We start from the raw sequence: 53732 nt of genomic DNA, 5'->3' as shown, positions 1-53732 counted from the left end.
TGGGCCGAGGCTGGCAGCCTTGCATTATTATGTATTATTTGTGAATAAATAGAATAGAATAGAAATACTTCATTGATCCCAAGCTGGGAAATTGCAAAATAATGGTTGTTGGCATCAGCAAAAACACAGCTCAGCCCCACTTGCTTCCACGTAACTTGAACCTTGATTGGCTATTGTGCTTATCACTCAATTCTAAGCCCCTGCCACAGTGACTTCCTGGATCAATCCAATTGATACACTAAGGAAGTGCCAAAAATGTCAGTTCTATGAGTGTCCACTAGGGGCATGTTTCATAATAGAGCAGTTTCTCTTAGCAGCATCATTTAGCAGTTTACCTGTCCAAGAGAAGAACAGCAAGCTCCGAGTCCAAGTTCGAACCAATGTTAACCTGAACTTCTCTCCATCTTTGAAACGCAACGCCAATATTTATACGCATTTTATTATGTTTGTTGTCAGACGCTCTGCTAGACTCCCTTTTTGACAAAATACGTCTTCCTTTTCTTGACTGTTTTGTACTGAACACAGGTGTTTCCAACTGTGGAATTGCAATCTGCGTGCCAAAAACTATGTCTATTCCAAACACTGCAGTTCTCTAAGTGACTAGGAGGAGCAGTTTGCACAACAGAGCAGTTTCTCATTGACCCCCATGTTAAACAGGCCGTTTTCACAGCATCAAAACCATTCTAGTCTGTATGTTTGGGTCATATCTCCATGACAACACGGGGGGTCTGGGGTTAAAGGAGGTTAAAGTTTATGAATAATTGGGGGCGTGGCCTCTTGAGTGATAGCTAGCCTCTGCCCCTCACTTCTCCTCGGAGGTAAACGTCAGCCAGATGGACGTATCTCCCTCCCCCCAACGTCACATACATGCCCTTTTTTGGTTAGAGGAAATGAGGCAGAGTAAAAGTCTGACAAGATGGCGACTCCCGTAGGTGAGGACGATTGGATCAAGTTGAGAGAACTCACTCTGATGGTTATGCTACGGCCATTTTTTATACAGTCTATGCTCAATTCTTCTACCGTTTATTCCAAACAACCAGCTGATGTTGTTCAGTCTGACCGAGGATATAAACGGGTCAACAGGATTTTTAGAGAACAAAGGTTTTATAAACCCTAAATCAAAGTTATGAACAAAATCATATATTGTGAGATAACGCTGTTCTTCTACAGGAAGAGGCAACAAAGACAAAACAAAAGTAGGAGGTAAGTGCTGTAGAAAATGAGGTTTTATTTCTCATATGTTGCCCTATTTAAAGAGGCTGAAAGTCCTCGAGGCAGCGGCCGCAGGTTCGACTCCGACCTGCAGCCCTTTGCTGCGTGTCTCCCCCTCTCTCTCTCACCCCATTTCCTGTCTGTCCTATCTAATAAAGGCTTGCAATACTGCCCAAAAAATAATCTTTAAAAAAACCAAAATGATATTAGTGGTTAAAAAGAAGAAAAAAAGGATCAGTTTAGTTTGTAAATAATTTAATATGACTAATGAGACGAATAATGTTACTGTATAATTAGAATTAAACATAAAAGTGAGGCTTTAAAGGAGCAGTGTGTAGGATTTTAGTGGCATCTAGCAGTGAGGTTGTAGATTGCAACCAGTTGAACACCCCTCCTCTCACTCTCCCTTTCTAAGTGTGAGTGGAGATGCTAGAATGGAGTCACAGAAAGCATCTAGTGACATCTCTTTACTTATAAGGTGAGTCAAATTTTCATGTATAATTCATTTTAAGGTAGATCATTGCTAGGTTTGGCCTCATATTTATTCACTATAATTATCTATTTATGCCCTAAATCCTACACACTGCCACCTTTTATTGAAAATAACGTAAAAGAGAATACAACAAACATCTACAGATGGGTGACTATAATTCAAGGACAATGAGTGACTACAAAGGCCACAGGATTTATATCATTGTCATTCTGTGTAACCTGCATGGAAGCATCTGCATCTGTGTTTCTCCACTCTTTGTCACCCATCTGTATATGCAAACAGTTAATGAAAATCATGAAACCATCCTCAAATAAAAACTATGTCTATTCCTTTATCATCTACTGTAACACAATTTAATATGCAAAATATCAGAAGGACGTTGCCTTTTTAAAAATTAACCACAATTGACAATTTTACATTTTGGGTAAAATATGCGGCTGTACCACCTTTCAAATAAGAAGTTAATATGAAGCTGTTGATTATGTAGACGTAGTAAAAAAGCCTTTGAAGCTTATTATAAAAATATAGAGAACAGAAAAGCTTAGAAAATGTACAAATTACCATAAATGCCTTTTAGATATCGTGCCATAATCCTCATAAGGAATGTGCATCAAAGTCTATATTCATTTGATCCATATACATCAGAATAACTGTAATTAGACATTCTGTACTTGCTATATCTGCTGTACTTTATTCTAGTGATAGTTGCCTAGCAACAGTTTATGCAGATATTAACAAAACATCACAAAAAAAGGAAGAAAAACTGATTGGTAGTTTGTTATTGCACTGTTTTTGGACTGGCTGCAAATAGCATCATTTAAATCTTTTATCTGTACCGTGCGAACATTGGAATAAATAACCAGATTTCAGAATAAAACAGCGAATGCATATTCAGGTGAATGCATTGATTTACATGTTAATGTATACAAATCATAAGTGTACCCTAACATGCAGGCATGAAAACAGAATGAGAGTAGAGAGGACACCCCCATTTAAATAAACATAGCAGAATGGTCAGAGCACCTCTCCTTTTTTTTCTTTACCGTTGCCACTGCAAAGAACTGTTGGTAGTGAGCTAACTAACTTCTGTATGAAACGTGGTGGACTGATGTGAGGTTTTGTGACAAAGACCATTGGAGTAGTAGGAAGCTCGGAAAAGAGTATATTGTGCACTGACTGTCACCTTGCTGCTAGAAAGAAATCGAAGATTGATGGATTTAACAGTTTCATATTTCTAGTGTGATACACTTGACACCCACACTGACATGTGTTGTCACCATAAAAACTATCGTAGTGATGTCCAAATGAAGCTTTATTAACCATTTTCTTTTTTTACAGACCACTAGATGGGGCTCTCTGTTCAACAAAGGGTTGAAAGAAAACACACTTGAAATTACCATTACTTGAGCCCTTTAAAAAAAAAACAAAAAAAACAAGGAGCTCCATCTGGTTGTCAAAAAAAAACAACTCACCATTCATTAAGCTTCATTTGGAAAACAATCCCCATTTTCTCTTGAACTAGTCAAACGATCCCAGCAAACTGTCCAGTGTCTGTTCTATGGATGCAGGTCTAGCAAAGTTAATGCATATCATATGTAACTCCAACATGTACTATAATATGGTATGCAACTAGTCCAGTAAAATAACAAGGGGCCATTTAATTTAGATTTAAGGACTCCCATCCCAGTTGACAGTCTTTAAAACATTCCAGCATTTCATTTAAGTTTGAAGATGAATGAATGAATGAACAAACTGTAATAACAAAAGTGGTCACATAAGGCTCAGCCTCCTCCTCATGAGCCCTGCGTCATTACTGGCTTCTGCAAACAGAGAGAGACAGAAACAGATGAGGATTGGCTGTTTAGTAATCAGATCATCAATCATTTCATGCTTTGATTGGGTTAATGAATTCGTTTTTTTTTGCCATGTAATCATCCATAGCAACTGAGACACAAACATAAATGTAAAAGGAACTACAAGCTCTTTAATGTCTGCGCTGGCCTTAATTAACCTGTTGATTATGAATCATCGTGTGGGACGTGAGAGTTGTGAATCATTACTCAGGCGGAAGAAAAATAAACTAACAGGAAATGGACAAAGTATTTATAGCACATGGAAGAGGAAATCAACCCCATTCATTATTTTATCGTAAAGTTTCCTATGTGTGTAGAGAAGTCTATGGAGAGTGGTAAACTAAGCAAATGGTGACAATCAAAGGAGAAGGAAATCTCTCATTTAATGGTGAACTACAACTGTGGCTTTGTCCTGGACTGCTGGAGATTGGACCACAACTTAGCTTTAAAACCAAATTTTCTATCTTGTTGCATTTGGCCAATAACAGTTATTGAAGTGCGAAAAGAGTTTCATTCATAGTTGTGAAGGTTTCTTTTTTTTAACAAGATACACCTGAGAAGTACATTGCATGGCTGTCTTTCAAATATCCCTCGTTACCTCATAGTGCTTCTCAGAATTCTTGGCAGTCTAAATAGACAGCTCTGCGAGGATGTAAGCGCATGTTTTAGATTTTCATAAAACACAGTTTATATCACAGTAAACAGCCATAAACTTTTCAAACTCATTGTTTTTCTGTAATTTAATTCAACCTGTGATGGTTCTCAGTTTTTATGGCAGAATCCATGCACTGCTTATTTCAATTCAAAGGGATGTGTGTAAAAAAACTAAGTGGTCTTTATCTAGTATAACAAATTTAGAAGATGTAACAACTTTATATTAGCTTCAATAACTGAAAAAAGTTGCCGTATTGAAAATACATTCTACATAATGAAAGAATTACGCAGGATTTGTATATTTGATTGAAACAGAAGAAGCAGAAACAAAAGAAAATACATTATTTAAACCACAAAGTTTGATTGGAAACCAGCTACCAAATGAGTAGAAGAAGTCAAAACCCAGTGTAACCAGTAAATGAAGAGTTCTTTTCCAACAACAGACCCATTTGGGGAAAGAATATCTAAAAGAATAGTGCTTTATTTTGGGCAAATACACTTTTTTCACCAGTAGATGAGAAAATCAATACCACTGCCAGTTAGCTTAACATAACATACAGATTGGAAACAGCCAGCATGGTACAAAGGTAACACAATCTGCCTACCAGCACCTCGAAAGCTCATTATTTACCACGTTGTAACCAAAGTAGTTGAGTAAAGTAAGTAAAGTAGAACATGACCGTTTGTTGGCTTGGAGCAGTGACTTTCTGGACTTGTTAATTTGTTAATTAGTGACCATCAGGAGGTGCTGGAGTACAGATTTTTATTTTTTCATTTCTTTACCTTTAGACTGAGACCAGGTAGCTGTTTATCCCTGTTTCAGTCTTTATGCTAAGCTAAACTTTGTGGCTCTAAATCTCTACTTAATTTGCAGACACGTGAGCGCCATTGATTGTTTTCATTTAACTCAGTAAGAACGTGAGTATCTGTATTTCCAAATGACATCAGACTATTTCTTTCAATTGAACGTCCAATATCTTTAAGACAGACATTTGAGACTCTTTTTGTTTTTGCTATAAAAACTTTTCTCAGTGTAGGTGAGGCTTTTTTTTCTAAAAGGGTAACTGTACAATGTTGGAACTGAACTCTTTTTTTTCAGTATAGTTGGGTCATACCGCACAAGTAGCCCCAGTCTTGGGCTTAGCCACTGGGTTCCTTTGTGTCAGGGAGCCCCTGTAGAGGGAGTTCCTCACAAACCTGTCCACCTGGCCTGGAAACATACAGCAACAACTACATTGTACATCCACGTTCTACTGGCTCACCTTTTAAACATAGTACAGTCATGATGTCAGCTTGTGGTTTCCTGTGTTATTATATTATAAACCTAAAATGAAGAAGACTAACAATAACGTTTCTGAAAAAGTATCATTAGGAAAGTGAATTAGAAGCATTCAGTCTTCTCAGCTACTCAACAACGACTGGTCAGGAGTCAACGAGCACGGTTCAGTAGTGCTTGAGACCAAATTGCCCAGTAGAGCTTCACAGTAGCCGTGTTTCCATCAAAGACTGTACAAAAGGGTGGACAGAGGTATCCACTTCCTCCCACTCTACAAGAAGTGAAGCTAAAATTTTACGTTCTCAGGCGCCACCATCTTGTAATTTTGCAACTGAGTCAGCACATTTATGATCATGTATTAAAGTCCCGTCCATACACCTGCCCTACCAATCCCGACCCTAAAGCATCAAATAAGTAGTTAAAATCAAAATAATCCTAAAAATGAACACATGAAAAGAAGTCAGCGTGATAAGAACTGTACCAAAAGACAGGAACCTTTTTGAAATGTGGAAACGAAAATCGGAAAGAACTTCCTCAATTGTGCAAAAAAGATTTTACATTCACTTGAGGTAGTTTTTTGACACCGGATAAGCGGATGAAGATGAGATGAGATGAGATGATAAATATAGAGATACTTACAACTTAAGCTCATTTTGTCTTTCTGACTAACGTATGTTTGGAATTCTTTATAAACGACAGATACGTGCAGGGAAACCGTTTTTACCCTGCTGACATGTTTAAACGTTTTCCCTGCACTTATCTGTCGTAAACATAAACATACGGGATATGGAGATGCCTTTACCAAACAAGTTCTGATGTAGTTAACATTTAACTCATATGGCTGACCAGCTGTTTCCTGTTGCCATCTTCCTGAGTATTCCCATTACGTGTCTTCATCTCCTGACAGCATGAAACATGTACAATACTAGCTGACATGAAAGAACTATTAAAACTCACCCAACTGAACCAAATTCCTGAAGACCTCTGTCCATTTTTATATTGTAGATGAGGTAAGATGGTCAAGGCCACTTTTTTTGTTTCCTTTTATCAAACTCTACTTCTTAAACTCAGTTTACTAGCAGCGTACAGCCCTCCATAGCCTGTAGCGCCAACTGCTGACCAAAGTTTATTTGATCCAAACCAGTTGATGGAAACACATCTAAATCGCATTCACAATTTCTTTTTCATTCCCATGACAATTAAAAGGCTCAGTAGGCAGGAAACCTAGAAAAAGGTGATTGTTGAGTCTACACGGGTCTCATCTCCACAGCTCTGACCCAAGCTCTTCCCACCAGACAAGCACGGGCATCTGATGCACGCGCTTCATACACGCACCGACAGTCCCTGCCTGAGGCAATCGCCAACTTGCCAAAGCTTCTTTTTTTTTATGTTATCCTCCATCAGGTAAGAAAATCCTCTTTTTTTTCTTTTTAACACATGAGCGATAGTAAATAGTATTTATATTTAGGCAATACTGAACAGTGCTGAATGAGTTCATTAGACGGCCGGGGTGACTGAAATGGATAACTAACTTTACTCGTATGTTCACCTGTGTCAGTCTGCTTATGCCTCACTCATTTCCATCGTCCCGATCATGATTGTGATTTTTTAAATTATAGAAGGGAATCTACTGTCACTCTTGGCAAACTAGGTCTGTGAGGACGTTTGAGGTGGAATAGTTTGATTCAGGACTCTAACGTAGCAACACAACCCTGAGCTTGTGTTAGCATCAGCCGTATGTCTTTGGCTACGGTTAGCAGGAGGCTAACGTATTGGCAACTTCAGACCATATGTTATGGGTAGCCGCTGTGACCAGGCTGTTTCCATGGAAACTCAGCCCACACAACCTAACCCCATCACAGTAACTATAGTTGTTAGAGAAATTTTTTTTAGCAGTTTATCTGTCCAAGAGAAGAACAGCAAGCTCTGAGTCCAAGTTCAAACCAATGTTAACCTGAACTTCTCTCCATCTTTGAAACGCAACGCCAATATTTATACGCATTTTATTGTGTTTGTTGTCAGACGCTCTGTTAGACTCCCTTTTTGACAAATCCGTCTTCCTTTTTTTGACTGCTTTGTACTGAACGCGGGTGTTTCCAACTGTGGAATTGCAATCTGTGTTCCAAAAACTATGTCTATTCCAAAAACTGCAGTTCTCTAAGTGACTAGGAGGAGCAGTTTGCACAACAGAGCAGTTTCTCATTGACCCCCATGTTAAACAGGCGGTTTTCACAGCATCATTAAACCTGTTTAAGGCCTGGTAAAAAAAACATTCTAGTCTGTATGTTTAGGTCATATCTCCATGACAACACTGAGGGGGGTGAATTTTTTTTTCAGGCTAGTTTTTATTTTATTGGAGGTTAAAGTTTATGAATAATTATGGGCGTGGCCTATTGAGTGTCAGTTAGCCTCTGGCCCTCACTTCTGCTCGGAGGCTAGTTGTCAGGATTAGCATCATTAGCATGCTATCTACGTCATCTCGACCTGGACTGCGGTCATTCGTGTGGTGGTGTTTCCATAAGTGACAAGATGGTTTGCTCTTACATCAACTGAACAAACAGATGGTTTAGGAACACACCGCGTTAACATTAGCTTTGTTATGTTAATGAAATAGCTGCACTTGCACCATGACTTGCAGTACAGCCTGCTATCTATGACACATACACTAGATGCTGATCTGGAGCAGCGGGTGGATTCGGGCCGTGAGGGTTGGTGTTTTGCAGTCTATGAGCATGGCACTGTGTTGAATATCAGTTTAAATCATAGAACATAAATGCTGCACTTCACTTCCGGAGCCGGTGTAATCTCTGCTAGAGACACGGCTCTCCCACTCCCGTTTATCTAGTAACATGTTCTGTTAGCCTAGCTCCTGGACGGTGGAGCTAATGTGGCTAATTCTGTAAACGTCACCCAGATGGACGTATCTCCCTCCCCCCCATCAATGCCCTTGTTTGGTAAAAGGAAATGAGGCAGAGTCAAAGACTGACAAGATGGCGGCTCCCAGAGGCGAATATGATTGGATCAAGTTGAGAGAACGGGCCACCGGCGGAGAGGCTATGTCCATTTTTTATAGTCTATGGTTTCCACTGAAGAGTCATGAATGTGCATCTGCTTTACTAGAACAGCCAATGACAGGGCTGGCTCTCTCAGCTGCTCTGTGATTGGTCAAAGTCTTCCCTCATGGGGTAGATTTTTTAACAGGCTGAAAACCAAGCCTAGGAGAGATGCAGAGGTCTGATCTTCTCTCACATCATTTCATTTACATTATCCCCAAGGCTATTATGGAAATTTTTGCCTCATACTGCCAAAAATAAGCTTCCTACTGAGCCTTTAAATGGAAACATGGGCAGATACAAGTTAACAAATGTTTAGTATAGCAGCTATTCTCAAAACATTCTACCATTTATACTACAATAAGCCTGTGGGAATCTGCACGTAGAGAATTTGAGATGAAAAAAAAAAAAAAAGCTGTAGTACAATAGGACACAGTGTTCACCAGCTCACAAAATAGATCATTATGTTCTCTGAGTTTAACAAGGTTAAGATGTTTTTAGTCAGGCTGAAGCCCTGGGGATCACGCTCAGGGGCAGCAGTGTCAGTTCTTACTTGTGGGAAAGTTGTTGGAAAGTCTTCTGGCTTGGACCGGGATTGCTGACTATAACACACCAAAGAGGGAAACAGAAAAGAAAAAAAGTAAGAACGTGAGATACATATGGCCTTTTAGCCTTTTTGGCACCATGTAAGGTCAGAACATTGATCGGAGACAGACCTGCTGGGGAGATAGAAGTCATCTTATTGGTTGATTTGAATCTAAGAGGGCGTGGCCACTAAACATAGTCAAGGCAACCAACTCAAGTCATTGAGTCAACCAGTAGGATTAAAGCTGCCTTCAACAACTCTCTTTCCATAAATAACTCCAGTATGGCCTTGTTTCATTTGACAGAATAAGAAAAGTATTTTATACATGCAAAAATTTTTATATGATGATTTGAAAACAAACTCTGACACTCTGGCTTTGACTCAAATGAAATAAATGTCTTTACCCTTTTTCTTTTATCCACAGGCATGCCGGCAGCATTCAGGGCCGCGATCCTGTTCTCAATGTAAGAGACCTTGGGATAAAAAGAGAGACTCTGCACACTTTTCTGTCTCTTCAAAACAAATATAACACACCAACTGATCTTAACAGCTTCTGGTTGTTTCCTACCTCACTTTGGGCATTCTGGACGTTGGCAGCTGCTTGAGCTACCTTATCCTCTAGTTCAACCAGTAAGGCTGTTGAGCCTTTGAAGTCTGCCTTTGACCCCTCCTCTTGGGAGTGCCACTTCCTCTCCAGGCTCTCTGTTGAGTGGTTTGTCTACAAGACAAATGTAAGGATATTTTAAACAACCTGAATTATTTTTCACATCAAAAACTCATCAAGCACTTTTTTGTTGCGGTGTTGGTGGGGCATTTTATGTAGAATAAAGAAGTAAGACTCAACAGTAGGAAGATGACAGGAAATGAGGGGAGGAAAAGATGAGGAATGGCATGCAAGAACAGTTTCTGATGAACTCCACAGCCGGGGACATTCAGGGTCAGTGCGTTATCCCCTCGGCTGCCATAGACCCCTGACAAAGTCTTGTTTGAACAGAAAATCATAAAAAGGGTTTACTGTTTATTGAAGTCTGTTTTGTGTAAAACAAAAGTATAAAAGTCCCTACAGCACCTTGAAAACTAGAACACAGTCGAACACTGACATGATAAACTTCATCAGCATGCAGTGAGTAAAATTCTGCCTGACCAATATGTCAACCGATGTGAGATTTCTCTTTATACATTGTTATTGACATATTTTTTGAGTAAGAAGAAGTCTCCATTAAATAGGTTGTTGTACTGGTACTGACAATTTTTTTATTCAACTGGAAAACATCCTGCTCAGCACAATTCTTAAAAAAATATTTATTGGGTTGTTGCTATTTTTTAATGATTAATTTACGTAAAAAAATAATAGCCAATATATCCTTATTGTATTTTCTGAAAATGTTTGTTTAGTATTGGCTATTGTTTTGTAAATGTGTGCTTTCTACGCATACTCTAAACTGATAATGTCCATTTTTAACCAAAAGGGAATATTTGTTGATGGTATAATTGGTCAGTACAGCAACCACATAGTTTTAGTTAGTGATGGCCATTCTTCATGAAGCATTAGTTGTATATGTTGAGTCCACTAGATGGAGCTCTTGGTTTAAAGTAAAGGACTCAATGAATGGTGATTCAGTGTGTTTTCAACCCTTTGTTGAACAGAGAGCTCCATCTAGTGGACTCTAGTGGAAAATAATGAAAATGCTTCATGAAGCTTCATTTGGACATCACTAGTTTTAGTTGCCTGGGAGAAATACACTGGAACAATTTATTTTATGTTCAGCAAGAGTCTCTCAGCATATCATATTGGCAAGTTGTCATTTACAGCTTACAATAGTCAGAACAGGACGGACGGGCTGCTGGGAGATCAGAGGTTAATAAAAGTTGACCTTCGATCGACAGTGCCGCTGCAAAAGCTTCACAAGTTTGAGCCATGTCAGGTTATAACTTCAGAGTGTTTTCCTGCTTCTACAAGCATCTGTGATACTGCAGTTTGAACAGGCCTACAGTAAATGACTGTAACAAACAAAATATCATTACTCACCAGATTACTGTAGTTTTGTAACTTTTAAAGGAAATAACTGCCAGTGAAAACACTTCAGGCAACTCAGTACAGCAACTAAGGAGTGATTTTCCTGAAAATCAGGGAGCGATGGTTGCAAAGAAAAAATAAATGCTTAGGCTGAGTGACTTGATTTATGGCTGCAGTGTGTGCTTGAACTGTGGATTCCTACAGAGGGGGTATGGAATTTCATGAGCCGGGTTGTTTTCTTTAACTACAGAATATGCAACAATCCAGATGTGCAGTGCATGTTCTTGATGCACTTTTTGGCAGTACGTGCTTGCAAATTTGTGCCAAAGATGTCTCTACCTGCTGAGAGTCAGTCAGCTGAGGCCGCTCTTCCTCAAGCCTGCAGAGAATGATGCTTGCTCTGGATGTGCTTCTGGTTGGTATTCTGGTGGGCTTGGTATCAATTTTGTGACTCCTCCACGTTGGGATCCCTTGGGAGCAGAGTGGTCCACTGGGCTCGTCCTCATCAGAGGTTAGGCCGTGGTCACTAATGTTGTCCGTCATCTCGTGCAGCTTCTGTCTCAGTTGCTGCTCCTCTAAGTCCACTTCCATGCACTGAGGAAGAGAATAGCTGCTATTTGGAGTTGGAGGAGCCTGGCTGCTCTGTAGGAACAGAGCAGAGAATATACGACTGAGAAAACCCAGCTATGCTTTTAGTGAAAGTTTAATGTTAAAAAGGCATTGCTTGAGTGAAAGCAGTCATTGCTGTGCTTCAGTAGTTTAACACTAGGAATAACATGGTAATTAAATATATATTTAACATACTCTACTATAATACTAAATCTAACTAGCTCCACTGTGCAATACAAGAACAATGAAGCTCATATTTCTACTATTTACATGTCTTTTATAAAGATGATCATAGAGCACCCAGTGGAATGTTAAATGAATATGGGGACATCTTCTTTTTCACAACTGGCAACACTACAATAGAAAGATCATTCGGATATATTCCAAAGACTGCAACACTTTTGAAATGGGTATGTGCCACTGTAATCACTGTAAAGTGCATGTGTGCAGTTTGAGAACAAAAAGGATGACAGACGTAGCAACAGTAATTAAGTAGGGTGGGGCTTAGAAAGTGAAAAACTGTTGACTTGTCCAGCTGTATTGCCCTGCTTTCTGCACAATGCATAATGTCGCCACTGTGCCACTGACACACCAGTGATCTTAAACAGGGACAATCAGGTGAGAGAACTCTCCTGTTATTAGACTAAACAGATGGACATTAACACAGACGTGTTGCGTGCAGACGCTGCTCTGACAATACCGGGGATACACATGCTATATGCAAATTGATTTAAGCTGTGCTTTGCAACAAGAGAGGTGAAAAGCCAGAGTCTATCAAATATTGCTCTTATTTGCAGCAGAAGAGCCACTAATTACAAAGGCCAGCTTCAGTTCTGTGTTCCTTTAGGGTTTGCTGTTTTTGTGGGCTGGCTCATTCTCTGATGATATTGGAGTTGATTTCAGCCCATGTTGCAATTAAAAACAGACACCAAACCCACATGAGACATCACTGTTGATGAGAGGAGGATGACTATAAGTAACTGTGTGCCCTTTTTCAGTATCAGAAAGCCTGAACAAGGAGGGGAAAAAAGCAAAAAAAGCAAAATAAATAAACCTGAATTCTTGTCAACTATACAAAGAAACATCCCTGTTACCTCTTGGCCAGCTTGCTAGCAGCAGGAACAAGAAAAAATAAATATGAAGTACTGAGCAGACCATCACACATCATGTGGTTCCCTCACTCAGGTCTAAATTTTCAAACAGGAAAATGTAAGCAACAGCTAATGCCTCTGCATACGTGTGAAAACATGGCAGTCGCTGAGGGATCATTCCAGTAGTCTGTGAAGATAAAGGCAAATCCCAGTATATATGCCTGTTAATCTTCACAGACTTTAATTAACACCAGCTGTGTGTGAGTGCTGGAGGGTGTGGACTTTGTGACATCACCTGGCTCATGTGGTTCATATTTCATGTGTAGTTTAATAAAAACAAATGTTTGTTGCTCACTCTATGGTTAATATGTTACTTTCTCCTTTATGTCATATGTTATGAGACTAGATGGAAAAAAAAGATATGTGGTGCTTTCAATTGACCCCTCTCCCTTGGTTACAGTTGCTAGGCCTGTCAAGCTTCCATGTCAATATGACATTTTCAAACATATCAATGAGAGATATTCCAAAGAAAATAACAACAATTTTCTGGAGAAATAGTTGTGACATAGAAAGGACTACAATATGCATTGTGAATGAAGAGGACGTTAAAACCCTGGTCCCATACAGTCCATGGTCCCAATGCAAGGGACAGGCTCCCCATATCTGAAGAATTCATGTGAAGGACAAGAACAACACTGTTGTTGTACAGAAGAGTAAGCCTATATATTGTTTTATGTTCTGCTAACCTTAAGCTATGACTGTCAGAAACTTTTCCTGTTAGAAGCATGTGCTGAAGTTAGCCTTAGCACAACAAGCTAGCAAGCTGTCACGGAGAAAATCTGCTTCCCTCGAATCGAGTTGAGAATGCAGTTTGGTTGTATGGAAACATATATATAGGAGAGCAGGCAGGCTGGTGACTTTATTAGACGAGGGCAGTGTGATGGCATCGCTCCACTGTTATTGGAAATCACATCAAACATGCTAGCGCATATCCAACAGCATCACCTGATGTGCCGTTCACCGACAGGGGGGAAATACAACCCGGAGCGTAACTCCTTATCCCTGTTGCTTTCCAGCAGCCTTTAAAATGTTCCATATGCATTTGTTTATTTGCCCTGAAAGCTTGACAGGCCTCCAGTGCTTAGTTACATTTGCTAATGTAGGACAGTGGCCGTTCTAGGGAGGGGCTTAGTGAAGGATCAAATGGGGGTTATGGGGAGCCTATATAAACACCCCGCCAATGTCGTATTCATGACCTCATAAGCAGAAATTCTCTGAAAGGTCAGAGTTCACGATATCTGACGAGTTTATATATTGTAATTTTAGCTGTAGGCCTACAGGGTTATTCGTAATTTTATAATAACCTATGTCAGAGGAAAATGTTGAAATTCCCAACATCCTCATCTTTTTCATTAAGCTTTTACATTTCCTCTGTATCTCTTGCTAGCTTGCTAGCTAACTGGGGACATGCCACTGTTCTCAAGACTTGAGACACTTGAACGCTATGGTTGGTGTACATGACTTCCCATGTTGTATCAACAAGTTAACGAGTTCCAGCTGAAGGCAACATAATCACAGTCCCTGTTGCTATGTGTTAATTACGTTAAAAAAGAACGCAATTAATCGCAATTTATTTTTGTACTCAGTGCAGAACGTTGCTCATTGCACGAGTTCCCGCATGGCCCGTAATACTGATGCACAAGACGCAACACAAGAGAAATGAAACCCATGAGAAGCGAGAGGATGAGTTGTTGCTGGGTTCAGTGGGTGACATTTGAGTTCTAAGAAACGGCCGAGTGGAAACATGGACAAGAGCACAGCTGTGTAAAAATTCACCTCCCAACAGAGCTCTTCAGCCTCCGCTCCACCCCAATTCTGAACATGTTGCAGCTAACGTTAGCACAGACAGCGCTGAACATGCTGCAGCTAACGTTAGTGCAGACAATGCTGAACATGCTGAAGCTAACGTTAGCACAGACGCTCCTGACAGACTTTCATTAGTTGATGGTTCATTTTTTTCCCCGTGTTTTTGAAAACATGGAGATAAAGCACTCTATGTTTATTTTATGCCAAGGATATTATTCTAAATATTTTTGCAATGTTAGGTTTCCACTTTTCTTGAATATACCGTAGCCTACTAAGCACTGTTTTATTTTTTAAAATAAAATATTAAGTCATATATAAAATCCATTTAAATTGAAAAATTTTGCTTCTTGTGTCAAATATTGATATGCGATTAATCACGATTAATTAATTACAAAGCCTCTAATTAGTTAGATTAATCTTTTTAATCATGTCCCACCACTAGGATTTTTTTTTTTTTTTTTAATGTTTTTGATTAAAAACTTAATTCTCCTCCTCATGACATTCCCAAAGCCTCCTTTCTGCGACAGCAGGGCTGGCAACAATGTTGTAATATTTAATGGATTTACCTCCTCATATGTTGAGGTGACCTTCTGCTCTATGTGGTTCAAGAGATTCTCAATGGCTGACATGCGTCTGTTCAGGTCAGTGATCTGGAAAAGAGTCAGGGAGGCTACAGTCAGATGATGAAGGTCAGATATAAAGAAACGTTCGAATATAATAGTTTCTTCAAAACAAGATTAGCAGTACGGTTTATAGTTTACATGATGCTGTTGAAACGCTCTAAGTAACAGCATGTCATATGACATCAATTTCACTCAGACAGAAGAAAACATCATCGGAGCCTGAGCTCTGAGCCAAATCCCCTCATCCCAAACGAGTCTTCCTGCCTGAAAATGACTTGGATGAAGCCATAACAGCCCGGATGCAGAGAGAGTAAATATGAACTAAAATTGCCTAAAATGAGACAGGCGGAGAGGAGAGGGCATCATGCCTAAACCTGTCCCTATCCATTCTAGCAACTGTTTTTTTCTTCGCTATCATGATTTTTTGAAGCCAGAAGTGACCATATTTGAACAAGAGGGGAAAGCTGGGGAGGAGTCAGGAGTGGATCTGATGGAAACCTAGTGATGTCCAAATGAAGCTTCATGAAGCATTAGTTGTATTTGTTGAGTCCACTAGATGGAGCTCTTGGTTTAAAGAAAAGGGCTGAATAAATGGTGATTCAGTGTGTTTTCAACCCTTTGTTGAACAGAGAGCTCCATCTAGTAGATGCTTCATGAAGCTTCATTTGGACATCACTATGGAAACCCCAAAAACACCACTGTGGTTGTGAGATTTCAATCACGAATATAGCTGCACCTGAAAACATACCCTGCTTTATCATCAATTTAACTTTGAATGGAACCATAATCTACTAAATGACCATCATGCTGTGTTGAAGAAAACTTGCAAAAAGAGATTGAGACCATAAACTAATTAGGAAAATATTTAAGGTAATAAATCAAGTTAGAAGTAGGATCATTTTTTTCATTGACTTCTATACAATCAGACTTTTGCTTTTGCTCCACTTTTCAGACTGTCACCACTTGTCACTACAACCCAATCCGCATGAATACATCAAGTGAGCCCTCATGCCTGGTTGCTCCTTTCTTCAGATTATTCCTTTAATTTGTCATTCTATATTTATATATAAACATGTAAACAAGCTCTAATGTCAATCTGCCCTGCACTTCTCATCCTGATCTTGTTCCACAAACTTTTGCATTTTTTTCTAAATCAAGTGGATGGAAACACTCACACTCACACATGCAGTATGACTAACTGAGCTGAGCTGGGACCTGGCAGCCAATCAGAGACATGACGGCAGTTTTTGATGTTCGACAGGCACATGCTTTGACTGTATGTGTTCTGCAGTATCCTGTTTGTGTCTCCCAGTTTGTTGCCCAGCTGTGTGACGAATTTACCATGACACCAGATATTGAAGGTGGAAATCAGCATCGGGCCAGGTGGGACTGATAGCAACAGCCCTTTTGTTGTCATGTTGGCCTTCCACCACTAAGCTTGATCACTTCCTTTGTGATTCATAATCCTTATCTTTAATAACTACAAAGAACATCTTTTGATTCGGATAGTCTGAGTTATACCTCCATAAGTAAACAAGTTCCCTACAGCGTGTCTGAATCAACTCAATGCACCCAAATGTAGGGCACATGAGGACACAGGCAGAATCGCTGATTTCTGACAAAAGCCAGCCAGACTAATGGTAAACAAAGTCTGTTTTCTATCTGCTTCACATAAACAGAACAGCAACAGTTGTTGTGATCCTTTCCAGGGACTTGTGACTTAAGGGTCGTATGCTATCACATAAATAGACCCTGATGTAATGTATGTAACTTCCTTCTGATCTAACAGCTGTCTCCTCTACATCACTCGATGTGTCAGCCTGGTGAACTTATGTGTTTGTATGTGTGTACTAGCGTTCCAACGTGCTGCAAGAAAGACCTGGACGGTCAAAAGGAAAAGAAGTTTGTTAGGTGCTGACTTTCAGAAATGTGACTCCATAACCACAATTAAGTATTGTACAGATCATACACAGTTTTCTGCCAATTCTTCCCTACTCTTTGTTACAGCTCAAACAGCGCAATATTAGGTTTATAGTTTTATTTTAGTGTCTTACCTTGCCCTTAATTGCTCTTTTTTATGACGCAAATTCCTTCCATCACGGCATGATAAATTGAGCTCAGAGCTATACCATGTGGTCAAATGTTCCTAGCTAAATTTTTCAAACTGTTCTTTTTTTCCCTGTCTGGTAAAGCAGACTTTGAGATAGATGGATATTATTACAGTATTAGTACAGTTGAAGGTTGATAGGAAATTGGGGAGATGAACAAGCAGGGATCGAGAGGAAAAAAATTGTTTTTTTCAGGTTGTACAACTGTAGTTGAGTGAGAGTCAACTCTTCTTTGTTTGAGAGGGGAGAGGGAGACACACCTGGCAGAGATCTGCACTCTACTGAGTGCATTTTTAACACATGTTCAGTTTGTCCTGTACAAACATGTCAAATAAAGTTTCCTTAGTTTTATTGCCTCTTGGTCTAAAATGTTTTTAGAGACTTTCAAACTCTGCCAAGGCAAAGGAATCTTGAGCATTAAACTTTTATAATCCATCAGTAAAAGCCATATGTGTTGTATATACATCAGTAAAGTTAATTGATATCAGACAGAAATATCTTTGTAGGGATGGGAACTGATGTAAGGAGGTTGAACACTGTGAACAATGAATATCACATTTACACTAATGTGTTATGTACAGAATAGGAACAGGTGATACCAAAACATTGGTTTTGGTCTGATACCAAGTGATACCAGGCCCAGATTAACAGCTCTACTTGTTATTGTGAAAAACAGCTAATACACTATTATGTTGGGGGGAAATGTGTTAATTTATGAGGTGAATGGATCACTAATATGCTTCAGGAAACATCAAAACTGGATTTATGAAGTGTCCCAAAGCGATCTGCCAAATCAGTGTAATGTAAGGAGGATTTTGTAAGATTACTGAAACATATTAATATCAGTCATATTAAGACCTGAGGTGGATGATTCGGTGAGTTCAGACTGTCCTGGGAGGTGTGGCTGCAGGGGCTCAGATGAGACTGATAGAGAGGGTAGAGCTGGTCCTGGTCATCCTCCTCTGAGTCATCAGGGCCAGGCAGATAGCTACTGCTGCCCTGGGGGCCCCAAGCACTACCACTGCCACCAGAGGAGTAACTGAGCCGAGAGATGGAGCGAGATGGAATAGTGTGGTTGTCTGGGTATGCAAGGTAATCTAGAAAAAAATAAGGGCAAATCAGGAAATAAAATAAGCAATACTGAACCCACATCTTTTTCAGCAGTTAAATTTATACTCCATACGGTGATTGATCATATGACCCACTAATGAAAGCACTTCTACTTTCCTTTTTACTGAGTAATCCAACTTGTGTGTCTGTGGAGACATTCCCTCCCTAAATGGATAGTGACGCTACTGACAGCAGTTGGTCTTCTGTCAAGGCTATGCTGCGTTCACTTGTAAGTTGAAATTGGGAATGTGTGTGGCTGTATGGATTTAAGAGGGTAACATATTAGGTTGACTGGAAGTAGAGGGGTGAATGTGTTTCAATAAAGTTATAAAAGAGCAAAAATCCCCCCCCCCCCCCCAAAAAAAAGTCAACACACATAGTGACCATGAACGTGACAAGATGGAGGCTCTGAAAGAACAGGCTCGCCTGCAGTTACATCTTACTGCCAAATAGGGCCGCCAGAAACAAGGTATCTCAAATCTTATGGGGTACAACTTTAAGGTTTAACTCAATCTTGTGGCTGCAAAGTGAAAATGTCATTGCAAATATGATTTATTGTGGTAAATGATTTCAAGTATTCAATCAATGCTACACAATATTATAAGCTAAACAAACGATACATTCTAATCAGTCACCATAGTAATTATAACAGCAACATGACCAGCTGCTATGCACTAGTAGTAGTAGTAGTAGTCTTAGAAATGCTGTAAATGTCATTCTATACAATGTAACATATTCTACTTCTGGTGTAGACAGGAAGTTAAAAGATTAAATAACGTGTACATATTAATTTTTATTATATCAGTTTGACGTGTTTGGATTATACTTTCGACATATTTGTATGAATTTATTTCTTGTTAAACAAATGTTTGTTTTAATGACATGTGTAATTAATATTTTGCTGAATTGCCTGAAACTGAGCATTGGCAAAACTATAAATTAAGGTTCATCAGGGTTCCCCATCCAAGTGGATCAATGTCCCAAATTATTGCTTATCTGGACATCATTATATGTTTGATTGATTCACAGGGTATCATTAGGCTAAGTCTTAAAAAACAACCTGTTAATATGCTGCAGCAGCGTCACGCTCAGCTAGCTGTGACGCTGGTCTTGACTCACTGGATGTAGACTGTTGGAATAAGGCCTACCATTGGCTTCAATGCTTATGTAAAACAGGGAATTCTCTTGTAGCTTAGAACAGCAGAGTCTGTTATCCCAAACCAAGAGAATTTTAATCTTGTCAGCTAGCTATCAAACTAGTCAAAAGAGTAATTTTGTTAACCAAGTTGCTTACATAATACTTAAGTGAAAAGAATATTGGAATAATGTTAGCTAAAGAAATAGTCCTAAAATACATAAAAATGTCATGTTTAGAGAAGTAAGGTGCCATTCATGGCCAATTATCAAGAGTGATACCTTGTAAGTAAGTTAACATTGTTACAAACACTACAGTGTGGGACCCGACGTGCTCCTGTCCTTTTTTTTGTAGGCTATACTGTACATTTGAATTTGCTTTTTTAGTCCCCATGTGCTTTAGTGAAAGTTTATCAAAAACCATTCAAGTGACCTGAGATTCATTTTTTTCAGTTGTTTACCTTGCTGTGGAGCCATTCCCAGGTCCAGACCTTTGTGTTGCTCTTTCAAAATCTGGTGGAAAATGGAGGCCATATCAGCCTCAGCAAGCATTGACTCCCTCTCACCTGCATTCATGTCCATGATGTTATGGCAGTCTGGGGCCTATAGAAGGAGGATGGAGAGTGGTGAGTGCTATTTTGAGGAACTGTTCATCAGTACAACAAATGAGCTAATGATGCCTCTTTAGGCTTAGCTAGATACTTCAGAACATCAGAGGAAGCAGGTGAGTGAAGGAGTTGGGGTTCTCACAAAGGCATGATTTAATAAAGTAAGAGTAAAACTACTAAATAAATAATAATTGGAGAATTCCAAAATGTACTGTCGCTTCACATTCGTTCCAAGCTACATGAATTACTTTTGGATTATAAGACTACCCCCCAAATAAGTTATTGCAATAATTAGATTTAGCTACAGTAACATCATTAGTGTAATGGTGGCACATATTCTTATTCATACTCTGCATGCAAAAACAAATATATTCTCATGCATTGATAAATAATAGAAATGATAAGGGACAAACACAAAGATAATAAAGTACAATAGGCTATAATGAAATAACAGTACAGCTTACAACTTGGGACCAAGAACAGAGTGTGGACTGGTAGCTGGAGATGTGCCAGTTCATCTCCTGAGCACTGTTAAGGTGCCCTTGAGCAAGGCACCGAACCCCTAACTACTTGCAGTGCCTTTGCATTGGCAGCCTCCTTGCTCTGACATCTATCCATCTAATACATGTGCATAGGCAGCCCATTCTCTTCCCAGGGCATCCAATTCAGGGCATTTTGTCATCCTTGGTGTTTGATACCGACACACAAAGCACCCTTGAACATCTATAGTAAATTAAATGAACTGCCCTTTCAACTGCAAACCCATATTTGGGTATTATTACGATCCAGCGCAGGTGCTCCAGAAATAAGAAAAACAAAAGTCTATGTAGTGAGAAGGTCGGAGTGTTGGGTGAGTCAAACAAACAGGACTTTCACAGACGGTTTGTGTGCTGTTTGTGTTCTGTTTATGTCCCACTAGTCACTAGTTACATTACACACAAACTTACTTTAACCCACGACCTTACCATGACCAAGTGGTTTTGTTGCCTAAACCTAACCTCGTAGTTTTGTTTGAATTCATAACGTCAACCACATGTTCCCTGTGTTTTAAAACAGCAACTGTAGTGGAGCAACACAGTTTTATATGCAGTGCTACCCAGTGTGTTGACAAGTGACTAAAATGGCCGTATGTGACCAGTTAGGATGAGAGCAAGTTGGTATAGGTCCGGGTTGCATATGTATGTATTTTGGTTCTTAGTGTGTTAAGTACACAATATCAGAAGTCAAAAAAATAATATCACCAAAAGTATGTCTTATCTTAATTTAGCATTTTACTAACATCCCTTTGGTATGTTTGACATGACCAAATCTTTCACAGTTCATCAGATTTAATCTTAAGATCCAAACACTGCAGACTGGAGAGTCTATTTCCCAAGGGATCTCTACAGAAAAGGATACAGCCATTATGACTTGCCATTTGAGTCTCTTTATATTTGCTTTTTTTTTTCAAAAATCACACACAAGTATGCACATTTGGATACACAATGAATGTATTGTGGCCAGATAGGAAAATTAGTTATGGCAGTGCTCAACACTGAAGTGATATTGTCTTGACAAACCAGCCAATCATTGGCAAAGAAAGAAAACAGAATGGAGCTAAAGCAGAAACAGACACTGAGCCCCTTGTGTGAAGGCAAGCAGATGAGTTTGGTTTGGGGGAAAGCGTGTTCTGGGATTGTCCAGCTTCTACCTGATTTGGGCGTCCTCTTGATTCAATGAAGTTGTCGCCGCCCATTTCAAAATCAAACGGATCGACAGTTAGCCGCCTTTTGGCCTTTTTCCTCTTTGGTGAGCAGGAGAGGAAACACCATCACCGATAGAGAGGAAAAGTAGAGAAGAAAGATGATTCAAATGGAAAAGTAACAAATTAGACCCAAGGAGAGGAATCCTCACCACTGCCAAATACCTTTCACTTGGAGATTACCAAAACATAAACTACAATGTAATCAACTTACTAATAATTTTGAAATCATTAGCCCCAGTTTGTTCTTCTCAAAATGCATTTATTTTTAGAGCTTTTATTTCCTTTTTTTATTAGAGCAGCTGAAGGGGCTGCAGGTGGGATTTGAACCCACAATACTACGGGAGGACTGAGCCTATACGGGTGCACGCTGTACCCAGTGAGTCTCAAAAAAACTGAAGGATGCCATGAATGACATATCTCCTATGCAAAATATAAAACCTTTTTTTGTATGAAAATATAAAAAATCTTAAAGTGAAATCACTATGACAATATTAATAATACAATTTAAAATGTTGGTTGACAGTTTGAAAATTGATCAATTACATTCAGGATATCATTACCAGCTACTGATTTTCACTGGATTAGGAATAAATAGCACAAATTTTGAAATTAATATAAAAAAACTTCAATGATCCTTTCATCCAGATGGATAAGATAAAGTGGTAAGTGTTGCTTAACAACCGGGGTTGCTGAGTATGTATAGTTTTCTGGGAAATACATATATTTAGCATTGTCACTTACAATGTAATTTTATTGCATGAGAGGCACAAACTGGGGGTAGGAGATCGTCTGTTGTGCTATTCAGCTATTTAGCCTAGAGAGACGGGGACTTCTTTTGAGACCAAGGTTCAAGCTACATGTTGTTGACTAAGGCTCTACCCAGGAAACCTTGAGCAAGACTCTGAATCCCTTCCAGTCCAAAAACCACCCTGTAGTTGCATTGAAACATCTCTGAGTGGGTAGAAATAAAGTAACCTAACAGGGATCAGTCAAGTGTTTCAAATGGCAGTACTCAATCTGGAACAGTAGAGGGCCCTCTTTCTAACTGAAAATCAAAGGGATACAGAAAGCACCACTTGGCCTTGTTGTAGTCAGTCTTTTTGCAGCATCCATCAAAAGTCCAATCAAATGAGATATAAACAAAACCTTAATGTCCATAGGAAACAAAGGCAAATCATCCAGAGACCCAGTAGAGCCCAAGAGTCCAGTCAACATTTTTTCTCCTCAGCAGACGTTGCAGGGATTGAAAATAAACAAAGCTTAGCTCCCTCATTACACAGAGACTGTGGTATAAACAATAGTAGTCTTGGTTTTATGATGAATTCCAGTGGACTTTTTTACAATCTCAGGACTTGAACCAGAGGCTCTTTCAACTCTGCTCCGAACTCTTTTATGTGTGCAACTTTGTATGACAGCCTGGTATTTACCCACAATACACTGCTGTCAATGCCAGTTGGACCGGCTAACCTTAGTCGTCACAAGCTGTCAAGGCATTCCAGTTGTTCACGAGGGCTGGCCTAGATCACATAGATAATTGTGTAGAAAACACCTCTGCCTTTCGACAGAGGAAGGAGCCATCAGCTTGACAAAGATCAGTGCTGACCTCTGCAGAGCCTTGCAAACTGAAAAAAAAAAACCTGCATGCAAAATGCTGATTTGAACTTAAATTAAAACAGCAAAAAAGCATAAAGGTTGCCGAACTTACAGCTTACAGTTTGAGCCTGTGTGTAGCAGCATGAGCAATAGGGAAGTCAGGATTCTTCTACGGAGACAAATCCCGGAAATTCAAAGAAATCTCTGATAGAGACCGACACCCGAGTGTTCAGAGCTGAGCACAGCCAACATAGACAAACGGCAGGGCTCACGTCTAAATGCAAGGACTTCATTATTTGACACTTTGCTTTTATTTAACATGACTATAAAACATTATAACTACATTTATAGGTCAGAAAAGACGGAAAGCATAATAGGTCCTCTTTAAGTAAAAGTACCAAAGTATTAGCATCAAAATGAACTTAAGGTACAAAAGTAAAGGAAGTACTCATCGTACAGAATGGTCCATTTCAGAATATTTATTAGATTATACAGTACAGTAATGAGTAAATATACTTAGTTCCACCCCTGGTTTCCACATTTTCTGGCCTCAACAGAAATTAGCTTTTGACTTAAAAATTAAAAGTTCAAGTCAAAAGCAATTGGGAATTAGCAGAGAAAAAAGCCAGAACTACTAATGTTCCACCCTCTGAGTACAAATTGATATCTGCTTCTTGTTTTATGATGCATGTCCCTGGAATGATTTCTGCTGGCCACACACACTCAATAAAGCTTAAGTAGGCCCACCTACAAATAGATGCAAGATGCCTATTTAATTAATGTCCTCAACAAGCAATCTCATATTAGGCACTTTATACAGAAAAACATCAAAGAATCCCATGTACTAGTGAACTACATAATAAAAAAGTGAGTTGCCGTACCCCCTTGTACTGTTGTGAATCAGTTGCGTCCATACTGTGCTCCTCGTATCCATCTGCTGATAAAGAAGGCGGACATGTTAGTCTTAACCTATAATGACAAACTACTGTGATTCACATTATACACACTACATTCTCCATCTTGATTAAATAACTACACCTCTCTGAAACCAGCTGTACTTTTAACCCAGTGACAATTTTCTTTACAGCAAGATGCAAACTGTACGTCATGGAGCAAATCAAATGTTTTTTTTAAATTTCCATCTGGCAGAGCGAGTACAGCACAAGAGGAAAAAGGATGGAACATTGTGCGTTTCAGCCCCCTCTTTATGAGAGTGTTCATGAGTATGTTTTCTACGTAACAGTTCCCTCTTGAATACGGACAGAGAGGAAGGAGAGGCTGTCTGGGAACAACAAAAGCTGCAAAGCGAAGCAAATGTTCAAGAATGAGCTTCCCAGATCAGCAGATAAAGTGATCAAGCTTATGACGACAAAATACACATTAGGTTCATGCACATCATAGTAAATAACTGTGAAAAGTTAGTGCACTATCATTTTCTATATGAATTAATGTTATGGATTTTTGCTACATATGCTACACACACAGAAATACAAACACACTGAAATAACTATTATAACAACTACTAATATGCAACTACTACAACGACTACTACTACTACTACTACTACTACTACTACTACTACTACTACTACTGCTACTACTACCTCTAATGCTACTGATAAAATAAAAGTAATACTCTCTACAATAATGTTTGTTTTAAACCTTGTCGACTCTCCCTGACTAAAACTTCCCTGGCTCTGCTCTTACACTCTTGTGATGCCAATAAGAATAAAGCCAGGCGAGCCCTGACTGTGCCAGCCTAACCAGAACCTTTGGTGTGTTCCCAAACCACTCTACCCACTATATGAGACATTCAAACCGACAAGGTTTCAATGGATCATTTTAATAGTCTTGTGAAAATATTCAATACTTAGACTACATTTCAAATCACCCCGATTTACAGTATAATGCTGCTTATTAATTGCCATCATGAATATTCAGAGTCAAATAATAAAAATAAATATGTATTAAGTCGATCAGGCAGCATACTACTTATTAAATATGCATGTGACTTCAGGATGGATCCAAGGTAGACCACACACATGGATGGATTAAGCCTCTAAGGGGCCCGGGAGAATAATGTGTGGGCTCAAACTGAGCTATTTGTGGTAATTTGGTGAAACACAAATTTATTTAAAAATATTAAAAGGACCCTTATCATGACAACAGGTAAGAATGAAGGATTTTTATACATGAATCCTAGACAGATGTTTGTAACTGTAGTTACGTCACAAACTCACTTATTTGAGCCCCTCTCAGGATCTTTTCCTAACCATAACCAAGTGGTTTTGTTGCCTAAACCTTACCACATAGTTTTGTTTGACTTCACAGCATTACCATGTGTTCCCTGTGTTTAAAACAGCAATTGTAGTGGCGCATCATGCATTTGATGTACATGGCTGCACAATGACGCAAGGGGTCCTCACAAAATGGCCATATGTAATGAGTTAGGATGTAGAGGGTTAAAGTGTATCCCAGGATTTGCCACGTAATGAGGTAATGACTCCAAGTCTCCCTGTGCAAATTTCTTGGGTCAAATAGCCATCTATGGTATTTAATTGTTTTTATCCATGCTAGCAGCCTGGCTCTGGAGATAGCAAATTCTGCTGGTTGGTCGTCCATCACTTTGGTCAAGAGAACCATTAGATGGATTACAATCAAAAGGTTTACGGTCTCCAGAGGATGAATCCCAATGACTTCTCATCTAGCACAGTCAAAGTATAAATGCGTCCCATACTTTGGTTTATGTCCGAATAGAGCTCTGCAAAACTAGAACAAGACATTCACATAAGCCTCAGCTGTAGGGTTTGTTCAGTAGTCAATGTTAGCATGCTTAACATAACAACATAACACGCTTAAGTAAGATGGTGAACATGGTCAACATTAAACATGCAGCGCTAAGCATCAGCACCTTAGTATTGCCACTGGGCGCATGTTAGCAGGGTGATGTTAGCATTTAGCTCAAAGAACCACTGCATGGCTGTAGGCGCTTAAGTTGTGTTTGAAATTGATTACTACATACTTCATACTCCATACTCAACCAGAGTATTGCATACTGTTGACTACATTTATGCTAAAGTATGCTAGCAGACTGTGAACTCAAACAACATGTCTTCTCGGCATCACAAGACTGTATCGGACTCACAACTTCACCGGTTTCAGCTTGAATGAAATCTTAACTGTACCTGCACTTCACCATTATTCATTATTATTCTATCCAATTGTTACTTGTAGTCCACCCTTGGACAATCTAAAGAGACACAATGCATTTTGGGGGAGTTGAGTATGTCCAGTAATCTAATGTCTCATACTCAATTCATGCTAGTATACTATAATATGTATATTGCTATTATACATTCAGTCATTTCTCATGTAGGCTACACAAAATCCACAAACTATGCATTTGGAAAGCACTGCATACTCAATTTTCCATGGTTGTCAGTATGAATAGCAAGTTAGTATGCAACTTCGAACACAGCCGTAATCTTGTTTTTAGGCTACTTGGGGTAAGATTTGATACAAAGTACCTAACTGTTGAATAAAATTGGGAGAATTCAAAAAGTGCATTAAAATCTAAAGCTATACATATCAGTGATTTAGTTTTGTGCACTTACTGTGGACATCAGGTATGCTCTGTGTATCATATTCATGAGGCTCTGGAAAAGAGAAAAGATGAGCAAACACATGACTTATTTAGTTGTGTTTCAACTTGAAATGAAAATTAATGAGGTTAGGTTTGCATTCAGTTCCCATTCAGCAGCTAATAAATAGCTTGGCAAATTGGTGATATTCAGGTATTCCTTACTTTCCACATAAAATTATAATCAGAAGCAGCAGTAGCACCATTAAACTGAGGAGCCGAGGTCAGCCAACTAATAGAGTTAGACTCCTTTTTATGCAGCTTATGTGAACAAAGACTCTGTTGTAAGCATCAGTGTTACATCTCCCCATGTGCACAAAGATACTGTACACAGGATGACACCCTCCGAGCTTTGGGGGCCCAACGGACCACGGCAGTGAATACAGGAAAAAGACAGCGAAAGATGTGTGTTTGAGTGTCATGCATATGGAATTTAATCCACATGGTCACGTGGCTGTCTGCATGTGAAGAGTTGCAGAGCATTTTAAACTCAGTGCATCTGTTAACATGCATATTTATGTTCATGTTTCAAAACTACAGCATGCATCTGTGCACACACGCTGCGATCTGGGTTCAACATGAATACATGACAAATGGAAGTTTTGTTCTCCCTCCCTCTTTCTGTCTCTTTCTCTGCCCTCGCTCTACTTCTGGTCGGTGTAGCTCAGGATGACTGAATCCTTCAATTCCAGGCGCAGAATGGGAGACATGTGACTGGATGATCACAAGGCACACCAACTTGTCCTGTATCCTGTCCCACAATCCTCAAGGGTGACTCAGCATAAGCAGTACCAGGAGTCTCCTCATAATTCAGTGATCTCCTGAGGCTGTGATGTGTATAATAGTGCTCAAAGCTGATATACGGTGTTCTTTGGTGTTTTGATATACAGTTTTGATGAAGCCTCATACCGTCACTGCGTCAGACTTTAAACATGAGCAGCAAACATAAACAGGACGTTTCACCACATTAGTATCTCTGGAAATAATGTCTCAAGAAGTACAGCAGGGAGTACAAATGTCCCACAAGGATGAGTATGCATGCAACTGGTCAGTTAAGGACAAAAACCGGACATTGGAGGACCCGGCCCAAGCTGGATCTAGGCCTGAGACACTAGCCTGTAACAGCACTCAGCACAGCTGTGGGGAGCCAGAGCTGGAAAAACAGGATAGATGGAGGAGATTAAATGCCTGTGACAGATTTGGCAGCCTGTTGATGACGGCTTACTGTTTGAATAAGAGAAAGGAAACTTGAAAAAATGAAAGATCTCATAGACAGGTGGATGATAAATTAAAGAAATACAGCAACATTAAATGTCTTGGGAAGGAGTTAGGCTACCAGGAGCTACCAGAAAAGCTTTAGGCTCCTCGTTATATAGATAGATATACAGTATATAGATCATCCAAGTGTGTGGAGCCCAACTGGAGGGGTGAACAACATTCTTTTAAATGGTATTCCATATTTAATAATGGCGGGGAGCACTGCCTTATCTCTGATATGTGTTCTATTTGGTTGAGATTTGGTGACTGCAGAGGCAATACCACTCAGTCTAGGGGCGGAACAAAATATCAATACATCAATTTATTGTATTACTTCCTCACATCAATGCACTGGTGCCGACTATCAATATATTTATTAAAGAGAGACTTTTAAAAATATATTTGTTTACTGTAAATGAATTGTATTATACATAAATAAGGCTATGCACTGTGTCGTATATTGGTTCATCTCAACCATCTACAATGCAGTAAATAAATACACAATTCCTGCTTTTTACCGTTTTATTTTATTTTTTCTTCTTCAGTTTCACAGATACCGTGGGCAACATATTGTAATACTATCGTATCGTGGGTTACTCTGTAATTCAGAACAACAATGTCTGTGCTACTTGCAAGGACTTGACAAACCTACATTCACTGGGATCATATGAGCTTCACTTGGAAAAAAAAGACCCGAATCTTGAACTTGAACATGAAAACTAACAATGCCCCTGTCATGGAGATGTCTGGCAATTTTTTTAGCTGCCAGAGTGTGATTCACGGGCTAACACATTCTCCATGCAGTTACAGTACAGTATGCAGCTGTTGAAGCTCCTCAAAGCTTTTCATTTATTGGGGATTTCTTATAGGAAGCTTAAGCTGACTTCCAGCAATGCTCTTCGACCCTGCAGCACCTCCAGGGGGCTTTGTAAAGAAACGAGTGGAACAGATAGATCATTTGCTAAGGTTGCAACTTCAAAGTCACATTAACCTGAGACCTGACATTCTCCCACATGTGTAGCCTTTGATTTGCACTGCTTCACATTCATACAGACATTCCAACTAAATAACTACAGTTTTTGACTGTTGACCACTGAACAGCTTCAATCAGCCGGGGTTAATCTCCTTGTTGAAAGGCCACAGTGACAGTATTGTTAAGTAAAGGGCTGTTAGTCATTGACTTACCACATACCAGTTTCCACAAGTGGATCAAGGATTAAAAGACTCCAGACTCAAGTATTTAAATCACTTTTCACAGCAGGCATTATGTTGGAAAATCCTGAAACCTCCCTCCTTACATTATTATATATTATATATATATTATTTTCTGTGTAGAAAACCACCCACAAAGGCGTCTTGATGATAAAAACTCACCGTCAAGATCATTCTGAGAACAACTGCGTTCTCCTGTCAACCTCTTGAAAAGGGATCGCATCACCTTGGCACTGCCAAAGCGCTTGAAGCGGGCATGCACGTTTTTGTGGTACCACTCCAAAGTACCGATCTTGAGTACCCTGTTGAAGAAAATGGAGGCGACAACATAGGTGTTAAACTGTATACACATCAATCAACAATAATTACAGAAAATACTTGGGAATACAAACATTCCAATAACAGGGACTGAATATGTCTTTTATCACACTAAACAAGCGCAAAACATTATTGACTGCTATGGTGAGTGATATAGCATGAGATGCATAGTATGTTATTCTCCAGACACTGGCTAAGTTCAGTGAAAAGGTTTTTCCAGTGCTCATCCACATCTGAGCAAACAATATTGTAATGAGTGCATATGGAGCTGGATCTAGCTATATATATATATACATGTGTGTGTGGGGGGGGGGGGGGGGGGGGGGGGGTCTGTGAGGAGGTGGATGGAAGGGGTAACTGGTGAGGAAAAAATAAATTCTTCCTCCCCATGTGGTGGGACTTCTTCATTGATTTAATGTTAAACATATTTTTTTCCTTTCTTTTTAAATATTGGTCTTTGATTGGCCAAAACATCGAAATTGACACATTGGGAGTGCTTTCTACCGAAAGAATCACAGTTTGGAAAAATAATTGACATCTGCTGTGTCAAAAAACCACATTCAGATTTAAACTTCTCAATTTTATAACCACTTTACTGGACTTCTGACAGCATGGTAGTAGTCAAGTATTGAAACAGCTGGATTTTTAAAAGAGATTTTGACAATTTACAATTTTGTAAACTTCAGTGTAAAATCTGTTTATTTAGTTTGTGCATTTTTTTCACCATCAGTTTTTGCATTTCTTCTTTTTTCTATCTTCCCTTTTTTCGACAAGGAGGTTTGCGTAGTCACTTGCATTAGCAAGCTAATTAGCCTTTAATTAATTTTTCAGTAATAATATAGATTGTGAGACAATGCGGTAGCAGAACACGGACATACGGCCAGACAGTTCTGTGGTGTTGTCGGTGCACTGTAGGCCGCAAGGTACCGTGGCCAGAAGAGAAAGCTCTGTTTTCCAAGGGCAGCTATCAGGTACAGGACCAAGGCGAGATGACAGCAGCCACCTGACTTGTTGGATCATAGCATGGGCGTTCATTCACACGGCAGAGAAGGAGCTCAGGTTAGTCAAATATACAGCTAAGCTAACATTTATAAAGGTTTAACCTAAGGAAAGAAAATGTATTTTCATAGTTCGTTCATTTGGGATTATTTTAAATAATTTAAGAAAATTTAAATATTGCTTTTATTTGTCTGTATGAATGATGATTTAATAACATTGATTATTTGACTATTTTTAATGACTTCAGAACACTCAATTTGACATATTTAAAACAAAGTGAAAGAGTAGCTTCAGGTTAAAGGGCACGTCTGTCACCTCGGGGTGCAGAAAGAGTGCATGCTGCAAGACGTCCTCCTGATCATGCAGGTGTTAAGAACATGTAGGGGCATACGTAATGTTATCATTTAATTCAAAGTAATTTTAACAGTTATCACACTGTTTCCCCTGCCAAAGCACAGGCCTGTCGAGTTGTTCTATGCATGCTTTAAGTCATATAATTTATTTTAATCATTCTATAATAATATTTTGTCAGATAGGCATGAGTCTTATTTTGCCTTGATCGGTTGTGTCACCACAGTATTCTTCATTACACAGGCTTAGTTTTATGTTGCCCAGAGTTAAGTTTCCCACTATTTTGTTAACTGATGCTGAGATTTTTCTGACCTTATTTTATTTTACCTTTCATGATCAGGAGAAGAAAACAGCCCCATTTGCCTCTCTGTAAAGGTGTCAAAAGCCCCATCTGCCCCTCTGTAAAGATGACAACAGCCCTGTCTGCCCCTGTAAAGGTGACAACAGCCCTACTGCCTCTGTAAAGGTCACAACAGCCCCACTGCCTCTGTAAAGGTCACAGCAGCCCTACTGCCTCTCTGTAAAGGTGAAAACAGCTCCATCTGCCTCTGTAAAGGTCACAACAGCCCTACTGCCTCTCTGTAAAGGTGAAAACAGCTCCATCTGCCTCTGTAAAGGTCACAACAGCCCTACTGCCTCTCTGTAAAGGTGAAAACAGCTCCATCTGCCTCTGTAAAGGTCACAACAGCCCTACTGCCTCTCGGTAAGGGTAAAAACAGCCCCACCTGCCTCTCTGTAAAGGTCACAACAGCTCCATCTGTCTCTCTGTAAAGGTCCTTGTGACACCAGCCAAAAAAAATGTACTGTTCAATTTGGGATCCAGTGCTTTATTTTATATTTTTTGTTTATTCATTTTTTCAGTCATCATTTGTGTAATAACTTTCTCCTCAGGCCCTTATATGGGAGCTCTGTACTTTTGTGAAGCATCCTGGTTTTCTTGAATTGTGCCATAGATAACAAAGCTATACCAATATTGGTTCTATCAAACCAAACAAAGATGGGAATTTGTGCCCTGTGTGAAACCAAAAGTGATGTACTGTACATAACTTAAGTTATGTAATAGCCTGAAAAAGTACTTCTTTGAACCCATCTTATCCTAAACTTAAGGATTAAAAACATAGGGATCCTGGTGACCAGAGTTCTTCTCCCATTTGTGATTTTGTTCCGGAAATATAAAACAGACCACAGCCTTTTTTCTAATCCTGATAAAAGTAATTTTGATGCCTAACCTTAACCAGTCACGTGATGCAAGTTTTGGTGCCTTAACCTGACCGACACCAAATGCAACTTCCGGCTGGTTGCTGTCTCGCGATTGACTTCCGATCGCAGTTTTGTAAGATATCATATGAACCTGCTGATAACAATGCAGCGATGTAGGTATCAGACTGCAAAGAAATGCCCTTAAAATAGCTGGCGTCACACAAGTGGGCACAGAAGTGGGCACAGATTTTTTGTAAGATTGTCTCATCCATTGTCCATTGTGCTAGCCATCCTTTAATCATTTTCTCAATTAGGGCGAACTCACACTGTCCATCCGTACGGTGCCCCGGGCCTTAGGGTACTTGTCCCCCCCCTCCCTCTCCCCCCGCGGCCCAGGCCCGTTTGTATTCACACTACCTGGGCCTCGGTGCGAATGCTTCTTGCCTGCCTATACGTCATCACGCCGTAACACGTCACACGCATTGATTTACGTCATCGCGATGCGTCGCTTTGTTTACAAAAGCATGCAGTCTTTTGGCCACATATTGGAAAGCAGCGAAGAAAGCATGTTAACGTTTTTGACTTTGTGGTTTTTCTGACCAAATCTGCAGTAAACACTCCACCTCCGCATCACACCAACGTGAACCTTTCGCCGCCATAATTTTAAATGTCCGCGCATGGTCCGTCATTCTTTTTTTCTATGTCCGAGCAGGCACACATAAAATGACGTCAGAACCACCGTAGGCCTCGTGCTTTTGCTCGCACAAGTGCGCACGCTCGTGCTCATATATATGTGCAAACGTGCTTTACAAAAGCCAACCTCTCCCAAACGGACGTGGTCGCACCTAGGCGCGGTGCGGTTGCACTCACACTGGTCAAACGAACTAGACTTTAGCCATGAAACGAGCTTGGGCACCGTACGAATGGACAGTGTGAGTGCACCCTTAGTCATTTCCTACCTGGCCATGCGACAGGGATTGCAGACCCAGCCATGCTCCTTCTTGTTGTAGAGACTGCAGGACTTGCAGATGTAGAGCTGGCAGTCCAGACACTGACGCTTGCTGTTGACCAGGAACTTGAAGGGCTGGAGACACCGGATGCAGTGGGACTCAGTCAGGCTGCTCTGGTTGCCCAATAACTCTCTCTTGCTGTCTTCTTTTTCAATCTGGGTCTTTAGGTCCCTAAAAGAGACAAAACCCATTTGTTTGCTTTATGTATTTTTGTTTGTTGTTTTATGTGAGTATGTTTCTTGAAGAAAAATTACTTTAACTGTTTGTAGATTATATAAGAGTCCATACAGCATCACATAAAAGTGTTCTATATTGACTCTCATGTTGCACTTCATTGTGCCAACGTCAACATCTGGTATGCTTGGCAGGTTAAACAAACACTAAAGATTGTTTGCAATTTGGCCTTTGACTTGAGACTGTATTTTACATTGAAGCATGGTTGATTACTACAGGTCTACTGCTAAATAATATCTTAATAGTACAGTTAATGTATCTTTGAATCAGAAATAGAGAAACATTAACAATGCTGCTTCAAGTTGGCTACAGAGTAATACACTAAATGACCTTTTTGAATGTACATGTTCGGACAGGAAATTGTTTTGCAAAACTGTGTTCTCAGTTGAGACTGGCTTAAAACAAGATTTGTACACTATTTATGATTAAACACAGCCAAATTTGGTACCACTTTTCCTGCACGGAGACCAAAACCAAAGCTCACTTCATCTGGCAACCAGTACTAGTACAGAAGAGACCACACAGAAATACTGAGCAGATGGATAAACTGTTTTTTTGCCAAGAATAGTTCTGACACATACAGTATCTACCCCTATAAATGGTCATTTATACACTCTCTTCAGAATTGCAGGTTGGTGTATCTTTCAACTTTGGACAGAGCCAGGCTAGCTTTTTTCTCTGACTCTTGTATTTATGCTAAGCTAAGCTAACCATATCCTACACTACTCATCTCACTCTCAGAAACAAAGCCAGTAACCAAATCTTCCCTAAATGTTGAACTAATAACTGTTGAACTGAATACATGTGAAAGTAAATGTCTAACCTATTACTCTTTTGATGTTTTACAACTAAAAAAAACAAACCTTATACCATTTCATTATACAGACTCAGAATGCTGGCTGACAAAAGGGTGAAGAGATGGTTTCAGCATACAGATGGCTTCATTTTGGCAACTTTGTATCAACATTGTATCAGCCTTGTTACATGGACAAATGCAGAAGAGGCAGAAAAAAATGCAGTGCTTCTCCAGGAACATTTAGTGCTACAGTTACAAATAAGAAACAAAAAAAGATATGTAGCCTTACTGTGCATGGGCCCTTGACTTAGAGCTTAATTACTGAATCATTCATAAAACTGTATACTGTAAATAAGAAAAATGTTTGACAGGACAATCTCATGAAAATGATGAGTCTGGCATTTGGCTGTCCGCATCTTGGTTTTCTGGAGCTGGGGAGGAGTGCTAATCTAGTTTTGTTTCAATAGAACTGAGATAAGCTAAACGCTAAAGAGGGAAAACAATTTCTAACCGCCTGTACAAATCCAAATTTTTGAATTTTTTTAGAAAATTTTTGAAGGTTTTTTGCTATTCGTCTGCATGTGCTGCCCATGCTTCAGTAATCCAGAGCTGGTGAAAATCGACAAAGTTTCCCTTGAAGTGATATTACGGCATAAAATCATCCCAGGTTTTTTTCTCGGAAAATCAATCATCAAACAAGCCATTGAGACAATTTTTTCTGTGTAACAACTATTAAAGGAGATTTTTAAGCGTCACTAACAGCTGAATGCAGCTAACAGTGATTAGCTTGGGGCAGTATGGTGAATGTATTAAAAACCCAAAACCTCTGCAGTAGCATGATAAGAGTCCCTACGCATCGCCTAATCAATGTTAGCCGCATTTGGCTGTACCGGATTTCTCTGTTAATAGTTGTTACTGGAATGATTTTACGCTGGAATTTCACTCTAAGTTACCATTAGTGATGGGAAAAGGCAGCCTTGAGAAGCTTCATGAAGCATTTTCTTTATTTTCTGATTTTCTGATTGAGTCCATAAACAAAACTAGATCATTTTCTCATTAACTTTTATACAATCAGACCTGGAAGCTACATCCATCTGTTTTATACAGTCAGGAGTTCATTCACACTTCTTTCACAATCAAACTTAAATATGTACTGGTTTTGGTGAAGCCTCATATTATACTCGACAAAACAAAACAAAACAGAACAGAACATAACAGAACAAAACACATTGTCCTGGTTCTGTCAGTGATTGTTTGCTTGTAGACAAGGTTTTGTGAGTTCTCACTAATAACTTTACCGTCACATTTGTACTTATTTCTTTAAATATTCTCATTTAATTAATTAGCAATGTTTTCTAGTCATGAGTCAAATTGATGATTACATTTTGAAATACTGTGTCTTTAGCTAATAATTATACCTGTACAGTTTGATAAATGCTGCAATAACTTGTGTGTTTACTCATAAACTTCAAAAAGTAAAACCAAAATCCTATTCAAACAAACCCATATTTCCTCTTATCTGTGTGACTTGGCCTGTTAGCTTTCATGTGTCAGGAATGATTGCTTTAAGTCAAACTGTTCGCTTCAGAAAAGTCTCAGTCTCACTCAGCGCTGAGAGATGCTGAAAGTGGTGGAGAGAAAACAATTCAGATAACAAATCCCAAATGTCACACAGCATGGCTGGAGTCTGGCAGAACACTCACTGAGGATGACAGGATGCTTATTGTTTATTAGAGCCTTTTTTTAGTCCATGCTTTTTAAATTATAGCCCAGATCATCTGGATGAATTTGTTACTTTGTAAAAATCCCATAACCCTTTGCAGAGAGAGCTGCCGGCCATTAGTGATGTGATTTAAAAGTAATATCTGTCAAATCTGCCCTATTCTGAAACATCAAATCCCAGAAATCTGGTAATGTCCTTCTGGGACTCAATAAGATGTGCAGGAGGAAACTTTCAAGCACTAAAACATGGCTGGCATGTTCAAATATCAAAGACAAGTGCAATAGGAGTGAGTGAGAGTGGTGCCCTCTGCAGGGTTTGTCAGCACTTTTTAACTGATGTGATGAGCTGCAATGGGTTTTTTTGGGGGGGTGGGGGGGTTTGGATGGAGATGTGGCTGAAAGCTCTGGAATATTTCCAGATAGTGGGCCGTGTACGAAAAGGTGGTGTTTTCTTTTTGCTGATTAAGTGCTTTGCATTCAACATAAGCACAATATAATGTAAGACAATAATAACAGTAAAGCAGCATGAACAGATTTTTTCAGCCACTTAGTGGCAACAGAACAAGCCGTAAACACAACATTTACATATTATTAGGGCTCTACCAAATGTCATTTTTTCACATTTAAAGCTTTTTTTGAGGTGTATGACTGAAGCTTTAAATGTCATATTTTCTGAGAACTATTATTATTACTATTATTATTATTTTTTTTACAATAAAGGGATTCTTCAGATTAAAAGCGTAAGTCTTTTTTATTAAATTAATATGATCTTCTCTGGTAACGACTTGAGTAATTAACTATAGTTAGCGAATGTTAGCGCCTAATTACTTTTTTGTTATTGTGGTTATATAAATGTAATTGATGGTGCTGTAAGATTGCTGCTACACCACCACCTTAATACAGGTGCATGCCTCCATTTGTGTGGCGCAAGAGTAGAATATTTTGTTAGATAAAAACATGCTGTGGGTTTTTGAAATAATTACATATTTTCTGTAAATTCTGACTATTGGACTTACAGCGCTCTGTAATTATTGTAAATCGTCAAGAATTAACCTACGCAGCCACCACTGAAATCTAATCTTATAAAATGTATAATACTAATTACAAAATGAGTAGCTCAGTTTGAGCAATCTAATTGGCTCATTGTCATGCCTCAGTATGTGCAGGCTGCCAGTTCAGGAGGACCTATTTTACTGTGAGCGTTATTATTAGATATCTATTTAATCTAACTATTATACTTGATGACTGTTTTATAGAAGCAATAGCTCACTTAAGGCTGTGATATGCTGTGATTTTATCCCAACTAAGAGCTTTTTATTAGCCTGGTACAAAGCAGAGGATAACAACATACACACAACCTACAACAGTTGATTCAGCCAACATGTTAGCGAACGATTGCGTATTTACACATCCACATGACAAAAGGACATATTAGCATTTTTTTGGACTACAGTTTATTTGTCCACCTGAATCCAATCATCTTTCTCCTTTGAGCTCTGTTTTTGATCTAAACCAACTTCTGAGGTAAATGTCTGTCTCCTGGAGACTGAATCAAAACAGTCAAAGAGTTGTACTGAATTGAGGGGAACTTCAGAGCTCCCTCTACCTCATCACATTAGAATCAGTGGTTAATATAAGATTGAAACCAAGCCCCCACCACAGCGACTACCTAGTTGATCCAATACAATAATGCAGTGCTCTGAGTGGCCACTAGGGGCAGGTTTCATTTTAGGCCTGTGAATGTTCCCATTTGTCCAGGTCATCGTTATCCCCAAAGCAATTTCAGTCAAAAGCAACCAAGTCCAGTTGACTGACTATAATTAGAGACATTAAAATGTACATATCTAAAGCAGTTTTACCAAGTTATAATTAAATATGTCCTAAAAGATTTCACTTTTCCTCTCAATTTGATCAGAAGCAGGCACAGAAGAGTTTATGCTTAACTGGCAAAGCTCAGGAATCCGTATGCAGCAGCCAGACATTCACTTAGACACAGACATCTGTGAGGACCAAAGTAAGTGAGTGTTCCCATACATGGTGATCTTTTCACCATGTCCATTCACACAAATCAAATCCTCTCTAGTTTAAATGAACTTCCTGTTTCAGAAGTTCTTAGCAGAGTGTGTGCTGGTGTGCTTTTCTCTGTTTTAACATCATAATCTCATACTGTCCTCTTTGCCTTTCTCATGTCAAATCTAGCATCTGACAAGTTCTAATATAATACACACACACACACACACACACACACACACACACACACACACACACACACACACACACACACACACACACACACACACACACACACACACACACAAACACACACACACACACACACACACACACACACACACACACACACACACACACACACATACACATTCACACACAGGCACAGACATATAAAGAGGATTAGAGCTAAAGTATAATGCTTTCCAGAGAAACACCCAGCTGCACATTAGCTTTGTACTTAAGTTTCCATTTTGATTTCTTAAGATAATTTTCAAATAGCCTAATTAAAATAACGCTAGACTGGAATTCAGGGAAACTGCATAACCTGGGTTGGACTGAGATATGTTTTTTTTTCCACAGATAGCCTTTGTTCTTTGATATTATGTAAGATCTTTCCTCATGTGACTGTGAACTTTCTGTTTTTAGGCCTTACATTATTCAGTTAAATATTATTCAGTTATAAACCTGCTGCAGTTTAACTTAATATTTCAAGATTAAAGACAGGTTATTTTCATCTCTGTGCAGGAAGCTAAATGTCATCTGGGGTCAGAGGAAACATGCTGTAACACAGCACTGGCATACTATTGTTTTTATGTTGATATAGTGAATGTGTTAACAAAGAATTAACTATTTTTACATATCCAACTAGACACAGAGCAACTTTATTATTAATGAATGTAAGACCAATATTCTCTCTGTTTTTGCTCTGTTTTGGGTCTCAAACTCCTGAGGGAAAAAGCTGCCCTGTAGCTGCCAAATTCTCCCATAAGTTCACCAGTTAGTCACTAACTGTTTTATTTGCTCACTGCACTGGGCGATCATACTTTAAAATGATTTGATACAACTGGGAGTTTTTAATTAGCAGAGGACTATCTCCGATTCCTCTGCCAATAGTGGGAATGCATGCATGATCAGTGTGCGTTTCGGTGGAGCAGAGGGGGAGAGGTCTGGCCTGCTGCTGATGTAATCGCTGCTGCTGTTTTATGTAACTCATTGCTCACTGTTAGTTGTTACAGTTACAGTTACAGTGAGCATGTGTATAAAAAACTGCGAATAAATGGATCGTCAAATCCAAAGTTAAGCAGTGCACTGGGCATTGGTTTATTTTCAGTCCAGAACACGCGTCTGAAACAACTCACACCAGTTCAGCCCTCAGTGGCTTATTTACATTTCACTACAGTAATGATTATATTATTTTGTCCATGCAAGCCTAATCAGAGTTTTGTGGAGTTGTTACATCTGTAAAATTAGTGCAAAAAAACTATGGAATAAATGCTGCAGAATAGAGGGATTTGGTGTACAGAGAGAAGAGGAAGGGCCCAGGACTAAACCTTGAGGGACCCCAGAGAGAGGGATTAATAGGTAAGGAGGTCATCAGGGTGTTTGGTAGTAGTGCACTGCACTCATCACTCATAACCACGGGGTTGGGGAGACCTGCGATCCCACCGTTAAGAAAGTGGACAGAGAGAGTCCAGAGAGGAGGACAGAGTAGAGTGTTAGGATTAGAGATGAGCCGGATACACTGAGTTAAATGTCTGTCTCCTGGAGACTGAATCAAAACAGTAAAACAGTTGCACTACATTTAGGGGAACTTCAAAATTCCCTCTGCCTCATCACATTAGAATCAGTCATGTGGTTAATATAAGGTTGAAACCAAGCCCCCACCATAGCGACTACCTGGTTGATCCAATACAATAATGCAGTTCTGTGAGTGGCTGCTCGACTGAAACGAGTATCCGGTACGGATAAAGCACGATTGCCGAGTACGAGTAAATTCCGAGTAATACACGTCAATATCCGTGCTCGGATTGAATGAAAATCCTCATTAGCGGACTATCGAGTCTGCCTTCTGTGATATGTTTGTCACAGCGCCGCTCCGCTGATGTATCCCCCTCCGCTACACACACATACCCGCTCACTCACACAGTCACTCAGGCTCGCAGGTCTTTTCCTTTAACTTTTAAGTTTCTTCAGCTTCAGGTTTGTTTCAACTTCGGTTTGTACTCACTTATTAACAGCAGAGTTCTGTAAAGGAGGGTTTGTTCAGACGGGCTGCTTGGTCTCTCGTACTCACTCACACTCACAGACTCACAAACTCACACACACACACCAGGTGTGGAAATAAAAAAGAACCAAAAAAATTTAAAATCATACTGATCATAAATTAAAAGTTAAAAAAAGAAAGTTATGTTGAGTATGAGAACTCTTATTCATTAATTCATGTGTTGTCTTCATTGTTGTAAACTTGTGTAAATAGTTTGTTTGCTGTCGTGATCAAAACCATTGATCTGAACCTCAATGCTGATGCTGACCTGGAAATAGTTTCTAATCCGCAATAAATAGAACTATTTCTGATCAACCATATCATTTGAATGCTTAAAATAACATACTGGTTAAAGCCCTGGCCATTTCAAGACAACTCGACCTACTTCCGAGTTAGACCATGCGGATACGGATAATTCCTATGGTAGACTGATACAGCTACAGATAACGTTCATCCCTTGTTAGGATGCATGAATAAAGAGGAAGAGTCAGATGAAGGGAGGGCTGATAGAACAGATGAGGCCAAAGCGGAGGGAGAGAGGAAATATTAGGACGGACAGGTACAGTATCTGTTGATGAGATACAGTTGTCGGATTTTGAGAGAGGGACAGAGTAGGATATGAAGAAGTGGACATGAAGTGGAGTTACAGTAAGATCTGAGGTAGAGCAGTTTCTGGTAAATATGAGATCAATGAGATTACCAGCTTTGTGAGTAGGTGGAGAGGGGGTGAACGAAAGAGTAAAAGAGGAAAGTAACAAGAGTAAATCAGATAACTTCTCTGACTGGATGTTGAAGTCACCAGGAAGAACAAGTGGAGGGCTATTTTCTGGGATGTTTGAAAGGAGGATATCTAGTTCCTCCAAGAACTCTCCCAAAGGACCTGGGGCCTGTTTCCCAAAGCAGGTTTAGTGAAAACTCTGAGTCTGTTAACCCTGAAATGAGGGAAACTCTGAGTTTTCCGTTTCACAAAGGGAGGTAACTCAAACCAGAGACAGAGGGGTAACTCTAGCCTGTTTCACAAAGAGAGGTAACCTAACCTCTCGGTCAGTTACCATGGTAACATGCTCTCTGAAACTAACCTGGTCGGGACCAGGTTTTTCTCAGAAAACCTTGAGTTTCTCTCTGTCTCCGCCCTCTTTCAGCCACACACGGTGTTTGATTTCCTCATTCATTCAGTCAGCGGGCGAGTTTTGGCGTAGTTTAGTTCTGCTATAGTTCCGTCTGTTTCTTCAGAAAATCATTGCAAAAATCAGACATTATGAGTTATATTAGGTGGCGACTATTTAACTACCATGGCGTGTCCTTTTGATAATGATCCCGTGGATGAAGGTGCAGAATTAGTGCGCAGAGAATTAAATATTGGTCGGGAGATGATTATCAAACTATTGATTATAGATGTGCTTGCATTTCCAGGCAATTCTCTTTTTGAGCGGTACCGTTTCATATCACAGCAGATATTCTGTGTTGCGCTGCGTTTTTTTTGCAAACGGGAGTTTTTGTATACAACGTATAAAAATCATTCAGTAGGCCTATATTAGAAGTTATATTAGGTGGTGAATATTTACACTACCATGGCGTGTCTTTTTGATAATGATCCCGTGGATGAAGGTGACGCATTTCGCAAAGAGAATTAAATATTCGTCCGGATATGATTATCAGACCGCGCATAGACGTCCTTAATATACTGCAGCCATAATTACAAAATGAATGAAATGGATCTTTTGAGCAAGTTGAATGTATTTGACTCAGCGTTTCCTAAATATAATCCCAGCTTTTCTTGCAATTCATAGGTTCAAAAGTGTGTGCTTTTAATTGGGTTACCGGTATATAAACTACTCCTATATAGCCTTCTGATCCAGAATATCACCTATAATGCGAGGGGGCTGAATACGCACAACACCGTTTCATGTCACAGTCCATCTCATCCCTCCTTACATTTCCAACATTAACAACCGGACATGCTCTCATATCACAGCAGATATTGTGTGTTGCGCTGCGTTTTCTTGCAAATGGGAGTTTTTTATATAACATTTATATGTTGAATAAAAAACAGCCACTTACGGTAATATTTACTTTACCATGTAAAACATGCTCAAAATGAGGCGTCACCATGAGATTGTGCCGATGTTTTACCTGTTTGAATAATGTTTTTATGTTTCATCTTAAGCTGCTGCCAAGTGGGCTTCTCCCCCGCGGGGTTGCACTTAAATGAAATAAATGAATAGACTACCACTCAAGCAGTTCCCCTGGGATATTACTGTGATTGCAACAGAACTACATTTAAACCTATGCACGGACCCGAGCCGCAATGTCCTCCCGCACCGTCTCCCTCTCTTTTGCTGCAGCAGCGGTGTACACATGCTCAAACTCACCGTATGAGCGCATTAATATTTCCATTTCCAGTTGTAGCGTAGCGCTTCGCTTCCCCGTTGCCATGGTGACTCGTCGAATCAGGGCTCCATTGATGCTGTCTTTTTTTACTTGTGGTGCACGCGCTTAACTCCAGGTCAAACTACTCTGAGTTGATCAACCTAACGCAAATCTGCTGTTCTGGAACCGAAAACTCAGAGTTTCCTATCTCAGAGTAGATCAACTCAGAGTTCAGGGTTAGACTCAGAGTTTTTTGAACCTGCTTTGTGAAACGGACCCCTGGTGGGCGGAGGAAAGTCTTTTGCTGTTGTAGATTTCAGGTTGACCCTTCTGCAATGGCTACTACTAAAAATGCTTGACTTGAAATCATGTTAGGATGTAACACCTTGCGGGAACAAGCAAAAATATGTAAACAACTAAATAAAATACATAATACATACATAATAAATAAAACCTAGAAGTATTGGTGGATGACAAAACACACTTCATAACATAACACTTCTGTTATGCAACATCTGTTATTTTGGAGGACTTGGAAATGAAAAAAAACAAAGTCAAAACTATTGCCAAAATAAGCTATTTCCTTCTATAATCCAACATATGTGGTTGTTTCAGGATTTAGGTGTGACAGTTTTATATGTAAACCACATGAGGATCTTAACTTATTTATAGATTGCAGAGGCCCTGGATGAAAACAACAGTTGCCTCAGCAGCAAACAACAGCTCATTTGAATGGGAAACAAACTGTTTAAAAAGAACCATGGCAACCTTGGTGGTAGAAACTAAGGAAGCATAGTGTTGTCCTGTATTTGTGAAGGTCACAAACATGGAAAAAACCTAAATGGCACAATATAGAAAAGGCCAACTCCTCAGAGTGGTGAATAAAAGGCATGTGTCTAAATGCACATTGACAAAAGAAAGCATGTCTACATAACCCTAGTCTATGTCCATCCATTTATTCTTTGGGAAATGCAGGCTGAAGATCCCCATTATCATGCAGACACACAAAAGCAGTGTACAAAAAATAAGCTACAGGAAATCTTCTGAATGAATTGAAAAAGTGTCTCACAGTCAGAAAAAAAGGTTGAGTGGAGCAGATGGAAAATGTGGCCCAGAAACAACACTTAGAAGTATAACCTCAAGCTTTTTATTGTCGGAGATCCTACTTCTCTTTAAGAAAGCAGGAAATTAATTTGTCTTAGATAGCTACCTAAGAAAAACATGTCTAACCAGTAATACAAATTATTTATATATGGAAACTAAATGTAACAAAGAGATGCCAATCCAGAACAGACACACACCCACAGGTCCAAGTCCTTTTAATGAAAACAACTGTGTGGGTTTGACTATTTGTCCAGGCAACTGCATAAACTGAAAGAAGAAGGGCTTTAAAGCTGAACGTTTCTTCATTATAACTGTGAGTAGTGTCAGTAGAAGTCCACAGTTCATTTTTGCCTGAGGATCTCGTGATTGGTTAAAGTTGAAGTTGAAGTTTGTAAATTTCTGTAAAAAAACAACTTTCTTTTTCCATATTTGCTCTATTACCTCTACCTTGTGTTCTGCTCCTAATGGCATCTGCTAGATTCCACCACGACCGACAACCAGTCAGAGATGAGGAGTCTCTGACGCAGCATCAAAGACTGCTCATGAACTCTGATCAAACTGTAAAATTAGGCAGCACTGATCAAATATGAATTGAGATTCTGTTACTGTACTGCATATTTCTTGCATATAGTGTTTTTAGAAACATATTTTAGTGTGCTGTTTAGCTGTAAAATAGAGTTTAAAGTGTAAAACATACTGTCTATAAATTTAGAATTAGCCTGTTTTATAGTTCTATAACTTTATTCAAACAACTTTGTGGAAAAGATTAGCGTTACTTTTATTTAACTATGTGAAACTGACTGTTATCTTCATTTTGTGGTCAATCCTTACTGAGCTACTGCTCCTGCTGTGCAGAGGTCATCCCACATTCAAGCACAGGAAGAAATTCCCTCTAAACCTTTCCTCCCGCAGCCTGATATCTAAACCATCCATCAATGACTCCTGCCAAGGGAGACATGTGAGCAGTAGCTTGGTGAGTCAGGAGCAAATGACTGAATCATCTGCTGGAGTCGTAAAGCTCAACAAAGTTAGGCCAGCCTTTAGGAATGGAGTGTGTCATTTCGCTCAGTTATACCTTATTGAAATTAAACAAGATTTGGCTGACATGATAATATGATGACATAAAGTGCAGTGAACCACCATGTCAAATAATACTGGACAGTGTTTCCATTCAAGTGGGCTTTTTCCCCTATTGTGTCAAATGTACTATATACAGAAGTCGGGAACAGCTGTCCTTGCAATCATTTTTTTTTAATGTCATTATCTCAAGATCACAAGTTAAATATCTCATTATCTAGCTGCTATCTGTGAGATAATTAACTTGTTATCACGAGAAAACAAAATTGTTTCCTCCAACTGTTTAGTTTATCAGCATTCAGAAGTTTAAACGGTCCAGGCTCTGATGTTAGTGGAAGTAGTGATGCGAGTGCTGAGCATGCGAATGCGGTTTACATTAATAACGAATAATCGGGGAACTGAAGAAGTTTTTTAGGTCTATCAACCGGGGTATGAAAACCCAGATTTTACCCGGGGTAAGGGGTTTACATGGTGTTTGAGAAACTAGGGTATGTTCTTAACCCCAATATAATCAGGTTTTTAAACTGCATGTAACTGCACTGAGTGAGAGGTAGCCTATAAGCCTACACATACCTCTTCCATGATCTTCTCCTTTGTTTCCTTGGATCCAGTCTTTCAAAGACAAGCTGCTTTTTGCAGCAGTTTCCTTCCAGCTGTTTTTTTTAACAACTTTCTGTTTTCTTTCTTCCCTTGACATTCTGAATCTGTTTTCATAAAATATGCAGGGTTTCCCAGCCAAAATTGTAAGTCCCCGGGTGGGGGGAAGTACGTTTTAACGGTGGCAAGTGGAGCGGTGCAGACAGACTGATAGTAGCATTAAAGGTTGAATATGGAGAATGAGCAGAACACCACAATCTAGTGTCTCAAGATCGTTAAATTGCAATTACAAAAAATAATTCCAGCAGTCTGGTTGCAGGATTCATTGCCGAGTGTGTCAAGCGATCAGCCTGCTCCTGGTGGGCGTGAGCAGAGCAGCAGCTTCCACAGCAGTGACAGTGAAGCTGAAGGCAGATGGAGAGACTGAGGTTTGCACAAACATATCTGTCAGGCAGTGGTGTGGTGGGAATGAATATAGAGATGGGTAAACTGACAAATACAGAGTTGAAGCCCCTTGTTTCCCATTTATTAATTATTTTCTTAAAAATATAGCTTTTAATAAAGATTCTACATATTCAACTGTTAAGGTTATTTATTTATTCATTTATTTATTTATATTTCTCTGTTTGTTTCTCTCCCTCCCCAAATTAAGCCAATTCCAAAAATCTGACAGGATAATTTAGAATATTGCCACATTATGCATTGTTATAAAAAATGTATTTTAAAAAATCAACAATTTAAGAAGAGTCTTATAAGAATCAGACTGTGCATTTTTGTAATGCTGTTTCAACAGCTACAAAAGAAACTGAATTAAAGTAAGACAAATAATATCAAAGTTCCATAGCTGTTAAAAAAAGTTCTGAGACCAATTTACTGCTCTTGCAAATAGATCGTGGCTCATTTATGCCTCTAAAAGTAGCTAGCCTAAATGTATCTAGCCTTCACAAAATTCAGGAAATCTGCTTTGCACGGATGACTACAGGTCAACTTAAACCTGGCGGAAACCCAACTTTTCACTTTACTTGCTAGCTTTGAAAAGCTATTCCCACAAGACGTAATGAGGTTGCTCCTCTTTAAACATGCAATAGTCATCTCTACCAAAGAATAGAACTTCCAGGGTACATACACTAATATTTATTAATGCATACTTGGCTGAACTACCTCACACAGCAGTAAGATACATGGTTGCACCTCAGTCAGCATTAAGCCAAACCTATTTTTTAAGGGAAATTAACTGTATGTCATCACATAATACTGTATACCATTGCATAATCTAAATACTGAATATTATTGTATAATCTAATCACTGAGCATCCTTTCATAGTCTAAATACTGATAGCATGACTACTGTGCACACTGTGTACTTGGCATTTCTGTTACTCATATTATCACGTCGTGTCTGCTGTTTTCCTGCCTCTCTGCCCTTAAAGCCTGTCGCGGCTATGTATGTTTGTCAAATGCTTACAGACAACTTGGTGATCTGTTTGCGGCTCCTTTCTGCAAAAAATATTATTATTAAACCAACCAGAAGACATTTTGTGTATTTGATTTTATGTCCTTTATTTTCAGATCTCCACCACATGGGCTTAGCAATATTATTTAAGCTGCAGTCGGCAAGTCTGGCAGATGGAGTTGAGTCAATCAAATTTTGAATGATTACAACTCTCACGCCCCTTCCCCACTACCACCCTGCTCCTCCGCTGTCTCTCATCGAGTGCTCGTCAGTGCGTGTGCACCTGATTCCTGTGAATATGCCTGTGTCTCCTCTCATCAATAAACGACATGGAGTACATGCTACACAGAGGTAGGCTGGCTAACTTACTCATAGATAGCAACTGCTAACTGCATTTAGCATATGCCTAGCTTGAGGCTAACCTGTGATATTGTAACATGCGTGAGCGGGGAGGGGGGATCTGTGGTGTGTGCATGAACTGTGAACTCAGTGGACAGGATGATACAGGCGCTGTCAATTTTTGCAAAACAAACAACAAGCTCTAGGTGCATACATAGAGGTGCGTTTTTTTTTCCGAGACCGGGTGATTTATATTGTTCTATTGGAGCATAGTGTCAGCTTCAGTGAATAGGATCAAACAAATGTTGCGTACTGGGACCTGACCTGATCTGACCTCACAGAAATAGTGTGTGATAGCACAAGAGCTGAAACGATTCCTTGAGAAACTCAAACATTAAAAATCATTCATGCAAAGAGGCTTCGAATCGATGATGCGTTTGAACCAAACTATATACAGAGCATCGTGTTTGGCACGGATGATTCGATAGGTGGAGGAAGCACGGAGGACAACGCACACAATGCAGCTGACGTGGAAAGCAAAATGGAGCAGGAGACAGTGAGCAACAAAGGAAAGAGGAGAATCAATCAAACAATCAAAACTTTGGCAACACTTTAAGCTCAAGCTTAAGAAAAACTCTGTGCAGTGTGCGCATTGTAAAGTTGAATTAGCAGGTATATTTATTTAAATGTAAGTGCAGTAATGGGTAAAGGGCAAACTTCAGCATAGTAAATGTTCATTAGTCAGTCTTATGAACTTGTAGTTATTATGTTTAGGCCTAGTAATAAATGTATATTTCATTTTTTTTTCAGTTATATTAATTCCCAGAATGTGCAATTTAACAAATAAAAATGTTTTTTTTAAAAACCCAAACGGAAGCCTGTTTGACGGGCAAACATGTGTGTCTAAATAAATGGATATATGTGGTCTTTTTAACATACCCAAGTCTATCCTCCTCCTTCTTCCTCAGGTCAAAATCTCGTTGGACGACTTCCCAAACATGCTTGGCCTCCTCGTCTGTGAGCTTGGAGAGATCCAACTTCTTGCCTGCGGTGCCAGGCATCATTGTGAACTTGATGCCTGTGAGCTGGCCGGCTGTCTTGTGCTGGCCTACACTTGGGCAATAAAAAAAAAATACAATAAAATAAGCTTTTAGTCAGCATCAATAGTGTTTAAGCAATACAAACTTAAAATGAGGTCACTTGCATTTTTTTTCAAAATAACCAATCAGAGTTGCCAGCTATTCTATGCAACATTAGCTGCTGAAGTTCACAACTTGACAAGAGTGTTAATCAGTTGGTCAGAGATAGTCTTGTTATGTTCACAGTACAAATCAGTGGGAAAAGAGGTTGGAAATGGATTTCCTGCATTACGTTTTCACATGAATGTCCCTGCATTCATCAGTGGGAGCTGAGGGAATGCATTTCATACACAGCATGTTTAATTTACCTTTAAACTCTTCAACATTGCAGAAAGGAAATTTATCGATAGATATTGAAATGTTAATTGAAAAAAGCCCTGTTTACTCATTCCTCTCTATTTAAATTTGCTGCAAAAATATCTGTGAAATTAAAGGATAGATTAGATATTTTGGATCTTATATGTCAATTGACAGAGATCCTTTCCTAATGCGACTATACTGTGAGAGACAGGCAATAAAATCCACGTTCTTTGCAAAAAGTACATTTTAGTGATATGAAGTTTGTGAATGGAACGGTTCTTTTGCATGGCTCTTTGGTATGAACGAATGGAAAAGAGTTGTGCTTAGGAGTAATTCTGTTTAAATGCTAGCTTGAGTGCTTCACGGCACTTTTGCCTCCTCCTCTGACTGACAATGACAACAACATCATCATTAGCAGTGCTTTAATTGACACTTTTATCCAACACGTGCGACAGGCAGGCATGCTTGTACAATGTCTGATTGATATACACAAATAAATAGTAACCCCTGTCCCTCAAAAAAAGTTTTTAAAAAAGGATGATGAGCTGCTTTGAACAACAGGATCCATGACATATGTACAGTTATATGAAGCATTTAAATAAATGGCCCATCCTGTTTTTTTTCTGGCGGGGACTGTTTCTTTTCTTATACAGTGTACATTTTACTACTGTCTGTATGAAATAGCTTTCTTGGGTTTGTAAGTCATTTTCAAGCTGTTGATCCAACCTGACCTCACAGAAATATATGAAATGAACATGACCTCTTAACACAATAGCAACAAAACTACTTGGCTAGGTTAAGGAAAAGATCATGATTTGGGTAAATAAGTTTGTTGTCTTGCTCAGAGTTTTACTCTGTGGCACTGAAAGACAAACAGCTCCTTGCTGCAGCAAGAGCTCAGAAGAAGTTAGTTAGTTAGTTAATTCTTTATTGTCCACGGTGTGGAGATTCGTCTTTGGTCTCAACCAGCAGGACAACAACAACAACAGCAACAACAACAACAACAACAACAACAACATTTACACACAGACATCTTCAGGGCAAGAAGCAGGGCAGCAGTGACAGTATACACATCAGCGGGATATGGTGTTCAGTACAGACGGAAAAAACAAACAGACTGACTACAACTGTAGGCTACAGGCACGGCCTTTGAGGCACAAGTGGTTTACTCAGACCTTATGTTTGCACTTTACTTGTTGCATTAATGTGTACTATGTTCTGCTTTGTGTTGTTTTAGATTCATGTATACAGTTTTAAGTTAAGCAGGAAAGATATTTATTTTATTCTGTTAGTTTTTTGTATAAAAATGCTGATAATTATTTATTTTCTATATGTTTATATCACTCAAATATGCATCTAATTCAATTCAGGTTTGTGTCAAATATTTAAAAAAAATCTCTTCACATTTACGAAAAAGGGCCAGCCGGCCCTTCCAATAAGGTGACCCTTATTTTTTTTTCAGGGAGTTTGCAACCCTACTCTTGAGTGATAGTTAGCCTCTGACCCTCACTTCTCCTCGGAGGCTAGTTGTCAGGATTAGCATCATTAGCATGCTAACTCCGTCATCTGGACCTGGACTGTGGTCATTCCTGTGGTGGTGTTAATATAGATGACAAGATCGTTTGCTCTTCGATCAACTGAACAATCAGATGGTTTAGGAACACACCGTGTTAACGTTAGCTTTGTTATGCTAAATAAATAGCTGCAGTTGCACCATGACTTGCAGTACAGTCTGCTATCTATGACAAATACACTAGATGCTAATCTGGAGCCGCGGGAGGTTTCGGGCCATGAGAGTCTGTGTTTTACAGTCTATGAGCATGGGACTGTGTTGAAGATAAATTTAAATCATAGATCATAAATGCTGGCTGCACTTCACTCCTGTAGCCGGTGTAATCTCCGCTAGAGACATGGGACTCCTTCTCCCGTTTATCTAGTAACGTTTTCTGTTAGCCTAGCTCCCTGGCGGTGGAGCTAATGTGAGCTAATGTGGCTAGAGGTATCTCCCTCCCCCCAACGTCACATTAATGCCCTTTTTTTGGTAAGACGAAATGAGGAGTCAAGTCTGACAAGATGGCGGCTCCCGGAGGCGAATATGATTGGATCAAGTTGAGAGAAAAGGCCCCAGCGGAGAGGCTATGTCCATTTTATATAGTCTTTGATGCCACCATGTAATTGTAGTGTTAAGAGGTAGTGGTCATTTCACATATTTCTGTGAGATCAATTGTACTTTTTTGCTAAAATTGCTTTCAGTCAGTAATAGGCTGCTTTTTTCTCCAAACAAAATAAACCACAATAAAAGTACTGATCATGGGTCAGTGATTTGGAGCAGTGGGCTAGATTAGGTGCTTAAAACCCTCTCTGCCACATGCATATGTCCTGTGATCTGGGAAGGTTTGGCACAGTTCAACCATCACATTGCAGTGGGATTTTAATCAAGTCTCTGTTAAATGGAGCCTGGCCCATTTATCTCACATGGTCCAGCTTCATAATGTCTCGGTTCGAGACACACATCTTGTGTAGACACACATCTCCTGCTCACACACAACCAATACCACCAAACTGCACTTAAAAACTTTCACATAACCAGTAAAGGAATGCTCAGAGACATCACATAATTGTCTTGTTTACCACAAGCCATGTAAAATGACTGGGTAGCCTAATCTAATTTCTACTCATGCGATTTGGCTCTAATGGTAAAAACAAGCATGCAAGTTTAACAGAGAAACAAGTCACATCAAAATGTTGAACATTTTCCTTATCCAGCTATAAGAAACACTGCTAACTTTCCCACAGTTGAACTCTAACACTTGAATAGCCAAGCAGTATACAAAAGCTCTATATGTATTTGCTTAGGGGGTGTGAACAACTTGGTATCTTTGTTGTAATAAGGAACCATTATGAAAACATGCACTTTAAAACTCCTATATGAGTCTTTATTCACTCAATGAAATCTTAACAACATAATGGGTTGTCTGCAAAAGATTCCCTCTATTAAATGACCTGCTGAGGCACACAACTCAACAGGTGTACATTTGAAGGACTCCTTGTGTTTGCAAAAGGAACGTTTGGCTTGATAGGTGTGGGGACACAAACCTGGAATAGTCTTAACCAGCTAAAAAAAAGTCCAGATAAAACATACGTTTCTACTTTCCCCCCACAATCCAAACCACTTTATATGCTCTTATATCAAGTTTTAAATGGGGCAATCTTTCCTACCTTTCAGTAGATATAAGAAAGTTGGAAAAAGCTATTTTGTATTTGCCTCAAAAACTACTAAATACAGGAATTGTTACTAATAAGAAGTTGGAACCCCCTTCGGACATGAGTTTAGTCCAATATGTCATCACAACACTGTCACACACTAATAGTTTAAGTAGCACAAATCTCAAAAAAGCAACAATAGGATTACATTTACAGTAACATCTCTGAGATAAAAACATATATTTTTCCCCTCCTACATCATGAGTAGTTAAATGTGTCTACATATGACTTACCTTGGTGATGACGAAGTAGCCTGCAGGCAGTATTTCCTCTGAGGGCAGACCAGGCTGACTGCAGGGCAAAGTAAGTAGCAGACAGCAATGCAAATCACATGTCTAGTTAACCAGGAGGAAGAAAGGCAGGGAGACAAGCGTCCTCTCCGCCTTCCTTGGCTTCACTTCAAAGGTCTGGCTATCTGCTTTGCCCCCCTTGGCCTCTTTGACAGTAGTATTTAATACATTGTACCTGCTATTGGTTTGCATTTAAGTTGGTAAATGGCTGATTAATCCATCTGTTTGGAAGCAATTATTTGGGGAATTTCTTTTGACACGATAGAAGTGTACAGTGGTCCTGAGGTTATGTAGGGGCCAGGCTTAATTCCATAGTCACATGTCATGGATCCTGTTTAATAGGAGAAAGTGGTGAGGCATGACATCAGAGCAATTAACTGACAAGTGACAACTCTTTATTAATACCGACATTCATGCCATTTCTAATGTGTAATGTTACAGCAGTAGCATTTTCTTTATAGCTCTGTTAATAATCGATGCAGTGTTGGTTTAAGTGTTCTACGTGGTAGAATGTTGATGTAAGCCTGTTATTTGCACAGTGGGTGGGTCAACATTCTTCCTCAGAGAGAAATCAGGTTCCATTGATGAAGCCTAATATTTACACATGACACTACAACTGGGAAGACAAAGTAGCAATTGCTTTTTTGTGTCAAGATCATAACTAATAACTCATTAGATCATAATTACTCTAATGTGATGTGAACGCAGAGTTGGAATTCTAACAGAAATGTACTCTCATAATTTGATTATGGCAAGTTTGAAAGAATCCAATTGAATGTGAAAATAAAAATGGCGGGATTTAGAAGACCTGTCTTTGTTTATTTTATTATTATAATCTCACTGTCCTCTCATAAACAGATGGATTTGCTTTAATTTCCTTTCCCCCTACAAAAGGTTGATTTGAGCCATGTGAACCGTCCAACACTCCAATTTTCTTGTTTGCTCAACCACCAGGCTCTATCGTCTCCCTGTGGAGTATAATGAACACAGTCTTTGGAAGAGCTTAGTCAGAGGTATTTTATTTTTTATTTTTGTAAGTTAATTACATTCTGGTGAGGGAATCTGTACGGTAGTTATTTTTATTCAGCCACAATAAAGGCTGATGTTCAGGGCAGTCCTTTTTACTGAAGTAACCTTTGGCATTTAAAAAAAAAA

General features: G+C 39.3%; 1 protein-coding gene across 1 annotated transcript; it reads right to left on the bottom strand.

Moving 5' to 3' along the window:
• Positions 1 to 3498: 3498 nt before the first annotated feature.
• mlphb (melanophilin b) lies at positions 3499 to 52544 on the bottom strand (the record flags this gene model as incomplete). Its single annotated transcript, XM_083921984.1, has 16 exons — positions 52521 to 52544; positions 48524 to 48692; positions 33566 to 33787; positions 29901 to 30040; positions 27244 to 27285; positions 24512 to 24564; positions 21984 to 22076; positions 20147 to 20288; positions 18300 to 18538; positions 15277 to 15360; positions 11484 to 11786; positions 9696 to 9845; positions 9532 to 9600; positions 9095 to 9143; positions 5328 to 5422; positions 3499 to 3525 (listed from the first exon to the last, which is right to left on the bottom strand). The coding sequence occupies exons 2-16, from the start codon at positions 48646 to 48648 to the stop codon at positions 3499 to 3501; spliced, it is 1833 nt and encodes a 610-aa protein (XP_083778110.1). The 5' UTR covers positions 48649 to 48692; positions 52521 to 52544.
• Positions 52545 to 53732: the final 1188 nt, after the last annotated feature.

Source organism: Echiichthys vipera (genome assembly GCF_963691815.1).
Source record: "Echiichthys vipera genome assembly, chromosome: 10".
Taxonomy (NCBI): Eukaryota; Metazoa; Chordata; class Actinopteri; order Perciformes; family Trachinidae; genus Echiichthys; species Echiichthys vipera.
Note: the sequence above shows the minus strand (reverse complement) of the source record. Positions and strands in the feature narration are given on the sequence as shown.